Source organism: Oncorhynchus masou, chromosome 22 (genome assembly GCF_036934945.1).
Source record: "Oncorhynchus masou masou isolate Uvic2021 chromosome 22, UVic_Omas_1.1, whole genome shotgun sequence".
In the NCBI taxonomy this organism is placed as follows: domain Eukaryota; kingdom Metazoa; phylum Chordata; class Actinopteri; order Salmoniformes; family Salmonidae; genus Oncorhynchus; species Oncorhynchus masou.
In genome coordinates this window covers 3,644,412-3,715,992 of record NC_088233.1, presented here as the reverse complement: position 1 = coordinate 3,715,992, position 71,581 = coordinate 3,644,412, and the positions used below count along the sequence as shown (strand labels likewise).

General features: G+C 44.7%; 3 protein-coding genes across 5 annotated transcripts; 1 reads left to right on the top strand and 2 right to left on the bottom strand.

Moving 5' to 3' along the window:
- Positions 1–18,175: 18,175 nt before the first annotated feature.
- kif23 (kinesin family member 23) lies at positions 18,176–55,947 on the bottom strand. 2 transcript variants are annotated; one of them, XM_064929097.1, is made up of 23 exons: positions 55,863–55,947; positions 55,583–55,649; positions 54,851–54,979; positions 53,592–53,697; positions 52,602–52,738; positions 52,317–52,429; positions 50,157–50,327; positions 48,030–48,077; positions 47,573–47,685; positions 45,645–45,766; positions 41,463–41,565; positions 41,102–41,181; positions 40,724–40,843; positions 40,048–40,207; positions 38,560–38,724; positions 37,690–37,856; positions 35,897–36,070; positions 30,223–30,423; positions 26,802–27,038; positions 22,836–22,924; positions 20,412–20,493; positions 19,285–19,355; positions 18,176–18,500 (listed from the first exon to the last, which is right to left on the bottom strand). In XM_064929097.1, exons 1-23 carry the CDS (start codon positions 55,874–55,876, stop codon positions 18,485–18,487), a joined length of 2,685 nt encoding a protein of 894 aa, XP_064785169.1. In that variant the 5' UTR covers positions 55,877–55,947; the 3' UTR covers positions 18,176–18,484. The 2 variants fall into 2 exon arrangements, with proteins under 2 accessions (XP_064785169.1, XP_064785170.1); XM_064929098.1 differs by lacking the exon at positions 48,030–48,077.
- Positions 55,948–60,326: 4,379 nt separating this feature from the next.
- On the bottom strand, positions 60,327–63,125 carry LOC135509772 (protein FAM180A). Its single transcript, XM_064930673.1, has 3 exons — positions 62,969–63,125; positions 62,657–62,736; positions 60,327–60,659 (listed from the first exon to the last, which is right to left on the bottom strand). Exons 1-3 carry the CDS (start codon positions 63,075–63,077, stop codon positions 60,327–60,329), a joined length of 522 nt encoding a protein of 173 aa, XP_064786745.1. The 5' UTR covers positions 63,078–63,125.
- A 408-nt stretch (positions 63,126–63,533) lies between these two features.
- On the top strand, positions 63,534–66,775 carry kbtbd4 (kelch repeat and BTB (POZ) domain containing 4). Of its 2 annotated transcripts, none has more exons than XM_064929101.1 (7): positions 63,534–63,579; positions 63,987–64,161; positions 64,439–64,593; positions 64,725–64,896; positions 65,109–65,250; positions 65,369–65,475; positions 65,699–66,775. In XM_064929101.1, the coding sequence occupies exons 2-7, from the start codon at positions 64,009–64,011 to the stop codon at positions 66,557–66,559; spliced, it is 1,590 nt and encodes a 529-aa protein (XP_064785173.1). In that variant the 5' UTR covers positions 63,534–63,579; positions 63,987–64,008; the 3' UTR covers positions 66,560–66,775. The 2 variants fall into 2 exon arrangements, with proteins under 2 accessions (XP_064785173.1, XP_064785174.1); XM_064929102.1 differs by lacking the exon at positions 63,534–63,579 and adding an exon at positions 63,586–63,690.
- Positions 66,776–71,581: the final 4,806 nt, after the last annotated feature.

Sequence of the window (71,581 nt, the reverse complement as noted above, 5' to 3'; positions counted from 1 at the left end):
TAACTCTACATGACGCAGATCGGAGGACCAGTTTCTTTGTTGACCTCTAAGCACAGAACAGCTGAGGTTCCATTAATAACTCTACATGACGCAGATCGGAGGACCAGTTTCTTTGTTGACCTCTAAGCACAGAACAGCTGAGGTTCCATTAATAACTCTACATGACGCAGATCGGAGGACCAGTTTCTTTGTTGACCTCTAAGCACAGAACAGCTGAGGTTCCATTAATAACTCTACATGACGCAGATCGGAGGACCAGTTTCTTTGTTGACCTCTAAGCACAGAACAGCTGAGGTTCCATTAATAACTCTACATGACGCAGATCGGAGGACCAGTTTCTTTGTTGACCTCTAAGCACAGAACAGCTGAGGTTCCATTAATAACTCTACATGACGCAGATCGGAGGACCAGTTTCTTTGTTGACCTCTAAGCACAGAACAGCTGAGGTTCCATTAATAACTCTACATGACGCAGATCGGAGGACCAGTTTCTTTGTTGACCTCTAAGCACAGAACAGCTGAGGTTCCATTAATAACTCTACATGACGCAGATCGGAGGACCAGTTTCTTTGTTGACCTCTAAGCACAGAACAGCTGAGGTTCCATTAATAACTCTACATGACGCAGATCGGAGGACCAGTTTCTTTGTTGACCTCTAAGCACAGAACAGCTGAGGTTCCATTAATAACTCTACACGAACGCAGATCGGAGGACCAGTTTCTTTGTTGACCTCTAAGCACAGAACAGCTGAGGTTCCATTAATAACTCTACATGAAGCAGATCGGAGGACCAGTTTCTTTGTTGACCTCTAAGCACAGAACAGCTGAGGTTCCATTAATAACTCTACATGACGCAGATCGGAGGACCAGTTTCTTTGTTGACCTCTAAGCACAGAACAGCTGAGGTTCCATTAATAACTCTACATGACGCAGATCGGAGGACCAGTTTCTTTGTTGACCTCTAAGCACAGAACAGCTGAGGTTCCATTAATAACTCTACATGAAGCAGATCGGAGGACCAGTTTCTTTGTTGACCTCTAAGCACAGAACAGCTGAGGTTCCATTAATAACTCTACATGACGCAGATCGGAGGACCAGTTTCTTTGTTGACCTCTAAGCACAGAACAGCTGAGGTTCCATTAATAACTCTACATGAACGCAGATCGGAGGACCAGTTTCTTTGTTGACCTCTAAGCACAGAACAGCTGAGGTTCCATTAATAACTCTACATGACGCAGATCGGAGGACCAGTTTCTTTGTTGACCTCTAAGCACAGAACAGCTGAGGTTCCATTAATAACTCTACATGACGCAGATCGGAGGACCAGTTTCTTTGTTGACCTCTAAGCACAGAACAGCTGAGGTTCCATTAATAACTCTACATGAAGCAGATCGGAGGACCAGTTTCTTTGTTGACCTCTAAGCACAGAACAGCTGAGGTTCCATTAATAACTCTACATGAAGCAGATCGGAGGACCAGTTTCTTTGTTGACCTCTAAGCACAGAACAGCTGAGGTTCCATTAATAACTCTACATGACGCAGATCGGAGGACCAGTTTCTTTGTTGACCTCTAAGCACAGAACAGCCGGATGTGCCTCACTCCCTCGGAAATCGATGGGGAAAAATATTATTTCTGTTTTAATTCAGCTATGTTCAATTCTATTCTTCTTACTACAAAATCATATAAAATAATGCCACAGAAATTATAAGCAAATCCTGTCTGCTAAACGAACTAGTGTAGCCCACAGCCATATGGAATAGGCAGATTGGGGCCGAACGAAGGGAAAACTCAGAATATGCAATTCTGTTCTTCTGAAATAAACTACATTTTCTTCATAACATATTTCTTTAGACCTGTCTAAAATAAATAATGGATTTATTGTGAAGGTGTAGGCCATATGGTTAGGCATGGGTTTATTTGTGAAGGCTATGTTACATGGGTTTATTGTGAAGGTGTAGGCTATATTACATGGATTTATTGTGAAGGTGTAGGCTATATTACATGGATTTATTGTGAAGGTGTAGGCTATGTTACATGGATTTATTGTGAAGGTGTAGGCTATGTTACATGGATTTGTTGTGAATGTGTAGGCTATGTAACATGGATTTATTGTGAAGGTGTAGGCTATGTTACATGGGTTTATTGTGAAGGTGTAGGCTATGTTACATGGATTTATTGTGAAGGTGTAGGCTATGTTACATGGATTTATTGTGAAGGTGTAGGCTATGTTACATGGGTTTATTGTGAAGGTGTAGGCTATGTTACATGGATTTGTTGTGAAGGTGTAGGCTATGTAACATGGATTTATTGTGAAGGTGTGAATGGATTTATTGTGAAGGTGTAGGCTATGTAACATGGATTTATTGTGAAGGTGTAGGCTATGTTACATGGATTTATTGTGAAGGTGTAGGCTATGTTACATGGATTTATTGTGAAGGTGTAGGCTATGTTACATGGGTTTATTGTGAAGGTGTAGGCTATGTTACATGGGTTTATGTTACATTATTGTGAAGGTGTAGGCTATGTTACATGGGTTTATTGTGAAGGTGTAGGCTATGTTACATGGATTTATTGTGAAGGTGTAGGCTATGTTACATGGATTTATTGTGAAGGTGTAGGCTATGTTACATGGGTTTATTGTGAAGGTGTAGGCTATGTTACATGGGTTTATTGTGAAGGTGTAGGCTATGTTACATGGGTTTATTGTGAAGGTGTAGGCTATGTTACATGGGTTTATTGTGAAGGTGTAGGCTATGTTACATGGATTTATTGTGAAGATGTAGACTATGTTACATGGGTTTGTTGTGAAGGTGTAGGCTATGTTACATGGATGTATTGTGAAGGTGTAGGCTATGTTACATGGATTTGTTGTGATGGTGTAGGCTATGTTACATGGGTTTATTGTGAAGGTGTAGGCTATGTTACATGGGTTTATTGTGAAGGTGTAGGCTATGTTACATGGGTTTGTTGTGAAGGTGTAGGCTATGTTACATGGATTTGTTGTGAAGGTGTAGGCTATGTTACATGGATGTATTGTGAAGGTGTAGGCTATGTTACATGGATTTGTTGTGATGGTGTAGGCTATGTTACATGGGTTTATTGTGAAGGTGTAGGCTATGTTACATGGGTTTGTTGTGAAGGTGTAGGCTATGTTACATGGGTTTATTGTGAAGGTGTAGGCTATGTTACATGGGTTAATTGTGAAGGTGTAGGCTATGTTACATGGATTTGTTGTGAAGGTGTAGGCTATGTAACATGGATTTCTTAGTGTTTTTAGGTCCGTGTCTGTGGCTAGGCGTGGAAGCCGGGAGATGTTCACTACCGGGAGACAGGCAGTTATTTGCATGACAATCACCGTCTGGCAAAATGTCATGGCCGCAACAGCTGTAGTTGTGTTAGTTTCCTAGGCTGGATGTGGCTGGCTGACAGCATGGTATCACTCTGTCATGTCTGAGCTCTTTCTGACAAAGGACCAACTCACACTCATTCTTATCAGGGTGGAATGGACTGTTTGGGGTTGACTCCTATTCAGGGTGGGATAGACTACATGGGATTGATCACCCAACCAGGGCTCAGGCCCAAGACTCAAATCAACTAACCAGGGCTCAGGCTCAAGACTAAAACCAACCAACCAGGGCTCAGGCCCAAGACTAAAACCAACTAACCAGGGCTCAGGCCCAAGACTAAAACCAACCAACCAGGGCTCAGGCCCAAGACTAAAACCAACCAACCAGGGCTCAGGCCCAAGACTAAAACCAACCAACCAGGGCTCAGGCCCAAGACTAAAACCAACCAACCAGGGCTCAGGCCCAAGACTAAAACCAGGCCCAAGACTAAAACCGACCAACCAGGGCTCAGGCCCAAGACTAAAACCGACCAACCAGGGCTCAGGCCCAAGACTAAAACCAACCAACCAGGGCTCAGGCTCAAGACTAAAACCAACCAACCAGGGCTCAAGCTCAAGACTAATGCTCTGTCTTTATTTGTGTTTGGTATCTTGACGTCCCCATTTATTCGTTAACCATTATTTTACCAGGTATATTAGCAGAAAACATGACTATCTCTCGTACTCTAAGGACCTGGGGCAGAGGAGAAGAATGTGCCTGTCTGAAAGCAACAAAAAATAAATGTAGCTCGCTATGTTAATTTCTTTATTAAGTATCTCATGCTAGAAAAGGTTGGAGACCCTTGCCTTAGGGAGTGTCTAGTATAGCATAATTCAGTGAGCTGGGTTGCTAGGGAGTGTCTGTTTTATGGCAATTTAAAGGAATGCAGTGAGTTCAGCATAGAGAATGGCTACTCAGGGATATTCAAGGTAACTATCAGACCTGTGTGTACAACAGTCTACTATTAGGCTACATTGTAGCACAGTGTGTATAACAGTCTACTATTAGGCTAGGCTACATTGTACATTGTCTACTATTAGGCTACAGTAGCACAGTGTGTAACAGTCTACTATTAGGCTACATTGTAGCACAGTGTATAACAGTCTACTATTAGGCTACATTGTAGCACAGTGTGTATCAGTCTACTATTAGGCTACATTGTAGCACAGTGTGTATAGGCTACTATTAGGCTTGTAGCACAGTGTGTAACAGTCTACTATTAGGCTACATTGTAGCACAGTGTGTATCAGTCTACTATTAGGCTACATTGTAGTCAGTCTACTATTAGGCTACATTGTAGCACAGTGTATCAGTCTACTATTAGGCTACATTGTAGCACAGTGTGTAACAGTCTACTATTAGGCTACATTGTAGCACAGTGTGTATCAGTCTACTATTAGGCTACATTGTAGCACAGTGTGTATCAGTCTACTATTAGGCTACATTGTAGCACAGTGTGTAACAGTCTACTATTAGGCTACATTGTAGCACAGTGTGTATCAGTCTACTATTAGGCTACATTGTAGCACAGTGTGTAACAGTCTACTATTAGGCTACATTGTAGCACAGTGTGTAACAGTCTACTATTAGGCTACATTGTAGCACAGTGTGTAACAGTCTACTATTAGGCTACATTGTGTGTAACAGTCTACTATTAGGCTACATTGTAGCACAGTGTGTATCAGTCTACTATTAGGCTACATTGTAGCACAGTGTGTAACAGTCTACTATTAGGCTACATTGTAGCACAGTGTGTAACAGTCCACTATTAGGCTACATTGTAGCACAGTGTGTAACAGTCCACTATTATTGACTATGACCTGTAAAACAGTGTCAGTGATAACACCAGGGTGTGTCCCTAACACATTCCTGGGCTACAGATAACATGAAACTGTCCAGTGCTCTAGACATCAGATAACCTGAAACTCTCTCAGAGCTCAAGACATCAGATAACATCAAGCAGCACAGAAAAGTCCAACTCTGTGAGGCTGAAACATTAGTTGGCTGCTCTCTCATTCCCTCTGTGGTGCATTCTTTAGTTAGACCCATAAATGGCTGTAGTCGTGGCAACAGAGCAAAGTAAACAACCAAACAGTCATGTGAGAGCAGTGAGTCACCACCGGGGTATTCCACTGAAGGAGGAGGAGGAGGAGGGAAATGATTAAAAACATTTAGCTAAAACATTCAGTGTTTTCCATTCATCCATTCCGTGCCACTGGCAGTTCTTGCTTAGTTTTGCGATTTGACTGGAGTAGACTGTTCACTGAAGTCTTACCTATATAGGAGACAGTGCTGAAGTGTAGTAGTGTAGCAGTATAGTGGTGTGGTAGTATAGTAGTGTATTGTAGTAGTATAGTGGTGTAGTAGTATAGTAGTGCCGTAGTATAGCAGTATAGCAGTATAGTGGTGTGGTAGTATATTAGTGCATTGTAGTATAGTAGTGTCGTAGTATAGTAGTATAGTAGTGTAGCAGTATAGTGGTGTGGTAGTATAGTAGTGTATTGTAGTAGCATAGTAGTGTCGTAGTATAGTAGTATAGTAGTGTAGCAGTATAGTGGTGTGATAGTATAGTAGTGTATTGTAGTAGTATAGCAGCTTAGTAATATAGTATTGTGGTAGTATAGTATTGCAGTATATGTGTGTGGTAGTATATAATTTTAGTAATATAGAGGCATAGTAGTGCACTATTGTAGTAGTATAGTAGTATATTATTGTAGTAGTATAGTCGTGTAGTGGTATAGTAGTGTAGTAATATAGTAGTGCAGTAGTATAGTGTTGTAGTGGTGTAGTAATATAGTAGTGTGCTATTGTAGTAATATATTAGCGTAGTATGGCAGTGTACTAGTATAGTAGTGTAGTGGTGTAGTAGTAAGGTAGTGTAGTGGTATAGTAGTATAGTGGTATAGTAGTATAGCGGTGTAGTAGTTTAGTAGTGTAGTGGTGTAGTAGTATATTATTGTAGTAGTATAGTAGTGTAGTGGTATAGTAGTATAGCGGTGTAGTAGTATAGCAGTGTACGATTGTAGTAACATAGTAGTATAGCAGTGTACGATTGTAGTAACATAGTAGTATAGCAGTGTACGATTGTAGTAACATAGTAGTATAGTAGTGTACGATTGTAGTAACATAGTAGTGTGGCTGTATAGTAGTGTAGTAGTATAGTAGTGTACAATTGTAGTAATATAGTAGTGTAGTAATATAGTAGTGTACTAGTATGGTAGTGTAGTGGTGTAGCAGTATATTAATGTAGTAATATAGTAGTGTAGTGGTATAGTGGTGTGGTGGTATAGTAGTGTAGTATAGCAGTATATTAGGGTAGTAGTGTCGTGGTATAGTGGTGTGGTGGTATAGTAGTGTAGTATAGCAGTATATTAGGGTAGTAGTATAGTAGTGTAGTAATATAGTAGTGTAGTGGTATAGTGGTGTGGTGGTATAGTAGTGTAGTATAGCAGTATATTAGGGTAGTAGTGTCGTGCTATAGTGGTGTGGTGGTATAGTAGTGTAGTATAGCAGTATATTAGGGTAGTAGTATAGTAGTGTAGTAATATAGTAGTGTAGTGGTATAGTAGTGTAGTGGTATAGTGGTGTGGTGGTATAGTAGTGTAGTATAGCAGTATATTAGGGTAGTAGTGTAGTGGTATAGTGGTGTGGTGGTATAGTAGTGTAGTATAGCAGTATATTAGGGTAGTAGTGTAGTCATATAGTATTATGGCAATATTGTAGTATGGTGGAGCGGTGGTTTAGTAGTATAGTAGTGTATTATTGTAGTAGTATAGTAGTGTAGTAATATAGTAGCGTAGTAGTATAGTAGTGAAGTAATATAGTAGTTTGGTAGTATATTCTTGTAGTGGTGTAGTAGTATATCAATGTAGTAATATAGTAGAGTAGTGGTATAGTAGTGTAGTGGTATAGTAGTTTAGTAGTATAGTAGTGTAGTAATATAGTAGTATAGTCTTGTGGTAGTATAGTGGTGTAGTAATATAGTAGTTTGGTAGTATATTATTGTGGTGTAGTAGTATATCAATGTAGTAGTATAGTAGTGTAGCAGTATATTATTGTAGTAGTGTAGTAATATAGTAGCGTAGTAGTATAGTAGTGTAGTAATATAGTAGTTTGGTAGTATATTCTTGTAGTGGTGTAGTAGTATATCAATGTAGTAGTACAGTAGAGTAGTGGTATAGTAGTGCAGTGGTATAGTAGTGTAGTAGTATAGTAGTATAGTAGTGTGGTAGTATAGTAGTGTGGTGGTATAGTAGGGTAGTAATATAGTAGTGTGCTATTGTAGGAGTATATTGTAGTAATATAGTAGTGTAGTAGTATATTACTGTATATTACTGTAGTAAGATAGTGGTATAGTAGTGTGGTAATATAGTAGTACAATACAATAGTGTAGTGGTATAGTAGTGTAGTAATATAGTAGTGTACTAGTATATTAGTGTAGTAATATAGTGGTGTGCTATTGTAGTGGTATAGTAGTGTAGTAATATAGTAGTGTTGTAATATAGTAATATAGTAGTTTGGTAGTATAGTATTGTAGTAATATAGTAGTGTAGTGGTATAGTAGTGTAGTAGTATAGTAGTGTGTTATTGTTGTAATATCGTAGTGTTGTGTCGTGTTGTATAGTAGTGTAGTGTAGTAATACTGTCGTGTACTAGTATAGTAGTGTAGTGGTGTGGTAGTATAGTAGTGTAGCGGTATAGTAGTGTAGTATAGCTGCGTAGTAGTACTGTGGTAATATATTGGGGTCGTGGTTAGTAGTATAGTAGTGTACTATTGCACTAGTATAGTAGTGTGGTAGTATATTATTGTAGCCATATAGTAGTATAGTAGTGTCGTGGTATAATAGTGTAGTAATATAGTAGTGTACTATTGTAGTAGTATGGTAGTGTAGTAATATAGTAGTGTGCTATTGTAGTAGTATGGTAGTGTAGTAATATAGTAGTGTACTATTGTAGTAGTATGGTAGTGTAGTAATATAGTAGTGTGCTATTGTAGTAGTATGGTAGTGTAGTAATATAGTAGTGTAATATTGTAGTAGTATGGTAGTGTAGTAATATAGTAGTGTACTATTGTAGTAGTATGGTAGTGTAGTAATATAGTAGTGTACTATTGTAGTAGTATGGTAGTGTAGTAATATAGTAGTGTGCTATTGTAGTAGTATGGTAGTGTAGTAATATAGTAGTGTGCTATTGTAGTAGTATGGTAGTGTAGTAATATAGTAGTGTACTATTGTAGTAGTATGGTAGTGTAGTAATATAGTAGTGTACTATTGTAGTAGTATGGTAGTGTAGTAATATAGTAGTGTGCTATTGTAGTAGTATGGTAGTGTAGTAATATAGTAGTGTACTATTGTAGTAGTATGGTAGTGTAGTAATATAGTAGTGTGCTATTGTAGTAGTATGGTAGTGTAGTAATATAGTAGTGTGCTATTGTAGTAGTATGGTAGTGTAGTAATATAGTAGTGTACTATTGTAGTAGTATGGTAGTGTAGTAATATAGTAGTGTACTATTGTAGTAGTATGGTAGTGTAGTAATATAGTAGTGTGCTATTGTAGTAGTATGGTAGTGTAGTAATATAGTAGAGTAGTAGTATATTATTGTAGTAATATAGCAGTACAGTAGCGTAGTAATATAGTAGTGTTCTTTTGTAGTACTATAGCAGTGTATTAGTATGGTAGTATAGCAGTGTAGTGGTGTGGTAGTATATTATTGTGGCAGTATAGTAGTACAGTAGTGTAGTAATATAGTATATTAGTATTGTAGTATGGTAGTGTAGTGGTATAGTATATTAGTATAGTAGTATGGTATTGTGGTGCTATAATAGTATAGTAGTATTGTAGTATGGTAGTGTAGTGGTATAGTATATTAGTATTGTAGTATGGCACTGAAGTGGTATAGTATATTAGTATTGTAGTATGGTAGTGTAGTGGTATAGTATATTAGTATAGTAGTACAGTAGTGTAGTGGTATAGTATATTAGTATTGTAGTATGGTAGTGTGGTGCTATAATAGTATAGTAGTATTGTATAGCTTTATAGTGGTGTAGTAGTATAGTACTGTGGTATAGTAGTGTAGTAATATCAGCATGGTAGTATTGTAGTATTGTATATCAGTATTGTTGTATAGTAGTGTAGTGGTATAGTATATTAGTATTGTAGTATGGTATTGTGGTGCTATAATAGTATAGTAGTATTGTATAGCTTTATAGTGGTGTAGTAGTATAGTACTGTGGTATAGTAGTGTAGTAATATCAGCATGGTAGTATTGTAGTATTGTATATCAGTATTGTTGTATAGTAGTGTAGTGATAGTAGTGTCGTTGTGTGGTGGTATAGTAGTGTAGTAGTATAGTGGTGTTGTAATAGTAGTATGGTAGTGTAGTGGTATATCGGTGTAGTGATAGTAGTGTCGTTGTGTGGTGGTATAGTAGTGTAGTAGTATAGTGGTGCTGTAATAGTAGTATGGTAGTGTAGTGGTATATCGGTGTAGTGATAGTAGTGTCGTTGTGTGGTGGTATAGTAGTGTAGTAGTATAGTGGTGCTGTAATAGTAGTATGGTAGTGTAGTGGTATATCGGTGTAGTAATTGTAGTATAGTAGTGTGGTGGTATAGTTGTGTGGTAACAGTAGTATTAGTGGTGTATTGGTATGATAGTGTGGAAATAGTAGCATGGTAGTGTGGTAATAGTAGTTTAGTAGTATAGTGGTGTGGTGATAGTAGTATAGTGTAGTAATAGTTGTATAGTAGTGTAGTGGTTTAGTAGTACACTATAGTAGTGTAGCGGTATAGTAGTGTAGTGGTATAGTATAGTAGTGTAGTTGTTTAGTAGTATAATGTAGTAGTGTAGTAGTCGAGGTATAGTAGTGTAGTGGTATAGTATAGTAGTGTAGTGGTTTAGTAGTATAATGTAGTAGTGTAGTAGTCGAGGTATAGTAGTGTAGTGGTATAGTATAGTAGTGTAGTGGTTTAGTAGTATAATGTAGTAGTCGAGGTATAGTAGTGTAGTAGTGTGGAGACAGTGCTGGAGTGTACTAGTGTCTCGGCCCACATCAGACAGTCTTGGTAAAACTCCACATAACTCAGCTGGTACTCCATCTTGGACAGGACATGAACAGGAACCACCTGCCGGACAAACACAGGAAGCTTTAGTTACTTCACTGTTATATTGTCTCTTGGTTTACTAAAGGATTATTAAATGTTTACTCAACATTTACAAATGGTTTCCTAAAGGCAGTTGCATGTATTCATGGTTGCCAAGAGAAGCATCGGAGAAAGCATCCGAGCAGGTGAAACGGTGCCTCTCTGTGAAACGGTCCCCCTCTGTGAAACGGTGCCCCTCTGTGAAACGGTGCCCCTCTGTGAAACGGTGCCCCTCTGTGAAACGGTAACCCTCTGTGAAACGGTGCCCCTCTGTGAAACGGTGCCCCTCTGTGAAACGGTGCCCCTCTGTGAAACGGTGCCCCTCTGTGAAACGGTGCCCCTCTGTGAAACGGTGCCCCTCTGTGAAACGGTAACCCTCTGTGAAACGGTGCCTCTCTGTGAAACGGTGCCCCTCTGTGAAACGGTGCCCCTCTGTGAAACGGTAACCCTCTGTGAAACGGTGCCTCTCTGTGAAACGGTCCCCCTCTGTGAAACGGTGCCCCTCTGTGAAACGGTGCCCCTCTGTGAAACGGTGCCCCTCTGTGAAACGGTAACCCTCTGTGAAACGGTAACCCTCTGTGAAACGGTAACCCTCTGTGAAACGGTCCCCCTCTGTGAAACGGTGCCCCTCTGTGAAACGGTGCCCCTCTGTGAAACGGTGCCCCTCTGTGAAACGGTCCCCCTCTGTGAAACGGTCCCCCTCTGTGAAACGGTCCCCCTCTGTGAAACGGTCCCCCTCTGTAAAACGGTCCCCCTCTGTGAAACGGTCCCCCTCTGTGAAACGGTCCCCCTCTGTAAAACGGTCCCCCCCTCTGTAAAACGGTCCCCCTCTGTGAAACGGTAACCCTCTGTGAAACGGTAACCCTCTGTGAAACGGTCCCCTCTGTGAAACGGTGCCCCTCTGTGAAACGGTGCCCCCCCGGTGCCCCTCTGTGAAACGGTGAAACGGTCCCCCTCTGGTGCCCCTCGGTGCCCCTCTGTGAAACGGTGCCCCTCTGTGAAACGGTGCCCCTCTGTCCCCTCTGAAACGGTAACCCCCTCTGAAACGGTGAAACGGTGCCCCTCTGTGAAACGGTGCCCCTCTGTGAAACGGTGCCCCTCTGTGAAACGGTGCCCCTCTGTGAAACGGTGCCCCTCTGTCGGTGTGAAACGGTGCCCCTCTGTGAAACGCGGGTGAAAGCGGTGCCCCTCTGTGAAACGGTGCCCCTCTGTGAAACGGTGCCCCTCTGTGAAACGGTGCCCCTCTGTGAAACGGTGCCCCTCTGTGAAACGGTGCCCCTCTGTGAAACGGTCCCCCTCTGTGAAACGCTGCCCTGGCTGAGCAAGGTGTTGCAGCCTGGCTGAGCAAGGTGTTGCAGCCTAGCTGAGCAAGGTGTTGCAGCCTAGCTGAGCAAGGTGTTGCAGCCTGGCTGAGCAAGGTGTTGCAGCCTGGCTGAGCAAGGTGTTGCAGCCGAGCTGAGCAAGGTGTTTCAGCCGAGCTGAGCAAGGTGTTGCAGCCTGGCTGAGCAAGGTGTTTCAGCCTAGCTGAGCAAGGTGTTGCAGCCTAGCTGAGCAAGGTGTTGCAGCCTGGCTGAGCAAGGTGTTGCAGCCGAGCTGAGCAAGGTGTTTCAGACTAGCTGAGCAAGGTGTTGCAGCCTGGCTGAGCAAGGTGTTTCAGCTGAGCTGAGTGCTTTCTGTGGTGTTGGGGCAGCCAGTGGAAAATACATAGCGTAGGGGTTGGTAATGTTCTCTAGTTGCGCCGTGATCGGCTCAGTGTTCTGTCACTGGAACATCTACAGGTAGAGCTCGAAAATTCAAGGCCCTTGGGTGCTGCCAGAGTTACATTAATGCCCACCCAAGAAGGCTCAAGGTCATGGGTCACACGTAAAATGATGTCGAATCACATCTACAGTAGCTTTGATTGGACTGATTATGTCAACATCATACTTTCAAAATCTCAGCTAGCAAACTAGGCAAGCAGTCATCATCATGAATCAAGTCAACAATCTACTGACAAATCCTATTCAATCCTTGTCAGATGAAGAGAAATTATAGATAAAATGTATCGGTGCTCATTGGCCATCAACATTACACAACAAGTTGTAAATCGCAAATTCAACAATGAGGGGTCTGGAAGGAATCAGTGGTTAACTGCAAATGTTGCAAATCAATCACTGGCCTGCAAATTCAGTGGAGAGGGTGTGAAGTCCAAGTCTGGGTTTAAGGGTCTCTTTTCCAAGTATAAAAGGATAAACATTCAACATTGGCCATGCTGTCAATCCAGCATGACTCAGGTGGGGGGGCAACTTGCTCTGACCGTGAAAATACGCTTTGAACTGTCATCCAACCTGGAAATCCAAGTCGGGAGCTCTGGCCTGATGATCACTGATGTCATGATTCAACCTTGTTTCTTTCAGGGTTCCAGTTGTCTTGAAAGCACCATCAATCCAGAGAATGACAGACTGATGAATAAATTTGCCCTCACGAAGGACCGCCGCTCCACTTTCCTGTTCAAATGAGCACAACAAAGCGAGTCCAAAAATCTATTGTATGCCGCTGCATGAATTGATGTAATATGCCAGGGAGATATGTATACTGTAGCTAAGAAAGTAACACTAAGTGTATGTTGTGTAGTAAGATGTTTGTAGCCCATGTGCCTCACCCTAATCATTTGGTGTATTTTCAACTCTTAATTTCACCGAATGTTCTGACTTGGTGGTGCACATGAAGCCTATAACCTGTTCTAGAGAAATGTAATCATTGAATATTTCAAGAGCTTTCATTGTCTGCTCCCTTTATTTATCCTACGGTTCTGACTTGGTGTACAGGGAGACCACTGTAACGGTCCATTTTCGGAATTCTGTTGTACATTTCAAAAGTGCTGAAAAATATAGTTATATTGACTACGTCTGTTATCACTCGCTCATGTCTAAATCGAAATGACAGATTGCCACTTATCCGCTCATCGTGTTTTTTTTAAAGGCAGTAAATTAAGCTGAATTAACCGTTTCGCTGCCAGACAAGGCTCCGCTGATAGCCAGGTGTAGCAGTGGTAAGGTGTTGGGACTCTGCTGTTGGGACAACTTTATGTCGGCCCTAACAGTTTGTGGGCACCATTTGTCACCTTTATAGTGCAATTAATGTATTGTTTAGTGTTGTGTAGTGGCTTTGCTGGCATGCATCTAAAATCATTTGGGGGAGTCTTCCCAACCAAGATTTACATGCTAAAATAGCCACTGCATTCAGGTAATCTTTTCAGAGGTATTATTTCAGTGGCAGAAGGCCACTAGAGGACTCGCCACCAGAGGACTCGCCACCAGAGGACTCGCCACCAGAGGACGCGCCACCAGAGGACGCGCCACCAGAGGACGCGCCACCAGAGGACGCGCCACCAGAGGACGCGCCACCCGAGGACGCGCCACCCGAGGACGCGCCACCCGAGGACGCGCCACCCGAGGAAGCGCCACCCGAGGACGCGCCACCCGAGGACGCGCCACCCGAGGACTCGCCACCCGAGGACGCGCCACCAGAGGACTCGCCACTCGAGGACTCGGGCTGATGGTAGGTCTTCGGTGGTGTCATGTCTTTCTAATGGGTATAAAGTTCAACTCTTTACTGGCATACCTTGGTATGGCCCATCAACATTAGGTTCAAAGATGCCATGTCTATCAACTCAAATTGTCACGTGCCGAATACAACAGGTGTTGTATTACAGTGAAATGCTAACTGACGAGCCCTTAACCAACAATGCAATTAAGAAAAGAGCAACAATAAAATAACAGTAACGAGGCCATATACAGGCTGTCACGGTACAGATTAAATGTGGAGGCTATTTTTATTTTATTTAACTAGACAAGTCAGTTAAGAACAAATTCTTATTTTCAATGACGGGAACAGTGGGTTAACTGGTCTAGGAACAGTGGGTTAACTGCCTTGTTCAGGGGCAGAAAGACAGATTTTTATCATGTCAGCTCAGGGATTTGATCTTGCAACTTTCCGGTCACTAGTCCAAGGCTCTAACCACTAGGCTACCCTGCCGCCCCCCTATATACAGGGTTAGTCGAGGTAATATGTGCATGTATGTAGGAGTAAAGTGACTGTGCATGGTTAAAACGGAGTAGCAGCAGCGTAAAAAAAGGTGGGGCTTAATGCAAACAGTCTGGGCAGGCATTTGATTACCTGTTCAGGAGTCTTATGGCTTGGGGGTAGAAGCTGTTAAGAAGCCTTTTTGTCCTCGACTTGGAAATCTGGTACTGCTTGAAGTGTGGTAGCGGAGAAAACAGTCTATGACTTGGGTGGCTGGAATCTTTGACAATTTTTAGGGCCTTCCTCTGACACCACCTGGTGTAGAGGTCCTGAATAGCAGGAAGCTTGGCCCCAGTGATGTTCTGGGCTGTACACACTACCCTCTGTAGATGTGAGCCACGACCAGCCTTTCAGAGCACTTCACAACTACAGACGTGAGTGCTACGCGTCGGTCGTCATTTAGGCAGATTACTTTGGTGTTCTTGGGCACAGGAACCAAGGTGGTCGTCTTGAAACATGTTGGTATTACAGACTCAGTCAGGGAGAGGCTGAAAATGTCAGTGAAGACACCTGCCAGTTGGTCAGCGCATGCTCGGAGTACATGTCCTGGTAATATGTCTGGCCCTGCGTCCTTGTGAATGTTGACCTGTTTAAAAGGTCTTATATCACCTACGGAGAGCACGATTAGTCATCAGGAACAGCTGATGCTCTCATGCATGCTTCAGCGTTGCTTGTCTCGAAGCGCACATAGAAGTAATTTAGATCGCCTGGTAGGCTTGTCACTGGGCAGCTCACGGCTGGGATTCCCTTTATAGTCCGTAATAGTTTGCAAGTCCTGCCACATGTGATGAGCATCAGTGTAGTAGGATTCAGTCTTAGTCCTGTATTGATGCTCAGTGTCTCCTGACCCCTCCTGTCTCAGCCTCCAGTATTTATGCTGCAGTAGTTTGTGTCGGGGGGCTGGGGTCAGTTTGTTATATCTGGAGTACTTCTGTCCAATTCAGTGTCCAGTGTGAATCTAAGTATGCGTTCTCTAATTCTCTCCTTCGCGCTCTTTCGTAGGACCTGAGCCCTAGGACCATGCCCCAGGACTACCTGACATGATGACTCCTTGCTGTCTCCAGTCCACCTGGCCATGCTGCTGCTTCAGTTTCAACTGTTCTGCCTTATTATTATTCGACCATGCTGGTCATTTATGAACATTTGAACATCTTGGCCATGTTCTGTTATAATCTCCACCTGGCACAGCCAGAAGAGGACTGGCCACCCCACATAACCTGGTGCCTCCCTGGGTTTTGGCCTTTCTAGGGAGTTTTTCCTAACCACCGTGCTTCTACACCTGCATTGCTTGCTGTTTGGGGTTTTAGGCTGAGTTTCTGTACAGCACTTTGAGATATCAGCTGATGTACGAAGGGCTATATAAATACATTTGATATCAATCTTAGTCCTGTTTGATGGTTCATCTGAGGTCATAGCAGGATTTCTTATAAGGGTCCGGGTTAGAGTCCCGCTCCTTGAAAGCGGCAGCTCTACCCTTTAACTCAGAGCGGATGTTGCCTGTAATCCATTGGTTCTGGTATGTACGTACAGTCACTGTGGGGACGACGTCCTTGATACACTTATTGATGAAGCCAGTGACTGATGTGGTGTACTCCTCAATGCCATCGGAGGAATCTCAGAACATTCCAGTCTGTGCTAGCAAAACAGTCCTGTAGCATAGCAGTCATCTGACCACTTCCGTATTGAGTGAGTCACTGGTACTTCCTGCTTTAGTTTTTGCTTGTAAGCAGGAATCAGGATAGCATTATGGTCAGACTTGCCAAATGGAGGTCATCTACACGTATGTGATTGGAGTAAAGGTGGTCTAGAGTTTTTCCCCCCTCTGGTTGCACATTTAACATGCTGGTAGAAATGAGGTCAAACAGATGTCAGTTTCCCTGCTTAAAGTCCCCTGCCACTAGGAGACCCGCCTCTGAATGTGCATTTTCATGTTTGCTTACGGCCTCTTAGTGCATCGGTTTGTGGTGGTAAATAGACAACTAAAAATAGATACATTCTCGTGGTAAATCTGGGATATAGATAGACACACACACTATTCTCCTGTATAATAGTCAATGACACGCCAACATTGTTCGCCCTAATATTTATATATTTCTTAACTTTTCCCTCCAGTGCATTCTTAGTTCAGGAAGAGAACAGCTGATCTACAGTAAATTACAGTCATTCTTATAATATCCAGTCCAGCCATTTATACTTTTTACATTTGTCACTTAACAGATGCTCTTATACAGAAGGGCTTTAGAATTGTGTACCATAAAACAGCTGATGATCTAAGTTAACACTTCATGTGCAAAACTCATTCCATATAAAAAATAATTACACAAAAAGGTGTTTTGAAAGGAATTTAATTCCTAAACTACTTTTACAATGAAAGCTGTGGAGATCAGTTTAGTTCAAACCAGAATAAAATAGCTTTACAAAACAACCAGAGAAATATGAAAAATATAATATACCAGCTGATTCAAAACTAAAGTGAACATGACTGAAGACTTGAACTTAGTTTCAAACAGACAGAAAATCAGCAGAGAAAATATTTCACTGAACAAAATGTATTCCGACATTAGCCTGGTCTCAGATCTGTGTCGTCTTGTCAACTCCTGTGCTCATTGTCACGCCACAATAACTATAGTATTTAGCAACACAGTACAAACGGATCTGAAACCAGGCTACTCTTCACTGACTTGCCTATGTGCCACCTAACAAAATACAACTACCCTGAAAAAAAAACCTAAAGTCAATCTGAAAACATTGAACTATTCTTATATTGTCAACAGGCCCAGTTCGTTATGAACCACAGCGGTCTATCTTTGGCTGAATCATGATGCATTCAGTTAATACTGGCTTTATATGTGACCACACCACACACCAAAATATTAAATATTTTACAAAATAAGTTGATGTATATATACACACACACACTACTGTACAAAAGTTGGGGGTCACTTGAAAATGTCCTTAAAAAAAAAAAAAGCACTTTTTGTCCATTAAAATATAAAGTTGATCAGAAATAAGGTGTAGACATTGTTAATGTTGTAAATGACTTTTGTAGCTGAAAACGGCTGATTTTGAAAAGGAATATCTACGTAGGGGTACAGAGGCCCAGTTGTGCACCGGGGCCTCCCACTTTCTATTCTGGTTATTGACAGTTTGCGCTGTTCTGTGAAAGGAGTAATACACAGAGTTGTATGAAATCTTTCTCGCATGGAATAGCCTTCATTTCTCAGAACAAGAATAGACTGACGAGTTTCAGAAGAAACTGCTTCGTTTCTGGCCATTTTGATCCTGTAATCAAACCCAAATGCTGATGCTCCAGACACTCAACTAGTCTAAAGAAGACCAGTTTTATTCCTTCTTTTAAACAGCACAACAGTTTTCAACTATGACAATATAATTGCAAAATGGTGATCAATAGCCTTTTAAAATGATAAGCTTGGATTAGCTAACACAACGTGCCATTTGAACACAGGAGTGATGGTTGCTGGTAATGGGCCTCTGTGCTCCTATGTAGATATTCAATTCAAAATCAGCCGTTTCCAGCCACAACAGTCATTTACAACATTAACAATATCTACACTGTAAGTCTGATCAATGATGTTATTTTAACAGACTTTTTAAAAACAAGGACATTTCTAAGTGACCCCGAACTTTTTAACGGTAGTGTATATACACACTGTTTTTCATATATAAAAAAGCAATAGGAAATGTTTAAATAGTTGTTACTAAGGCTAAAGATTAAAAATAAAAAGTTTCCAGAGTGTTAGCTATTATTGCACACCAGCCGCGTGGAGGTGAGGAGGGAGGGACAGAGGAGGGAGGGGTGAGGACAGAGGAGGAGGGAGGGGTGAGGACAGAGGACAGGGGGGGGGGGGTGTATGTAGCAGCCCAGACAGGATCTTCAGGGCTTTCTGCGTCTAAAAAAAACAAACACAAAAACTTAAGTTACTCACTTTAGAAACACATCTTCCTAATACGCTGAACATACCAAACATGGGAGCATCTCCTAATATTGAGTTGCACCTCCCCTCCACACTTTTCCCTTAGAACAACCTCAACTTGTCAGAGCATGGACTCTACAAGGTTCCACTGGTCAATGTTGAGTCCAATGCTTCCAGAGTGTACAACACAGTTCCAACCCTTTCCCCCCTCAGAACAGACTCAATTCTTTGGGGGCATGGACTCTACAAGGCGTTGAAAACGTTCCACAGGGATCCTGGCCCATGTTGACTCCAATGCTTCCCACAGTTGTTTCAAGATGGCTGGAGGTCCTTTGTGTGGTGGACCATTCTTGATACACACAGGAAACTGTTGAGTGTGAAAAACCCAGCAGCGCTGCCGTCCTTGACACAAACCGGTGCACCTGGCACCCACTACCATACCCCGTTCAAAGGCACTGAAATGTCTCGTCTTGCCCATTCACCCTCTGAATTGCACAAATACACAATCCATGTCTCAATTGCCTCAAGGCTGAAGAATCCTTCTTTAACCCGTCTCTTCCCCTTCATCTACACTGATTGAAGTGGATTTAACAGGTGACATCAATAAGGGATCATAGCCTTCACCTGGTCAGTCTCATGGAAAGAGCAGGTGTTCCTGATGTTTTGTACACTCATGTATTCATTTAGAAACCTTGAAAAGTGTCCCAAAAGTTCACACAGACGCATGTTGAATAAAACCTATGGAATAAATGATACTTACTTCTGATGTCCATGGTGCTGGTAGCCTGGACCCAGGTTAGATCCAGCCCTCATCTCCACAGCCATAGAACACTGGAACATAGAACACACACAATGTGGACGCTTCTAGAATGGTTAACTGATCAGAAATGTTTTAACATCAAGTGTCTTAAATGGGGGGCGTTGAGCCACCACGAGCAAGAACAGCTTCAATGAACCTTGGCATAGATTCTACAAGTGTCTGAAACTCTGTTGGAGGGATGCGACACCATTCTTCCACATCATTTGGCGTTTTGATGGTGGTGGTGGAAAACTGGTCTTGGGAGCCACTCCAGAATGTCCAATAATGTGTTCTATTGGGTTGAGATCTGGTGACAGACTGCCCTGTGGACGGGGGCTTTGTCATGCTATAGCCATGGTAGTCAAAATAATGGCCTCCCAGCATTTTATACATGACCCTAAGCATGATGGGATGTTAATTGCTTAACTCAGGATACAGTTCCACACTCCATCCCCCAGGGGCAGCAGAAACCTTGTCCAGTTGATGAGCCTGGTTGATGACCACAGCTCAGGGTCCCAGCTGGTAAGCAGCGAGGCTTTTCCTTTGGTTCAGTTTGGGGATGCCTTTGCCATTTTTCCTTTTTGTACATGTGGGGCGGGGCATACCATCTTTACAAATACTCATTTGCTTGGAAGACCAAGAGGTCAGAGACAAAGATGGACCTGGACCAAGGTAATGTTGCCGTCTCCCTGAGTAAATATATATTCGACATCGAGGCACATACACTGATTTCTTACATAAATGCACACATTCATTCAGGTTCCAGACCAGTCAACAAGGCCTAGGACCCCTAGACATAATGATTCAGGTTCCAGACCAGTCAACAAGGCCTAGGACCCCTAGACATAATGATTCAGGTTCCAGACCAGTCAACAAGGCCTAGGACCCCTAGACATAATGATTCAGGTTCCAGACCAGTCAACAAGGCCTAGGACCCCTAGACATAATGATTCAGGTTCCAGACCAGTGAGTGCAGCAAAATCAGTAGGCTTGTTATGGGTTTCGTAACACTCGGGCTTGTACTGCAAAAAACGGCCCTGGGACCAGACAAACTGTACAGTAGCCAGTGTAGGGAGTGAGTCTCTTACCCTGGTCTCCACATCTGTCCAGTCTCCCTCCAGTCGGTCGCCCCCCTGGGCAGTGTTGCCCTCTGACGACCTCCTCTTGCGGCTGAACGGAGGAACACAGCGAGTGTTTGACATCAGACGATACAAAAGCAATGATCTTCACCTTATCGTTCTGATCGAAGATTCACAAAACTATTCTTATGGGATTCAAGATTAGACATTTTTAGAAGTGTTTGCACATTTGTAAAAACTGAAATAACATAAGTATCAGACAGTACGTTGTTGAAGCGCCTTGGGCAGCGATTACAGCCTCAGGTCTCAGGTATGACGCTACAAGCTTGGCAACACCTGTATTTGGGGAGTTTCTTCTCTGCAGAGCCTCAAGCTCTGTCAGGTTGGATGGGCAGCGTCTGAATACTTATGTAAACGTGATTTCAGTTTCTAATAAACCTGTTTTTGCTTTACATTTTGTCATGTGGTATTGTGTATAAATTGATGAGGGGGAAAAAACTATTTAATCCATTTTAGAATACCGCTGCACCCTATCGAAGGGGTCTGAATACTTTCCGAATGCACTCCACGAATGAACAAAAATAAACGCAACATGGAACAATTTAAAATATTTGGCTGAGATAGTTCATATAAGGAAATCCGTTAATTAAATTAATTAGGCCCTAATCTATGGATTTAACATGACTGGGAATACAGATATGAATCTGTTGGTCACAGATCCCCCCCCCCCCCCAAAAAAAAAAAAGTTGAGCAAACCAGTCAGCATTTGGTGTGACCACCATTTGTCTCATGCAGTCAACACATCTTTCGCATAGAGCTGATCAGGCTGTTGTTCATCTTCAATGGCTGTGCGAAGTAGCTGGATGTTGGCGGGAACTGGAACACGCTGTCGTACACGTCGATCCAGAGCATCCCAAACATGCTCAACGGATGGCATGCCTGGTGTGTATATGCAGGCCATGGAAGAACTTTAATGCATGGCCCCTGCGACATGGGGCCGTGCATTATCATGCTGAGACATGAGGTGATGAGGCGGATGGCACGACAATGGGCCTCAGGATCTCATCACGGGATCTATGCATTCAAATCAATACAATGTAATTGTGTTCATTGTCCGTAGCTTATGCCTGCCCATACCATAACCCTATGTCAACATTGTGACCATAACCCCACCATGGTCACAATGTTGACATCAGCAAACCGCTTGCCCACATAACTCCATACACGCCGTCTGCCATCTGCCCGGTGCAGTTAAAAGTGGGATTGATCCGTGAGGAGCAGGTCAAGACCCTGGTGAGGACGATGCACATACAGATGAACTTCACTGAAAAGGTTTGACAGTTTGTGCAGAAATTCTTTGGTTGTGCAAACCCAGTTTCATCAGCTGTCCGGGTGGCTGGTCTCAGACCATCCCGCAGGTGAAGAAGACGGATGTGGAGGTCATGGGCTGCCGTGGTTACACATGGTCTGCGGTTGTAAGGCCGGTAGGACGTACTGCCAAATTCTCTAAAATGACGTTGAGGCAGCTTATGTTAGAGAAATTAAACATTAAATTCTCTGGCAACAACTCTGGTGGATATTCCTGCAGTCAGCATGCCAATTACACACTCCCTCAAGACATGTGGCATGGTGTTGTGTGACAACTGCACATTTTAGAGTGGCCTTCTATTGTCCCCAGCAGAAGGTGCACCTGTGTAGTGATCATGCTGTTTAATCAGCTTCTTGCTATGACACACCTGTCAGGTGGATGGATTATCTTGGTGAAGGAGAAATGCTCACTAACTGGGATGTGAAACACATTTTGGCACAAAATCTGAGAGAAATAAGCTTTTGTGCGTATGGAACATTTCTGGAGTATTTTAATTCAACTCGCGAAACATGTGATGTATGAATGTATTGAGTAAGTTAGCAGTAACAGTGGTACTAGTAGCAGTACTACGTTAGCAGTAACAGTGGTACTAGTAGCAGTACTACGTTAGTAGTAACAGTAGTACTAGTAGCAGTACTACGTTAGCAGTAACAGTGGTACTAGTAGCAGCAAGTTAGCAGTAACAGTGGTACTAGTAGCAGTACTACGTTAGCAGTAACAGTGGTACTAGTAGCAGCACTAAGTTAGCAATAACAGTGGTACTAGTAGCAGCAAGTTAGCAGTAACAGTGGTACTAGTAGCAGTACTACGTTAGCAATAACAGTGGTACTAGTAGCAGCAAGTTAGCAGTAACAGTGGTACTAATAGCAGTACTAAGTTAGCAGTAGACAGGACACCTACCTTGGCCCAGTGGGGAGCTCCTGTCTCAGTCTATGTAGTACTAAGTTAGCAGCCATAAAATGGCAGTAGACAGGACACCTACCTTGGCCCAGTGGGGAGCTCCTGTCTCAGTCTATGTAGTACTAAGTTAGCAGCCATAAAATGGCAGTAGACAGGACACCTACCTTGGCCCAGTGGGGAGCTCCTGTCTCAGAGTTTCTATATCAGTGAACTGGACCGCCTGTCCTCCACCTCGTGTCTTGAACACTTCACCCTAAAAGTTCACAACACAGGCATCACAACACATTCACATTTTAGTCATTGAGCAGACTCTTATCCACAGCCACCACAGTAGTGAGTGCATACAAATTCAATACTGGTCCCCCGTGGAAATCGAACCCACAACCAGATGTTTCGGGCGCCTGATCCCCACAGGAATACAGGCATGAGAACAAGCATTAAAGATGGCGCTGTAGAGATGGACAGCTGGCACCTTTATGAGCTCCTGACCAATTCTGCATGGTGGTGGTAGTACTAGTAAGTTAGTAGAAGTAGCAGTAGTAGTAATAGTAAGTTAGTAGAAGCCATGGATTACAGGCAACATCAACACTGAGCTGAAGGATAGAGCTGCTGCTTTCAAGGAGCGGGACACGAATAAGAAATCCTGTTACGACATCCGACAAGCCATCAAACAGTCAAAACATCACTGCAGGACAAAGATCGAATCCTACTACGCCGTTTCTGATGCAAATCAGGTGTGTCCGGTTTTGCAAACCATCATGGATTACAAAGGGAAACAGCCACGAGCTGCCCAGTGACGCGAGCCTTCCAGACGATCAAAATTCCTATTATGCTCGCTTCGAGGCAAGCAACACTGTACCATGCATGAGAGCAGCAGCTGTTCCGGATGACTGATCTCGCTCACCGTAGAGGATCTTTAAAACAGGGTAACATTCACAAGGCCGCATGGCCAGACGGATTAACAGGACTCATACCCAGAGCATGCGCTGACCAGCTGACAAGGGTCTAAAGTGACATTATCAAACCTCTTTCTGACCCCGTCTGTAATACCTACATGTTTCTAGCAGACCACCATCGTCCCTGTGCCCATGAACACCAAAGTAACCTATAAATGATTACCACCCCGTAACACTTACACATGTAGCGCTGAAATTATTTGAAAGGCTGACATGGCTCACATCAAATCCATCATCCCGGACACCCTCGGCCCACTCCAATTCGTATACCGCCCCAACAGATCAACAGATGACGCAATATCTATTGCACTCCACACTGCCCTTTCCCACCTGGACAAGAGGGACACTGACGTGAGAATGCTGTTCATTGACTACAGCTCAGCGTTCAACACTATAGTTCCTTCCAAGCTCATTACTAAGCTAAGGTTCCTGGGACTAAACACCTGCCTCTGCAACTGGATCCTCGACTTCCTGACGAGCCACCCCCAGGCCCTGAGTGTAAGCAACACATCCGCCATGATGACCCTCAACACGTGGGCCACTCGGGTGCTCAGTCCCCTCCTGTACTCCCTCTTCACCCACAACTGCGTGGCCGTGGACAACACCAACAACATTATTAAGTTTGCTGGTCCGATCGACGACGAGAGCCTATAGGGAGGTCGTCAGACACCTGGCAGTGTGATGTCAGGACAACAACCTTTTTCTCTACGTCAGCAAGACCAAGGGGCTGATCGTGGACTACAGGAAAAGGAGGGCCGAGCACGCCCCCATCCACACCGAACGGGGCTGTAGTGGAGCAGGACGAGAGCTTCAAGTTCGGTGCCCATATCACTTAGGAATTATCATCGTACACACATCAAGAAAATATTTTGTATGGGCCCTCAGATCCTCAAAAAGTTCTACAGCTGCACCATTGAGAGCATCTTGACCGGCTGCATCACCGCTTGGTATGGTAACTGCTTGGCATCCAACTGCAAGGCCCTATATACACTTTACACAGGGCGTTGTCAGAGGAAGGCCCTAAAAATGGTCATAAACTCCAGCCACCCAAGTCATAGACGGTTCTCTTCGCTACCGCACGGCAAGCAGTACCGATGCACCAAGTCTGGAACCAACAGGACCCTGAACAGCTTCTACCACCAAGCCATAATACTGCTAACTAGTTAGTCCGGGTATCTATTGTTTAACTATTTGCATTGATCATGAAGGCCAACATTTTGACTCATCACATACGCTGCTGTTACTGTTTAATCTGGTTGCCTAGTCACTGTATCCCTACCTATATGTACATATTTACCTCATACCCCTGCACATTGACTTAGTACTGGTACTCCTTGTATATAGCCATGTATGTGACTGTGGAATGTGACTGTGGAACACAGAGACACTTGGCCATCTAAAGGTTTAATAATTGAACAGTATTTCTGTATTCCAAGCAGTTGGAATGGTCAGTGGACACTTAAGTCACGTCGAGTTTGTTTCATCTGGTGACCTCATGAAGGACAGGAGAGACAACTTTTTTTGTTTGTATACACTTCTCAAATATGGGGTTAGCATCTGAATGTTGTATAAAATAAATGATTAAGCATAAAAATACTTTTGGAAAGACAACGTGATGTTAGTCTTCTAAATGAGAATCGTTTTTCATAGTAACTTAGGATCAGTCAGTGGCCACGCCCCCGTGAGCACAGACATGACACGGAACGCCCCCGTGAGCACAGACATGACACGGAACGCCCCCGTGAGCACAGACATGACACGGAACGCCCCCGTGAGCACAGACATGACACGGAACGCCCCCGTGAGCACAGACATGACACGGAACGCCCCGTGAGCACAGACATGACACGGAACGCCCCCGTGAGCACAGACATGACACGGAACGCCCCAGTGAGCACAGACATTACACGGAACGCCCCAGTGAGCAGACATTACACGGAACGCCCCGTGAGCACAGACATTACACGGAACGCCCCAGTGAGCACAGACATTACACGGAACGCCCCCGTGAGCACAGACATTACACGGAACGCCCCCGTGAGCACAGACATTACACGGAACCGCCCCGTGAGCACAGACATTACACGGAACGCCCCCGTGAGCACAGACATTACACGGTGTCATTGAACGCCTCCTGTTCTGCTAAAAGTATAAAACTTCTGACAAAATGTACAATAGACCAGAAAACATGGAAGCTGTCGCTACATGTTGAAATGGTTGACAACTCTACCAAAAGGACAAGACCAGAGAACGTGGAGAACATTCCCACGTTGAAAATGGCTAAGAAATCTACAAACTAAAAGAACAATTATTCAGACTGCAGCTGTTTTAATTCTATAGTCTGGTAAACACAACCGGTTGAACGACCGAATGGTGCTCTGACGTATCCATTATAACAATCTACAACTGATCTAATCAATTCTGTGATTGATTAGTTATTCATTTACTAACTCAGCCAGTTTGTATATTGCTGATTCATGATGTTAAGGTTGGTGCAGATCGCCAAGGGTTTGCAACATTCAGGAATGAGACTGATGAAGTCATAACACATTAATAGAAGACTGTAATCGATAAGAGTTAATTCGGGAAATAAACTATAAACATTTTCCCGTGGTGCCCCAACTTTCTAGTTAATTAAAGTTACATGATTAGTTTAATCACGTAAGGAATAATTACACAGAATTGATTTGACAACAGTCTTTACATGTAATGACAGCAAACGCTACGACACCAGGCATCGGCACACATTTCAGCAAATAAACAGCGTGTCTAAATGAACTGATTTCAAGGTTACAATGGACAACTGATATTCCCACGGCCATTAAAAAAATATTCTGTCATCGTTGTCAGCCACCTAAAATAAAATTACATAAAATTCAAGCTAGCAGTGATCAAATTGGCAGAACAAAATTTGGGTGAAGCAACAGCCAGGCAATCTGGGATCGATCCAAAACGAGTGAGAACGGCAGTCAAAAAGTGGAGAGAAAAAAAAAATCAGAAGAGGACGAGACTGCAAGGTGGGGGTGGGGGGGGGTTTAGTAAGGAAATAGAAGCCCGGCTCTAATAAGCGCTGGTTGTGTTCAGTGATTAAAGCAAATAAACGGCTGGGCTATTAATTGAAATTTGACGGTAGATAAATTCAGAGAGCTTTCTGCAAGTCTGGCTGGTACATACCTTAATGAGTTTGGTCTGTATCTCTCCATCAGAGGCCACGTCTTGGTGAGTGAGCATGTACTTGTCACACTTGGCTAGGGCCTTCTCGCTGGGGGCCGAGACCTTAATGGCGTTGGAACCCAGGATGGGCTGCATCACCGTGTCCAGCTCCACGTTAGACGACGGCTTGTGGTCCACCCACCTCTCCCCGCCCGCAGAGTGGGAGCGCCTGTGGACCGCACGCACCGGGGGACCCGTCTGGTCGTCGACGGAAACGAAGCAGAGTGAAAGTCAGAGAATCACGTGTTGCTAACAATAAAACCATTCCTGGAGTTAGTGACAATAATAGATCTAGCCAACCAAACAAAACAACTCAATCTGATCAATCAGGGACCAGTCATCAAGGTGGTAGAAAACAACAAACATGGCTTGGTAGTGGACATGTTGTTTTAGAAGAACCAATCCTGTTACGTTAGAAAATCATTTTATTTCAGTCTGAAGTATAAACAACAACATAGTACCAGTTATATAGAGGGAGTGTTCATAAAAACATTACCCCACAAACCTAAAGGTCAGCTGATCTACTTTAACTGCAGCTCTGCTACCACCTTAGTCTGATGAGACTCACTGACCCTGTATGCTCCTTCCTGTTCCTCTAGGTCGAGATCACAGGTCTGGTCAGGAACCTCTCTCTCTTCCTCTCTTTCTCTGGCCCTCTCCCAACACCTGCCTCTCCTCCTGCTAAGGTTGCTGGGTAGACCCTGGGTCTGAGCTAGGGTTCTAGTCTTAGGGGTCCCGTACTGGGCCGGGTCAGCATGTCTGTCCTGAGGGACTCTCTGCTCCCACTCTGAGATGCAGGAGGTGACAGAGAGGGAACTGGTGCCAGTGCTAGCGCTCTGAGGAGGGGAGGTGGGGTGGGAGCCTGGCCACGGTCTGACCTGCTGGGGATGGGGAGGGGCGTACACTGGGTCTAGGGCCTGGCTGGACCTGGAGTGGACGGGCTGCAGGGCAGAGTACAGAGTATGGTGGTGGTGCAGATAGACAAGTCAACCAGCTAGTTGGGATACATAGCATCCATCCATTACAAACCATTCATCCCATACATGGCTGGCTGCACACACTAACACAGGCTGCATGAACACCAGATAAACACACAATTACATAAATGTTACAATCAAAGTCTGACAAAGTCTGGGATAGAACAGTGGATTTCAGTTAAACCTACAAAAAGGTCAGGGTCAGTAAATTCAAATCATTAAGTCCACATTGAAACATGTAAAATAACAAGCAGATGTGTTTTGACATCATGATTAACAGACCTGCCAGTCAGTCAGATGTGTTTTGACATCATGATTAACAGACCTGCCAGTCAGTCAGTCAGATGCGTTTTGACATCATGATTAACAGACCTGTCAGTCAGTCAGATGCGTTTTGACATCATGATTAACAGACCTGCCAGTCAGTCAGTCAGATGTGTTTTGACATCATGATTAACAGACCTGCCAGTCAGTCAGTCAGATGTGTTTTGACATCATGATTAACAGACCTGCCAGTCAGTCAGATGTGTTTTGACATCATGATTAACAGACCTGCCAGTCAGTCAGATGTGTTTTGACATCATGATTAACAGACCTGCCAGTCAGTCAGATGTGTTTTGACATCATGATTAACAGACCAGTCAGTCAGTCAGTCAGATTAACAGATGCCAGTCAGTCAGTCAGATGTGTTTTGACATCATGATTAACAGACCTGCCAGTCAGTCAGTCAGATGCGTTTTGACATCATGATTAACAGACCTGCCAGTCAGTCAGTCAGATGTGTTTTGACATCATGATTAACAGACCTGCAGTCAGTCAGTCAGATGTGTTTTGACATCATGATTAACAGACCTGCCAGTCAGTCAGTCAGATGCGTTTTGACATCATGATTAACAGACCTGCCAGTCAGTCAGTCAGATGCGTTTTGACATCATGATTAACAGACCTGACATCCAGTCAGTCAGTCAGATGTGTTTTGACATCAGTCAGATGTGTTTTGACATCAGACAGACCTGCCAGTCAGTCAGTCAGATGTGTTTTGACATCATGATTAACAGACCTGCCAGTCAGTCAGATGCGTTTTGACATCATGATTAACAGACCTGCCAGTCCAGATGTGTTTTGACATCATGATTCACCAGATGTGTTTTGACATCAGTCAGACCTGTCAGATGCGTTTTGTCATGTCAGACCTGCCAGTCAGTCAGATGCGTTTTGACATCATGATTAACAGACCTGCCAGTCAGTCAGATGCGTTTTGACATCATGATTAACAGACCTGCCAGTCAGTCAGATGTGTTTTGACATCATGATTAACAGACCTGCCAGTCAGCCAGTCAGATGTGTTTTGACATCATGATTAACAGACCTGTCAGTCAGTCAGTTGCGTTTTGACATCATGATTAACAGACCTGCCAGTCAGTCAGATGTGTTTTGACATCATGATTAACAGACCTGCCAGTCAGTCAGATGTGTTTTGACATCATGATTAACAGACCTGCCAGTCAGTCAGATGCGTTTTGACATCATGATTAACAGACCTGCCAGTCAGTCAGATGTGTTTTGACATCATGATTAACAGACCTGCCAGTCAGTCAGTCAGATGTGTTTTGACATCATGATTAACAGACCTGCCAGTCAGTCAGATGCGTTTTGACATCATGATTAACAGACCTGCCAGTCAGTCAGATGCGTTTTGACATCATGATTAACAGACCTGCCAGTCAGTCAGTCAGATGTGTTTTGACATCATGATTAACAGACCTGCCAGTCAGTCAGTCAGATGTGTTTTGACATCATGATTAACAGACCTGCCAGTCAGTCAGTCAGATGCGTTTTGACATCATGATTAACAGACCTGCCAGTCAGTCAGTCAGATGCGTTTTGACATCATGATTAACAGACCTGCCAGTCAGTCAGATGTGTTTTGACATCATGATTAACAGACCTGCCAGTCAGTCAGATGTGTTTTGACATCATGATTAACAGACCTGCCAGTCAGTCAGTCAGATGCGTTTTGACATCATGATTAACAGACCTGTCAGTCAGTCAGTCAGATGTGTTTTGACATCATGATTAACAGACCTGCCAGTCAGTCAGTCAGATGTGTTTTGACATCATGATTAACAGACCTGCCAGTCAGTCAGTCAGATGTGTTTTGACATCATGATTAACAGACCTGCCAGTCAGTCAGATGTGTTTTGACATCATGATTAACAGACCTGCTAGTCAGTCAGTCAGATGTGTTTTGACATCATGATTAACAGACCTGCCAGTCAACAGAGGCTGGTCAACCTGTTAGCAGTAAAGGGGGAAACGGTAGTTTGATTAGGAAAGGAAACCACTTCAGTATTATATTAGCTGGATGAGTCAGTGCCCTAGCAGCGCATGTCGTGGTAACGTACGGGAACGGGTGACGGCGAGGCCGATCTCTTGGCGGGAACGCGGTCCCTCTCCCGGGAGGGGCGCTGGGGCTTGTCGGGGGCAGGGCGCTGGTCTGAGGGGGTCTTGCTCTCCGTCACGATGGCCTTCAACTGCTTCAGCTTCTCGTCTTTCACCCACAGCTTGTTCTGCATCTCCAGCTGCTTGGCGCACACACGACGCTCCTGGAAACACACCAGAACCAGCCAGGGTTAACGACACGTGCCCAGCCAGGGTTAACGACACGTGCCCAGCCAGGGTTAACAAATAAGATTGTCACATACACATGGTTAGCAGATGTTAATGCAAGTGTAGCGAAATGCTTGTGCTTCTAGTTCCGACAATGCAGTAATAACCAACAAGTAATCTAACTAACAATTCCAAAACTAATTTCTTATACACAGTGTAAGGGGATAAAGAATATGTACATAAGGATATATGAATGAGTGATGGTACAGAGCAGCATAGGCAAGATACAGTAGATGGTATCGAGTACAGTATATACATATGAGATGAGTATGTAAACAAAGTGGCATAGTTAAAGTGGCTAGTGATACATGTATTACATAAGGATGCAGTAGATGATAGAGTACAGTATATACGTATACATATGAGATGAATAATGTAGGGTACGTAAACATTATATTAGGTAGCATTGTTTAAAGTGGCTAGTGATATATTTTACATCCTTTCCCATCAATTCCCATTATTGAAGTGGCTGGAGTTGAGTCAGTGTGTTGGCAGCAGCCACTCAATGTTAATGGTTGCTGTTTAACAGTCTGATGGCCTTGAGATAGAAGCTGTTTTTCAGTCTCTCGGTCCCAGCTTTGATGCACCTGTACTGACCTCGCCTTCTTGATGGTAGCGGGGTGAACAGGCACTGGCTCGGTTGGGGGTTGTCATTGATGATCTTTGTGGCCTTCCTGTAACATCGGGTGGTGTAGGTGTCCTGGAGGGCAGGTAGTTTGCCCCCGGTGATACGTTGTGCAGACCTCACTACCCTCTGGAGAGCCTTACGGTTGTGGGCGGAGCAGTTGCCGTACCAGGCGGTGATACAGCCCGCCAGGATGCTCTCGATTGTGCATCTGTAGAAGTTTGTGAGTGCTTTTGGTGACAAGCCGAATTTCTTCAGCCTCCTGAGGTTGAAGAGGCGCTGCTGCGCCTTCTTCACGATGCGGTCTGTGTGAGTGGACCAATTCAGTTTGTCTGTGATGTGTATGCCGAGGAACTTAAAACTTGTTACTCTCTCCACTACTGTTCCATCGATGTGGATAGGGGGTTGTTCCCTCTGCTGTTTCCTGAAGTCCACAATCATCTCCTTAGTTTTGTTGACGTTGAGTGTGAGGTTATTTTCCTGACGCCACACTCCGAGGGCGCTCAACCTACCACTGTTGTGTCGTCCGCAAACTTGATGATTGAGTTGGAGGCGTGCGTGGCCACGCAGTCGTGGGTGAATAGGGAGTACAGGAGAGGGCTCAGAACGCACCCTTGTGGGGCCCCAGTGTTGAGGATCAGCGGGGTGGAGATGTTGTTGCCTACCCTCACCACCTGGGGGCGGCCCGTCAGGAAGTCCAGTACCCAGTTGCGCAGGCGGGGTCGAGACCCAGGGTCTCGAGCTTGATGACGAGCTTGGAGGGTACTATGGTGTTAAATGCCGAGCTGTAGTCGATGAACAGCATTCTCACATAGGTATTCCTCTTGTCCAGATGGGTTAGGGCAGTGTGCAGTGTGGTTGAGATTGCGTCGTTTGTGGACCTATTTGGGCGGTAAGCAAATTGGAGTGGGTCTAGGGTGTCAGGTAGGGTGGAGGTGATATGGTCCTTGACTAGTCTCTCAAAGCACTTCATGATGACGGAAGTGAGTGCTACGGGGCGGTAGTCGTTTAGCTCAACACGTGCCCAGCCAGGGTTAACAACACGTGCCCAGATGGTCAGTTAAAAACCAAGAACTCAGGACACGTGTTAATGCGAGAGCTTAATGGAGTAAGTTAACGAGTAGGAAAACAGATGTATAGATCAAGCACCCTGATGAAGTCTCATCTACGTTTCTTGTGTTCTTCAAAGTGCTTGCCACCAGCTGTTAGCCAGCTGCTCTGACCAACTAGAGTGAAGTTTAACACAGAATCCAAGTTTGTTTATTGGAGCCACCCTGCTTCATTTAAAAAAAAAAATAAACCTCACGCCGCTGTTGGCCTTAGTGCTGGGACTGTATTTCCAGACCCGAGTGCACACCATCTGTGCATATACAAGCTAGTTATGACTGAAGATGGGAGCCAGTTAAACTCCACAAAAGCCAAGAAATGTGAGAACTCTAAATGTTTGTTTTAGTGTAACTCGCCACCTTCAATTGTGAAAAATGTAAAGACATTTGTGACTTAACAGGTGGGATGATTTGGCCTCACTTGAAAGAACAAGGAGCTCCAGGAACGACCGGCCTTACTGAAGGATGCTACCCAATAGGAGACATTGGAGAGCACCGCCCTAAACAACCAGGCCAAGCACCAATCAGACGGGGTTCCTCAGCTATAGTGGCAGGGAGTGCTTAGGATGGGGCCTTCACACGCCTCACAGGCTTGCCTGCGCTACCCCTCATCCAGCGGAGCATCGTTGGAGGAAGGTGCCCATGGTAACACAGTGGTTACTTAGGATTCCATCAGACACGGATCTGAGGCTGTTTAACCGCTTCCAGCCGCCCCACCCCCCCTCCCATCTGCGGCTGTTTAACCGCATTTGAGGCCGTTTAAGCCAGCGCCCCACCCCCTCCCATCTGCGGCTGTTTAACCGCTTCCAGCCGCCCCCACCCCCCCCTCCCATCTGCGGCTGTTTAACCGCTTCCAGCCGCCCCCACCCCCTCCCATCTGCCCCACCCCCTCCCGGCCGTTTAACCGCTTCCAGCCGCCCCACCCCCCCCACCCCCCTCCCATCTGCGGCTGTTTAACCGCGTTTCCAGCCGCCCCCACCCCCTCCCATCTGCGGCTGTTTAACCGCTTCCAGCCGCCCCACCCCCTCCCATCTGCGGCCCCCTCCCATTTGAGGCTGTTTAACCGCTTCCAGCCGCCCCACCCCCTCCCATCTGCGGCTGTTTAACCGCTTCCATCTGCGGCTGCCCCAGCCGCCCCCCCCTCCCATCTGCGGCTGTTTAACCGCTTCCAGCCGCCCCACCCCCTCCCATTTGAGGCTGTTTAACCGCATCTCCAGCCGCCCCCACCCCCTCCCATTTGAGGCTGTTTAACCGCTTCCAGCCGCCCCCACCCCCTCCCATTTGAGGCTGTTTAACCGCTTCGGCAGCCGCCCCCACCCCCCTCCCATTTGAGGCTGTTTAACCGCTTCCAGCCGCCCCCACCCCCCTCCCATTTGAGGCTGTTTAACCGCTTCCAGCCGCTTCCCCCCACCCCCTCCCCCCCTTCCCATTTGAGGTTTCCTCCAGATGTGATGCTTGGCATTCAGGCCAAGGTATTCAGTATTGGTTTCATCAGACCAGAGAATCTTGTTTCTCATGGTCTGAGAGTCCTTTAGGTGGTTTTTGGAAAACTCCAAGCGGGATGTCATTTACCTTTTATTGAGGAGTGGCTTTTGTCTGACCACTACCATAAAGGCCTGATTGGTGAAGTGCTGCAGAGATGGTTGTCCTTCTGGAAGGTTCTCCCATCTCCACAGAGGAACTCTGGAGCTCTGTCAGAGTGACCATCGAGTTGTTGGTCACCTCCCTGACCAAGGCCCTTCTCCCCCGATTGCTCAGTTTGGCCGGGCGGACAGTCTTGGTGGTTCCAAACTTCTTCCATTTAAGAATGATGGAGGCCATTGTGTTCTTGGGGACCTTCAATGCTGCAGAAATGTTTTGGTACCCTTCCCTAGATCTGTGCCTCGACACAATACTGTCGTCTCGGAGCTCTACAGACACTTCCTTCCACCTCATGGTTTTGTTTTTTGCTCTGACATGCACTGCCAACTGTGGGACCTTATATAGACAGGTGTTTGCCTTTCCAAATCATGTCAAATCAATTGAATTTACCACAGGTGGACCCCCAATCAAGTTGAAGTTGTAGAAACAGGACGCACCGGAACTCAATTTCAAATCTTATAGCAAAGTGTCTGAATACTTGTGTAAATTAGGCTGTTTATTTTAAATTCAGTTCTGCCCCCACATTTTCTATAGGTTTGAGGTCAGGGCTTTGTGATGGCCACTCAAATACCTTGACTTTGTTGTCCTTAAGCCATTTTGCCACAACTTTGGAAGTGTGCTTGGGGTCATTGTCCATTTGGAAGACCCATTTGCGACCAAGTTTTAACTTCCTGACTGATGTCTTGAGATGTTGCTTCAATATATCCACATAATTTTCCTGCCTCATGATGCCATATATTTTGTGAAGTGCACCAGTCCCTCCTGCAACAAAGCACCCCCACAACATGATGCTGCCACCCCCGTGCTTCACGGTTGGGATGGTGTTCTTCGGCTTGCAAGCCTCCCCCTTTCTCCTCCAAACATAAATGGTCATTATGGCCAAACAGTTCTATTTTGTTTCATCAGACCAGAGGACATTTCTCCAAAAAAGTACAATCTTTGTCCCCATGTGCAGTGGCAAACCGTAGTCTGGCTTTTTTATGGCTGTTTTGGAGCAGTGGCTTCTTCCTTTCTGAGGGGCGTTTCAGGTTATGTCGATATAGAACTCGTTTTACTGTGGATATAGATACTTTTGTACCTGTTTCCTCCAGCATCTTCACAAGGTCCTTTGCTGTTGTTCTGGGATTGATTTGCACTTTTCGCACCAAAGTACATTCATCTCTAGGAGACAGAACATGTGTGTGTGTGTGTGTGTATGTATGTATGTATGTATGTATATAAATATAAATTAGCAAACATGTCATTATGGGGTATTGTGTGTAGATTGATGAGGAAAATGTTTATTTAATCCATTTTAGAATAAGGCTGTAACGTGACAGAATGTGGAAAAAGTCGAGGGGCCTGAATACTTCCCGAATGCACTGTATGCAGGAATCTCTTTGCCGATTTAAAACTTGAGCTTAATATGGGCAAAACTAAATGCATTGTTGTTAAAGTTGGGTAAGAATGTTCCAGAAGAACTGCATGTTCAGTCATCAGATGGTTCTCCAATGGAACGTGTTCCTGCAGATAAATACTGAGGCATTTGGATTTATATGGGTTGACGTTTATAAAACAGAGATGATCTGGTTAAGATAAGATTCAAAGTTGTCTTTTTCTACAGAAACAGATGGTGTCTTTCTCTGAGCAGTAGGAAGCAGACTATTCAGTCAACCTTTTGATCTGTTGTTGATTATGGTGATGTTATTTGTCAAAGTGCAGCTGCTGCTACTCTTAAACCTTTGGCTGCCATCTACCATGGTGCCCTTCATTTTGTTACAGGCCACAGTTGATACTGATCACTGTATCCTGTGAAAGTTTTGGCTGGACTTGAATAAAGCCTGTAGATCTCTCAAGTTTTGTTTACAAGGCCCGTCTTTGATGGGACAGTAGGAGGCACTCTCTCCTTTAGTCTAAAAATAATATCCCAAAGACCCAGGGCAGAGACCCCCCCCCATTGCTGCAGCACAGAGAGATCCTCCTCCTCCTGCAGAGAGAGAGATTTCCTCCCCACCCCCCGCTGCAGCACAGAGATAGACCCTCCTCTAGGCTACTCACACACTCCTTCTCCCACTTGTGCTTGGTGTCCTGGACCATGCCCTGCATGCGTTGCTCCATGCGTCTCTTCTCCGTCTGCTCTCTCTGCAGACGCTGCTCTCTGCTCTCCAGCTCCTGCTGCAGCGTACGCTTGTCATCCTCATAGATGTTGGTGGTCTTCTGCAGGATCTCAATCTGACAGAGAGAGAGAGAGAGATGTTAAGTGACAGTACATGGCACTACAGACCAGGAAATACCTGACTGGTACACTAGGGCTGACCCCATTTAGTTGCCTGGGTCGATTGTTTGGTCGACAGATTTTAACTGCATCGTGTGAATTGTTTGAGTGTCTATCAATTCTCCATTACATATCACCACCAGCAGTACATTATCTTATAATTCCTATCATTTACAATCTTTATTTGGTTATGGTAATTTATGTTAATGCATTCAATATATTATTATTTCAGCCATCATGCATAAATGTATTTTGTCCCCCCACACCAAACGCAATCACAACACGCAGGTTAAAATATCAAACTCTAAACCAATTGCATTAGTTTGGGGACAGGTCGAAAAGCATTCAACATGTATGGCAATTTTGCTAGCTAGCTTGCTATTGCAAGCTAATTTGTCCTGGGATATAAACATTGAGTTGTTATTTACCTGAAATGCACAAGGTCCTCTACTCTGACAATTAATCCACACATAAAACGGTCAACCGAATCATTTCTAGTCATCACCCCCTTTTCATCTTTGAACTTATATGGTGATTGGCATCTAAACTTTCATTGTATTACCACGACGACCAGCAACAGTTCGTCTTTCAATCACCCACGTGAGTACCTGCTTCTATAAACCAAATGAGATGGGAGACGCAGGACTTGCAGCTCGATCTGCGTCAGAAATAGGAATGACTTCTATTTTAGCCCTTGGCGTAGCAGACGCTCGTTGGCGCACGCGAGCATTGTGGGTGCTATAACTGAATAACATGGACACGCGACGTGTCTGGTCAGCATGTTACTGTTCTCATTGTCAGAGTGGACACGTTGTTTGCAGAGCGCAAAACCTAAGCTACACTTGTGATAAACAAGTTTTGGTTTATTTCATTACATCTACAAGTTGTCAATTTCGTCCTGGTCTTGAGAGCGCTTGTCAATGTTGAGTAAGGATGTTAACCCGATTACACATAGAAGTAGGCCTATAGGCTACCTGAACTGCGGGCAAATCAATGTGCCCATTTGGGGATCTGATAGCATTTCTGATTGGCTTAATGCTGCCACCATCACCATCTCAAAGTAATGTTTTCAGCTCAAAACAGCAAGTAAACAAAGTCTGTTTTTACATCAATTGAAAATGACAATAGTTCTTCAATGTATTAGAAAAATCTTTCAAGCTCTCTTCCTTTCAAGAACCACTCAACGTGAAAGCATGTCATGCTCTGATCCAGGGGAAACTTCATGAAATAGGCCCGCCTACCTCATTACATCTTATTCCTTGAGCAAATAGCCTACAGCTGTGTGTCCCGAGCTGCAGTGGTGGGGTAAACTCATTTTGTCATGGTAAAAAGTGCCCTAGGCTCTGCATCAAAATGGCTGTCTGCCTGTCACCTGCCTGGTACACTCAATATGGCCGTCTGTCACCTACCTACCTGCCTGGTACACTCAATATGTCCGTCTGTCACCTACCCATCTGCCTGGTACACTCAATATGTCCGTCTGTAACCTACCTGACTTTGGAACTTGTTCTCTGTCATACCTTGTAGTGAATGGTGAAGGCCAGCAGTATATTGGGTACTATTTCATTGTGTTTACCTTGTACTCCAGCATCTTGGACTTCTTCTCCAGACGGTCTATCTCAGTCTTCTGGCTATGAAGGGTCTTGTCCTTCTCCCCCAGTTGACCTCTCTGGTCCTGGATCAAGTTCTCCTTGGAGACCAGGCTACTGTCCAGCTCCTGGAGCATGGACTTCAACATGTCGGCTGGAGGAGGAAAACAAATTAAGACGTGATCAAAAAGCCCCATCGCAGCTTAATGAGTTTGTGGTCACCATCCTACCAGCCCCGTTGTACCCCTGGGTCACCATCCTACCAGCCCCGTTGTACCCCTGGGTCACCATCCTACCAGCCCCGTTGTACCCCTGGGTCACCATCCTACCAGCCCCGTTGTACCCCTGGGTCACCATCCTACCAGCCCCGTTGTACCCCTGGGTCACCATCCTACCAGCCCCGTTGTACCCCTGGGTCACCATCCTACCAGCCCCGTAGTACCCCTGGGTCACCATCCTACCAACCCCGTAGTACCCCTGGGTCACCATCCTACCAACCCCGTAGTACCCCTGGGTCACCATCCTACCAACCCCGTAGTACCCCTGGGTCACCATCCTACCAGCCCCGTTGTACCCCTGGGTCACCATCCTACCAGCCCTGTTGTACTCCTGGGTCACCATCCTACCAGCCCTGTTGTACTCCTGGGTCACCATCCTACCAGCCCCGTAGTACCCCTGGGTCACCATCCTACCAACCCCATTGTACCCCTGGGTCACCATCCTACCAGCCCCGTTGTACCCCTGGGTCACCATCCTACCAGCCCTGTTGTACTCCTGGGTCACCATCCTACCAGCCCCGTTGTACCCCTGGGTCACCATCCTACCAGCCCCGTTGTACCCCTGGGTCACCATACTACCAGCCCTGTTGTACTCCTGGGTCATCATCTGCCTGATCTTGTGTCTCTTCTCCAGCACCTCTATGAGGCGGGGCAGAGTGACATCATCATGGGGGTCCGTGATCTCGCTGGCAGGCAGAGGGGGAAGGTTCTGGAGCAGTTGGTGCATCACTGACTGGGTGGATTCTAGACCCAGAGGGGAACACAGACCATAGTTCATAAGTCTCTCATCTATGTACCCCACACATACAGATAATTGTAATGTCCCTCAGTCGAGCAGTGAATTTAAAACAGACTCAACCACAAAGACAAGGGAGGTTTTCCACTGCCTTGTAAAGAAGGGCACCTATTGGTAGATGGGTAAACAAAAAAAGAAGACATTGAATATTCCTTTGAGCAGGGTGAAGTTATTAATTACACTTTGGATGGTGCATCAATACACCCAGTCACTACAAAGATACAGGCATCCTTCCTAACTCAGTTGCCGGAGAGGAAGGAAACCCCTGGGGATTTCCCCATGAAACCAATGGAGACTTTAAAACAGTCAGAGTTGAATGGCTGTGACAGGAGAAAACTGAGAATGGATCAACATTGTAGTTACTCCGTAACCTAATTGACAGAGTGAAAAGAAGAAAGGAGTATACAGAACAAAAATATTCCAAAACATGCATCCTGTTTGCAACAAGGCACTAAAGTAATACTGCAAAAAATGTGACAAAGAAATTAACTTTTTGTCCTGAATACAAAGCGTTATGTTTGGGGCAAATTCAATACATTACTGAGAACCACTCTCCATATTTTCAAACAGTTGTGGCTGCATCATGTTATGGGTATGCTTGTAATAATTAAGGACTAGTGTTTCTTTTTAATCCTGAAAAACCCCCAATGGAGCTAATCACAGGCAAAATCCTAGAAGAAAACCTGGTTCAGTCTGCTTTACACCAGACACTGGGAGATGAAATCTCCATTCAGCAGGACAATAACCCAAAACACAAGGCCAAACCTACCCTGGAGTTGCTTACCAAGTAAACAGTTACTGTCCTTGAGTGGCCAAGTTGAAAATCTATGGTAAGACTTGAAAATGACTGTCTAGCAATGATCAAGAACCAATTTGACAGTTTAAATAATTTTAAAATTAATAAAAATGGGCAAATATTGTACAATCCAGGTGTGCAAAGCTCTGAGACTCACCCAGAAAGACTCACATCGCTGCCAAAGGTGATTCTAACATGTATTGACTCAGAGGTGTGAATACTTGTGAAAATTAGATATGCATTTTATTTTCAATACATTTCTAAAAACATGTTATCACTTTGTCATTATGGGGTAGTGTGTGTAGACGGGTGAGAAAAACAATCCATGTTGAATTCAGGCTGTAACACATCGTGGAATTAGTCAAGGGGTCTGAATACTTTCTGAAGGCCCCGTATACCCTCACTGTACCGTGAGTGACTTTGAATAAAAGCTTCTGGCAAGTGGCACTCAAAGGGCAACAGTCATCCTCTCTACCTGCATTGACAGGACCTCCTCGTTCCTCCAGGCGTCGCGACAACTCGTCTTTGAAGGCTTGGTTTTTCTGCCGGCGCCCAGCAGCTAAGCCACAGATGGGCCTGTCCACGGGCCTGGCTACCTCCACCTCCTGGGTCATCTCAGCAAAACGCATCACCAGCTACAGAAACACACACAGATTAGACAGGCCCCCAGCTGTAGAAACACACACAGACCACACGCTGTAGAAACACACACAGACCACACGCTGTAGAAACACACACAGATCCCCAGCTGTAGAAACACACACAGACCCCCAGCTGTAGAAACACACACAGACCCCCAGCTGTAGAAACACGCACAGACCCCCAGCTGTAGAAACACGCACAGACCCCCAGCTGTAGAAACACACACAGATCAGACAGACCCCCAGCTGTAGAAACACACACAGATCAGACAGACCCCCAGCTGTAGAAACACACACAGATCAGACAGACCACCACCTGCAGAAACAAACAGACCACCCATGGACCGGTGTGGCTCAGTAAGTAAAAGCATGGAGCTCACAAAGCCAAGTTGTGGGTTCAATCAAGCAGTCATTTTGTCACCATAGAAGAATGTCAGGCCAAAGACACATTCATTCCTAGAAACAATAAACGGTGGGAGAATTATTCCACGTAGGGGATAACGGACTCACCATGGTTTCTTCGTAGTCGTCGGCTTTAGGATTGACACATACAACCATCCGTACTTTACCCTCCCCGTCAAAGTAGTTCTTGAACAAGTGAGTCACCTTGGAGTCACGGTATGGAACCATCTGTGTGTGGAAGAGAGAAAGACTTCCATTAGGCCTGTTCACGGTGCCTTGTTCTTAGCCCCAGGCTAGACTGGCGCTGGGCTGGATTAGCATGCATGTTAACCCGGGGGTAAACTTTAAACTTCAGGCCGAACGATTCACACAGACCAACAACACGAGACCAACATTCTCTCTGACACGCGACCAATGCCTATATCATCATATACACAACGATAGTATGGAGTACATAAATGGTCCAAAATGTATTACAGTCCCAACCTTGTTTGTACCACACATTTGATTCTCCCGAAGCACTTCGATACACGTCCTCAAAGTCATGAGCGACTGGTTGATGTTACCTGAAATCAGAAATATACATTTCAACTTACAAGCAGAAGACATATTTCCTGAAGAAAATGTGAGCCTTCTTCAGCAGTCCAAGTAAAGACTGTTTTCTGGTAGTGGGTAACATTTATACTCAGGGTTCTCCCCAAAGAACTCCCTTTGGTTTAATACCATTGAAGGCTCTCGATGGCAGATGCAGGTGTTCAAAAGGCCCTCCCCCATTGTACTCAGAAGCCCCACCCCACCTCCTGGGGAGAACCCTGACATTGTTGAATGGAAAGTGACTAGAACCCACCTGCTTCTCTGAGGCGGTTGCCCTCAGCCCGGGTCCTGCTTGTGCGCTCACTCCCCGCCAAGTCAACCAGGCACAGCTGACTGACGCTCACCTGGTTCTTATCCTGAGCACAAAAAGTCAAAACATTTATATACATATTTACTCTTCAACTAGACAGTTATTTTTACCCCCCCCTATAGTTGATGTCCATACCCCCACAGAAAACAAATTATCATAAAAAAATCCCCATAGAAATGATTCTATTAAGGCTAGAGATATGTGGACGTCAGCCTTTCACATCTACGTGGAAGGAGGCAAAGCTCCCAGTGTTTGGCAGACCAGGGGACTTTAAAAAAAAATAATTTAAACCTTTATTTTACTAGGCAAGTCAGTTAAGAACAAATTCTTATTTTCAATGACGGCCTAGGAACAGTGGGTTAACTGCCTGTTCAGGGGCAGAACGACAGATTTGTACCTTGTCAGCTCGGGGATTCGAACTTGCATCCTTTCGGTTACTAGTCCAACGCTCTAACCACTAGGCTACCCTGCCGACCCACATCCCTACACACCAAAATATCAGTCTTCTCACGGAAACGTGACGGGACTCGTCTGAAGTCGATAGCACCGATCTGCCAACTTCCAGATCGGATCATTTAGCTATGTATATAAATATCCATAGCTTAGAAAGCATGCACAGGAAATACAAAAACGTTCTGCAGTGATCCAATCAGTGGATTCAGAGGAAATCATTCTTACCCCCTTCCCTAGGCTGTGTATGTTTCTAACAGAAAACAGCATCAGTGTCCCACACGAGTTAAAAATGCTCACCTCGAAACGCTCCAAAGAGCTCTTTGGGGCCTACTTCCCAAGCCGTTTGGCTCAGTTGACATGCTAGTGAGTGAAATCGAACAGCTGATCGAGCTGTCATGTGACCGAATGCTGCAGACAACACATTCCCAGGTCACTAAGGAGGAGTTTTGGGTCCTGAATCAAAAGGGAACACCTTGCAGTCTCCCTCTGAGCATTAATGCGGTGTTCAAAACCACTGGGAACCCAGACCTGGGAAATCTTAGACTTCCAACTCCATTAAACTGATAGTACCCGTCGCCAGCTGATATTGATGTGAAGCTGGATTCAGTGCTCTCGTCTGCGTTAAAACCAAATATCCATCCAGGTTGGATGTGACAGCAGAGATGAGGTGCTCGCTGTTGACCACACCCCCTGACTTAGAGAAGCTCTGACGGACGTGCATCAAGCCACACACATCTCATTAGTGGTGGTGATATAAGATACATAATGTAAGACTAGTTTGAAATTGACTATCGTCATAGCCCCACATTAACTTCTTGGATATGGGGGGCACTATTTTAATTTTTGGATGAAAAACGTTCCCGTTTTAAAACAAGATATTTTGTCACGAAAAGATGCTCGACTATGCATATAATTGACAGCTTTGGAAAGAAAATACTGACGTTTCCAAAACTGCAAAGATAGTCTGTGAGTGCCACATAACTGATGTTACAGGTGAAACCCAGATAAAAATCCAATCAGGAAGTGCCGCATTTTTAAAAACCGCCTCATGCCAATGACTCCTTATATGGCTGTGAATGGGCCACGAATGAGCTTAGGCTTTCTGTCGCTTCCCCAAGGTGTCGACAGCATTGTGACGTATTTGTAGGCATATCATTGGAAGACTGACCACAAGAGACTACATCTACCAGGTGGTCGCTGGGTGTCCTCCGTTGCAATTATTGTGTAATCGCCAGCTGCAGTATTTTTCCGTTCGCTTCTGATGAGAAACCAACTGTCACGACTGATATATTAATCGAATAGATATGTGAAAAACACCTTGAGGATTGATTCTAAACAACGTTTGCCATGTTTCTGTCGATATTATGAGGCTAATTTGGAAAAAAGTTTGGCGTTGTAGTGACTGCATTTTCTGGTCTTTTTCTTAGCCAAACGTGATGAACAAAACGGAGTGATTTCTCCCACACAAATAATATTTTTGGGGAAAAAAAAATGAACATTTGCTATCTAACTGAGAGTCGTCATTGAAATCATCCGAAGTTCTTCAAAGGTAAATTATTTTATTTGAATGCTTTTCTTGTTTTTGTGAAAATGTTGCCTGCTGAATGCTAGGCTTAATGCTATGCTAGGCTATCAAAACTCTTACACAATTGCTTGTGTAGCTTTGGTTGAAAAGCATATTTTGAAAATCTGAGATGACAGTGTTGTTAACAAAAGGCTAAGCTTGTGTTTGAATATTCATTTCATTTGCGATTTTCATGAATAGGAAACGTTGCGTTATGGTAATGCACTTGAGGCTATGATTACGCTCCCGGATACGGGATTGCTTGTCGCTAGAGGTTAACAGGATGTGATGGTGAGTTGAGAAGTCAATCAAAAATACTGTTTATGTTTTACAATTGACTGCTATAGCCAAAAAATTAAAAAGGTAGACATTGGTTGGGGTCACATTTTGATATCTGAAAATTCTGAGGTCATGGGACAAAAAAAGTTTGATAATGCCGGATGTAATCATTAAAGTGACCTGTGTCCAATGACTATGTACATAGCACGGTTTCCATTAGCTGGTAAAAGCTGGCTTTTGGACGATATGTATTTTTGCCGATAAATAAAATTGGCGACTGCCAATTGTTCGGGTCGAAGGGAAAAAAATTAAAATAAATCACACTGTAAAATAATGAATTTCAGCCTCTTCATTGATTGAAATGCCAGTGGATGTAGAGCAACAGCAGCCGCTATGGCTCAAAACAGCAGCCGCTCAAAACATCTTGTCCAGATGGGATAGGGCAGTGTGCAGCGCGATGGCGATTGTGTCGTCCATGGATCTTTTGGGGCGGTATGCAAATTATAGTGGGTCTAAGGTGTCACTGTCAGGTGAGGTGATAGGATCTATGACAAGCCTTTCAAAGCACTTCATGATAACAGAAGTGAGTGCAACGGGGCGATAGTCATATAGTTCAGTTAACTTTGCTCACAGGAACAATGGTGGACATCTTGAAGTAAGTGGGGACAGCAGACTGGGATAGGGAGAGATTGAAACTGCCCGTAAAGACTCCAGTCCGCTGGTCTGCACATGTCGTCTGACCCGGGAGCCTTGCGAGTTAAGATGCTTAAAATCTCTCACCAGTTACCTTTCCGTGGTTAAATGCCGCCATCTATCCAGGGTTTCTGGTTTGGATAGGTTCTAATCATCACAGTAGGAACAACATCCTCTATCCACTTCCTGATGAACCCAGTCACAGTGGGAACAACATCCTCTATCCACTTCCTGATGAACCCAGTCACAGTGGGAACAACATCCTCTATCCACTTCCTGATGAACCCAGTCACAATGGGAACAACATCCTCTATCCACTTCCTGATGAACCCCGTCACAGTGGGAACAACATCCTCTATCCACTTCCTGATGAACCCAGTCACCGTGGGAACAACATCCTCTATCCACTTCCTGATGAACCCAGTCACCGTGGGAACAACATCCTCTATCCACTTCCTGATGAACCCAGTCACAGTGGGAACAACATCCTCTATCCACTTCCTGATGAACCCCGTCACAGTGGGAACAACATCCTCTATCCACTTCCTGATGAACCCAGTCACTGTAGGAACAACATCCTCTATCCACTTCCTGATGAACCCAGTCACTGTAGGAACAACATCCTCTATCCACTTCCTGATGAACCCAGTCACAGTAGGAACAACATCCTCTATCCACTTCCTGATGAACCCCGTCACCGTGGGAACAACATCCTCTATCCACTTCCTGATGAACCCAGTCACAGTAGGAACAACATCCTCTATCCACTTCCTGATGAACCCCGTCACCGTGGGAACAACATCCTCTATCCACTTCCTGATGAACCCAGTCACAGTGGGAACAACATCCTCTATCCACTTCCTATGAACCCAGTCACAGTGGGAACAACATCCTCTATCCACTTCCTGATGAACCCAGTCACAGTGGGAACAACATCCTCTATCCACTTCCTGATGAACCCCGTCACTGAGTCATGGTATATGTCAATGTTAGTCAACACAGAACATTTCCCATCTTGAAACATTGATTCCATGGATTCCGATTGGTCAGACCAGAGCGGTTAAGGAGCGAGATCCTTGTCTGATTCCATTGCAGAGAATGAGATAAAAAGGGACATTTACTATATATGATATTACCTGTAAGATGTTGTCCCCATCTGCATCTAGAGGGGCCTGGGCCAGTTTGATGATGAAGACACTGTGGGAGCGGCTGGACTCTCTGTTGAGCTGAGTGTTGGCTATACGCCTCTTCTTCTGTCCTGTAAGACACAGTAACCTACCATCAATACACCTTTACAACATCACACTGTGGGAGAGACTGGACTGTTGAGCTGAGTGTTGGCTATACAACATCACACTGTGGGAGAGACTGGACTGTTGAGCTGAGTGTTGGCTATACAACATCACACTGTGGGAGAGACTGGACTGTTGAGCAGAGTGTTGGCTATACAACATCACACTGTGGGAGAGAGACTGGACTGTTGAGCTGAGTGTTGGCTATACAACATCACACTGTGGGAGAGAGACTGGACTGTTGAGCTGAGTGTTGGCTATACAATATCACACAGTGGGAGAGACCGGACTGTTGAGCGTGGTGTTGGCTATACAACATCACACTGTGGGAGAGAGACTGGACTGTTGAGCGTGGTGTTGGCTATACAACATCACACTGTGGGAGAGACCGGACTGTTGAGCTGAGTGTTGGCTATACAACATCACACTGTGGGAGAGAGACTGGACTGTTGAGCTGAGTGTTGGCTATACAACATCACACTGTGGGAGAGACCGGACTGTTGAGCGTGGTGTTGGCTATACAACATCACACAGTGGGAGAGACCGAACTGTTGAGCGTGGTGTTGGCTATACAACATCACACAGTGGGAGAGACCGGACTGTTGAGCGTGGTGTTGGCTATACAACATCACACAGTGGGAGAGACCGGACTGTTGAGCGTGGTGTTGGCTATACAACATCACACTGTGGGAGAGACCAGACTGTTGAGCGTGGTGTTGGCTATACAACCTCACACTGTGGGAGAGAGACTGGACTGTTGAGCGTGGTGTTGGCTATACAACATCACACTGTGGGAGAGAGACTGGACTGTTGAGCAGAGTGTTGGCTATACAACATCACACTGTGGGAGAGAGACTGGACTGTTGAGCAGAGTGTTGGCTATACAACATCACACTGTGGGAGAGACTGGACTGTTGAGCGTGGTGTTGGCTATACAACATCACACTGTGGGAGAGACTGGACTGTTGAGCTGAGTGTTGGCTATACAACATCACACTGTGGGAGAGACTGGACTGTTGAGCGTGGTGTTGGCTATACAACATCACACTGTGGGAGAGAGACTGGACTGTTGAGCGTGGTGTTGGCTATACAACATCACACTGTGGGAGAGACTGGACTGTTGAGCGTGGTGTTGGCTATACAACATCACACTGTGGGAGAGAGACTGGACTGTTGAGCTGAGTGTTGGCTATACAACATCACACTGTGGGAGAGAGACTGGACTGTTGAGCTGAGTGTTGGCTATACAACATCACACTGTGGGAGAGACTGGACTGTTGAGCTGAGTGTTGGCTATACAACCTCACACTGTGGGAGAGACTGGACTGTTGAGCGTGGTGTTGGCTATACAACCTCACACTGTGGGAGAGACTGGACTGTTGAGCGTGGTGTTGGCTATACAACCTCACACTGTGGGAGAGACTGGACTGTTGAGCGTGGTGTTGGCTATAAGCCTCTTCTTCCAACTTATGAAACAAGGAACAGGAGATGAAGCTCGACCAAATCACCCAACCAACCTCAATTACCTACTCAAGATGATAGGGCCCAGGTCAAACACAGAATGGACGGGCTGTGATAGTATGAAAATGTTGCTTGGTCTCTGGGTGGCTAGGACGAGTAAAGCACTTTAAGAAAACAGTATTGCTGTAAAAAAAATAACTTTTAAAAAAGGGCTGTAATGGCTGCATTTACAGACAGACCAATCGCCACCCAATAATTGTGCAAACGGTCTAAAAATCGGGCTGTGTTTAGTGAAGGTTTGAGACTCTTACCTCTCCAGAACACTTCAAAGGCCTCTTCTGTTGACTTGACTTCTACCTCGGTGCAGCCAGCCACATACATGTTGTGGTTCTGGTCCTCTCTTAGGAGCTTAGACTGGGGCGGTCTACAGAGAGAGACAGTGTCAACTGACTGATAATGCTGAGCTAGCCTGGTCCAAGCTCTGTTTGTGTCGTCTGGCCAACAACAATGGTCATTCGTAACAGAACAAACATATCTGGAACCAGGCTAATGCTGTGTATTATGATGGGAGCCACAGAAAGCATTACAGTCCAGACTAAAGCAACACAAACAAAGCAATGGAGCATTCAACATGATTAAATTAAGCATTCTGCCACTACAAAGCACAACAGACAATTCCATGAACACTTCCTGGTTGCAACATTCAAGCTTCTGTATTAGGGTATATTATACATGTAGCTAAATGAGTATGCTCTATATGTGACATACATGAACTCTTGGTTGGGCTGCCTCTGTGGAGTACCTCCTCCATTCCACCTAACAAAGTAAGGAACACACATTTATCTGACTGCAATAACTACTCTGATATGAAACTATACCTTCCAGTAGGACCGGGAGATAGCTACTACTCTGATATGAAACTATACCTTCCAGTAGCCCCAGGAGATAGCTACTACTCTGATATGAAACTATACCTTCCAGTAGCACCAGGAGATAGCTACTACTCTGATATGAAACTATACCTTCCAGTAGCCAGTAGGACCAGGAGATAGCTACTACTCTGATATGAAACTATACCTTCCAGTAGCCAGTAGGACCAGGAGATAGCTACTACTCTGATATGAAACTATACCTGCCAGTAGCCAGTAGGACCAGGAGATAGCTACTACTCTGATTTGAAGCAAGACAGTGCCTTCAGAAAGTATTCATACGACTTGACTTATTGCACAACAACAGTGGCCTGAATTCCAAGTGGATGAAATAATTGTTCTCACCCATCTACACACAATACCCCATAATGACAAAGTGAAAACAAGTTTAGAAATGTTTGCATTAAAAAAATAAATACAGAAATCTAATTTGCATGTGTCAATTCTTTGTAAAACACCTTTGGTGGAGATTACAGCTCCGAGTCGTCTCGGGGGGGGGGGTCTGTATGAACTCCGAGTCATCTGGATTTGGGGATTACCTCCCATTATTCCTTGCAGATTTCTCAAGCTCTATTAAGTCAGATGGGAAGCTGTGGTGGCTGGGCCACTCAAGGACTTTCCAAATTCAATTGATTGGACATGATTTGGAAAGGCACTCACCCGTCTATAAGGTCCAACAGTTGACAGTGCATGTCGGAGGAAAAACCAAGCCATGCGATCGAAGGAATTGTCCTTAGAGTTCAGAGACAGGATCGTGTTGAGGCACAGATCTGGGGAATGATACCAAAACAAGAAGCCGATGATCACTCGACAAAGCTCCGGAGTTCCTCTGTGGAGATAGGAGAACCTTCCAGAAGGACAACCATCTCTGCAACACACCACCAATCAGGCCTTTATGGTAGTGGCCGGACAGAAGCCACTCCTCAGTAAAAGGTAAATGACGCTTGGAGTTTTCTTTAGGTGCCTTTTGGCACTCAAGCCATGAGAAACAAGATTCTCTGGTCTGATTATTGAACTCTTCGACATGAATGTCAAATGTCTGGAGGAAACCAGGCACCACTCATCACATGGCCAATACCATCCATACGGTGGAGCACGGTGGCGGCACCATACGGTGGAGCACGGTGGCGGCACCATACGGTGGAGCACGGTGGCGGCAACATCATGCTGTGGGAATGTTTTTCAGCGGCAGGGACTGGGAGACTTGTCAGGATTTGAGGGAAAGATGAACGGAGCAAAGTACAGAGAGATTCTTGATGAAAACCTGCTCCAGAACTCAGGTCCTCAGAATGGGGCGAAGGTTCATCTTCCAACAGGATAACGACCCTAAGCACACAGCCAAGACAACGCAGGTGTGGCTTCGGGACAAGTCTCTAAAAGTCCTTGAATGGCCCAGCCAGAGCTCGGACTTGAACCCGATCTAACGTTGCTGGAGAGACCCGAAAATAGCTGTGCAGCGACATTCCCCACACAACCTGACAGAACTTGAAAGGATCTGCAGAGAAGAATGGGAGAAACTCCCCAAATACAGCTGTGCTGAGCTTGTAGCGTCATACCCAAGAAGTCTTGAGGCTGTAATCGCTGCCAAAGGTCCTTCAACAAAGTTCTGAGTAAAGAGTCTGAATACTTATGTAAATGCGATAGAAATGTTTGCTTATTTATTAAATAAAAAACAGCTAAAAACTTGTTTTTGCTTTGTCATTATGGGGTATTGTGTGTAGATTGAGGATTTAACATCCATTCCAACATAAGAAAACGTGGAAAGGGGGAAGGGGTCTGAATACCTTCTGAATGCACTGTATTTTAGGAATTAGCCTCATCTAGGGTTATGCTGAGAAATTAAAACATGCTGGGTTAGGATTTTAATCCATAACTTCACTAGTTATATACTTGCCATTTCTACAGACTGACCGAAACATGAAAAATAAACAACGATATCCATTCCCATCCATCTGCTGTAACTTACTTGGGTTTGATGGGGTCGTAGGGGGCTTCTTCCAGCAGATCATAGATATAGTTGTTGTATATCTCGATGTAGGACACAAACACACTGTAGCTGCTGTCCTCGTCCACCCCGTCCGCCCTGCAGGCCTCCTCTGGGTTGATCATGTCTGCAAACTCTGGGTCCAGCCTCTGCCTGGAAACCAGGGGTTGGAACAAATTAATTTTGAATCGTTCCGTTCTGAACAAAACCATATTTATTTTTGTTCAACCGTTCCGACCCACAAAATAAAGTTCTGAACTGGGAACACACACAAAATACCAGGTTATATTGTGCCTTTGTTCCATTTTAAACCTCTGAAAGAATCAATTATTCACCTTCAGCTCAACATTAAATTACTTCACCAATCAGTGCGGATATGGCGCATGCCAAGCTATATTTGTTTACATGGGCGACAGACACGTGTAGGGCGTGAGATGCGACTGACATTTTGCGTGTCAGGAGAGAGCAAGCGAGGGTAGCGGAGGAGGCTTGAAGCTCTGGGCATCTTGTTGATATCATTATCTGAATTAGGTCCACAGAATTATACCTAAGAGGAGCGGCTTCCGTGGAGGAACCTTGAATGTCTGAACTTCCTGGAGTTGACTTAATGATGGACCAGAGATAGCTAGCTAACAAGCGTGTGTGTGGAGAGCAGCACCAGGATTAAAACACACATCTTAACCTTTTTGTAGTTAATAAATCCAAAGTGAAACATGATAAATATAATATCCTTAAATAGCATTGAAAAAGTTATTCCATTCTTCTCTAATAAATAGTTTCCCCCTAATTTCTGAACCGCGCTTGTAACGTCAGCACAGTGGGCCGTGCTCCCGAGGGGGAGGGGCCGTGCTCCCGAGGGGGAGGGGCCGTGCTCCCGAGGGGGAGGGGCCGTGCTCCCGAGGGGGAGGGGCCGTGCTCCCGAGGGGGAGGGGCCGTGCTCCCGAGGGGGAGTGGCCGGTAGACTACACACCCCTTGGTAGAGATTTCTTGCTGACAAGCTGACACTGGAACAAGTTCCTGAGTGACAGGGGGAGGGGCTACAGTGGGCTGTGCTGCGGAGGGGGAGGCAGACACTGGAACAAGTTCCTGAGTGACAGGGGGGGGGGGGGGATTAAAGTTCTGAATACCTTCCCTGGTGCCCTTATTTCCTAGTTAATTACAGGTACACGATTAATTACTTTGATCGCGTTATACTAATTACAGGGAATCTTTGATAAAACTGTTTTCAATTTAATGATAGTAAAGACATGACAATGGCTTGAACTACCCAGTTTATAATATGCAAATGTAATGCTTAATATTGGGTTCCCGAGTGGCGCAGCGGTCTAAGGCAATGCATCTCAGTGCACTACAGTCCCTGGTTCGAATCTAGGCTGTATCACATCCAACCATGATAGCGAATCACATAGGGCGGCGCAGAATTGGCCCAGCGTCTCCCGGGTTTGGCCGTCATTGTGAATAAGATCTGTTAACTGACATGCCTAGTTGTATAAACATTTTACAAAATGCTCACACTGTAGAGCCATGCAAATTGACCACCCGCCAACGTGGCTGGTGAAATAGACCGCCTCACCTGCCAATACCTTAACCTACCCACATTTAAAGCCCTTAGTATTACATAGGGCTGAGAACTGCCAGGGACCTCACAATACTATCACCATACTGAGGTGCCGACACCATATGTATGGCGATTCCACAGTATATGATTGAATTGCGATTCCTATAAAATACATTTGTGGCTGTTTTCATTTCTCACTGTTTTCTTTAGGTTTTAGTCAACAAAAATCACATGTGTTTTTAGGAAAGGCTTTTCCATCTACCAGAAGACTTTATTAGCATGATCGCTAACGGCTACATAGTTACAGGAAATATGAATCACTGATACATTCTATTCATGTCTTATGATAAACTTGGACAAATTAATTAACTTTCAATACATTTAGTTGATTCCCTGCTAAGTTAATTAAACAATATTCAAATGTATTTATGTTTTAATGTCTTGATTCTGTTGTCCACATTCTCCGCATGGCAACTTTTATAGGGCCGAAATAAAACATTCCATTGACAAACAGTATTACAATCACACAAGGAAAATATATTTGAGAGATTGAGTTTCAGGCTTCCTCGTTATAAAACCCTCACCTGGAGGGTGTTTTAGGGACAACAGTTGGCTGGTTTTCCCTCTTCTGGCGCTCCAACAGAGCATCCACCTGATTCTGGACCTCCATCCCATTCTTATCATCTGTCTTCAACACCTGCACATCACAGTGGAATTAAATAGTACCAGACTGTCCCATTCAATATGGATCGAAGCTGGGAGATTTCTCTAACCAAGTCTCAACATCATTATAACACACGGTATTGTATTATGGACATTAGACCAGCTTTGAAGACGAAAACATAAAAACAAAAAGTTATTTGTCTTACGAATCGTTTGGCCTGGTAAGGGCCGACGCTGTTGAAGATCATGTCTAGGGAGCGGGGCAGGAGCCCCCCCTGTCCTGGAGACCCAGTCATAGTGAAGGTCTTCCCACTGCCCGTCACCCCATAGGTAAACAGCAGACCTGGAGAAGGAAAAGAACAAAACACCCTGATTCATAGACATACAACACGAGATGGTAAGACATTCCAGGGTCGTACATGCATTAGTGCACACCGTAGCAAAACATTTTGCAATGGAAAACAAGTTACTCATGGGGAAGTTCAGGTCGTCCTTCCCCGTTTCCTGCAGTTTAGTTCCAAGTGGATAGACAGCTAGCTACAATGACAACAAGCTGCCATGTGTTGTTATGGTTCTGGATGGCCAGACAGCTAGCTACAATGACAACAAGCTGCCATGTGTTATGGTTCTGGATGGCCAGACAGCTAGCTACAGTGACAACAAGCTGCCATGTGTTATTATGATTCTGGATAGCCAGACAGCTAGCTACAATGACAAGCTGCCATGTGGAGAATCCTAGGTGGCTCATTTTATCTTGTTGTTGATACCATGTCTTGTTGAGGTGTTGACTGATGTCATGTCTATGCTAATATGGTTAAAATGAGCTATCTAGGTAACCAACAACTATAACGATGCATTGAGACAAGTGCGCATTGCGCAAATGTATCTTGTTTTCAATAAACATTGGAAACAAATGATAGTTTACATGTTGTCAATCTCAGCCAACCCCATCTGTTTTTTTTACCATAGTTGTTGTTGCTAAGCAACCCATCTAGAACTCATGTATGCAGTTCACCCCCATTAACATACCAATGAGGGTTTTATTGTAATAACATCCCACTGTATAAAACTGCAGGGGCCTGTTCATCTTCCTGTCAAACAGCAGCTGAAGAGTGCCGAGCCTCTGATGACAGATGACCAGCTGGTGGGCAACAGAACAGAAGATGAAAGGGTTATGAACCTGTTTTCCCCCTTACCATTTCTACTGTGAATGAGGTCATCCACGAGGGGCTTGGCAACATCCTGAAACAATTCCATCTGGGACGTCTTAATGCAGAACACCTTCTTGAAGGAGTACTGCGTCTGTCAAAGCAAAGAGTCTGTTAGCCCAAACCTCTGGCCGTCTGATCCCAGGACACATACAGCACCTCGTGTAGCTTTAATGACAGACATGAAACACAGGGTAACACTGGTTGCAGAAAGTATTCATACCCCTTGACTTAAATCCACCATCACATTATTAGTATTATTTTAACACGATTATGGGTCCAGTGGGCATCATTTGAAAGCACGTTATATATACCAATATGACTAGCTAAATGATGAAATATGATCTTAGTGTTGTCTTTCACAATGCAATTCAAGGAAAAGGATAATTGTGGTGTGCATAGAATGGAGTCCTTCAGCGTGTTGGCCGCGGCGGCTGTTTGACAAAGTATTACATTCCTCAACATCTGATCTTTCAAAATACATCAAGTCGCATCCAGCATTTTCCTCAGACAACTATTTTTTTTTGCAAAAGTTGCCAAATTAGTGGGAGGGATGGGAAAGCTGTCAGACAACACACATACACATCAAATTATTTAGGCAACATACACATGTTTAGCAGATGTTATTGCGGGTGTAGCGAAATGCTTGTTACTGGCTCCAACATTGCAGAATTATTTAACAAGTCACAACAATGCACACAAATCTAGAAGTAAAATGGAATTAAGAAATAAAAAAATATTAGGATGAGCTATGTCAGAGTATCATTGACTGAAATACAGTAGAATAGAACACATTATATACATATGAGATGAGTAAAGCCGTATGTAAACATTATTAAAATGACAGCGACCTGAAGCACAGAGCCAGAGCTCTGTCGTTGTGTATAGCATTTTACTATACAGCCACTGCATTCCAATTTAAGCATTAATCAGTGCCCAAATATGCCATTTACAACCCATATATGGGTCGTACATAATAATAATAATAATATATCCCATTTAGCAGACGCTTTTGTCCAAAGCGACTTACAAGTCGGCTGGGGCCACTACTTTTACATATGGGTGGCCCTAGCGGGAAACGAACCCACGACGCTTGGCGTTGCAAGCGCCATGCTCTACCGACTGAGCCACACATGCACTCCTACATTCTTAGGGTCTGTCATCACATGCTTTTCAGTTTCTTCAACAGCAGCGGAAATAGTTAAGATTTCACAAATACATGTCACAGAGGTTTCAGACAAACATACCTCCTTGAACTCTCCATTCCTGTTGGCCTTGAGCCCATCAGGAGCGTGTAGCTGGATGGTGGTGTTGCTGATCACCTCAATACAACACTCATCATCCTCCACTCCAAGAGGTCTCACACGACAGTAAACCTGAGAGACAGCACCAAAACAATACAATAACTACAGCTAAAACAATTACAACGTGATGCACCTCAGAGTAGTCCTGTAGGAGCGGCCTGACGTCCCCCAACTCTTTCTCTAGTATCGTGAGAGCGAGCTCCAAATAACACATTCCCTATTTAGTGCACCAATTTTTAACTATATTAGTACACTAGTTTTGATCGGGGGGGGGCATAGGGTTCTGGTCAAAAGGAGTGTACTACATAGGAAATTTGGGGGGCACTTTATCAAACACTTACAGACATGGTTTTCATTGGCTTAAAGTGTCTGGATCATATATAGTTAGCCAAAGATTAATTCCATGGGCACAATTTCAATGTGATGAAGCTCGATCAGGTCCCCAACCCACCTGTCGCCAGACATACAATACATGTGGCTCTGCTGTAGCTTTATTATAGAACTTGAGTAACTACTATATATAACTATGTTTGCAAACAGATTTAGTTAAGTTATTCTTGCCATGCAAGAGAATTGAGGAAATCATTAAACCGATCACAGTAACCAACTCAGTGGCAGATACTTTTTTTTCAAATGTGCTGACTAGTTAGTACGGAATGTTTGTCGTTTACTTACACCAACTGGATCTTTCTGGTTGCTGGATGGCTTCTTCGGAGCAGGTCTACGGGGGGTTTTATGCTTCCTAAAATCAAATCAAAAATCCAACAACAGGTAACCAAGTTAGCGACTCGACCAATTTAGCCTTAGTTGACCTGGTCGGCTAGCGTTAGCCAGCCAACGACAACTTGACGCGGTTTACATTACGAAAATAACGGTCTAAAGATATTGGTTATTTGCAAATAACTTTAATAATAAATCATGTTTTCATTATTGAAATTGTAATTTTTCTACTCACGTTGGTCGTATCATGGTGAATTGTTATGGTTTGATTTCTTACTTCCAGCTCCAACGTTCCCTCTACCTCGCGGACTAAATATTTTTCAAATTTAACCAATCAGCGGAGACTGAAACAACGGAAGTTCCTCCCAACTATTTCTGGTAAACGAAAAAAGTCCGGAACTTCCAAATAAAAGCCATTTATACAACACTGCCGCTTACTGGGTAGAAGCTGTAACTTACAGAGTAGGTTACACAACACGTGTGGTGTATGCATGGAAATTGCAATAAAACGAAGAACAAGGAGCTCAACACATATGTTGAACTCGTGCATCAAGTAATTTGAACATGCATTACATGCAGTCTGGCTGTCTGCCCTTGCCCCCTACCGTTTTCGTTTGTTCTTTGTGCAACCATCTAGCTACAGTAAATGTGAGTTTAAATAAACTATGTCGATCAGTGGTTGATTCCAATTTTGTTCCTAAATGAAAGTGATAGTTACCAAAAAGTGTGTATGTTTGTATTCGTGTTGAGAAGAGTCCATTTCATCAGTCATAAATTAATTGGAAAGGTCTAATTTCCAGTGGTGTAAAGTGCTTAAGTACAAATACTTTAAAGTACTACTTAAGTAGTTTTTCTGGATATCTGTACTTTATTTTACTATTTACATATTTGACAACTTTTACTTTTACTTCACTACATTCCTAAAGAAAATATTGTACTTTTTACTCCGTACATTTTCCCTGACACCCAAAAGTACTCGTTACATTTGGAATGCTTAACAGGACAGGAAAATGGTTCAATTCATCCCTACTGAGTCTGATGTGGCAGACTCCCTAAACACACATGCTTCATTTGTAAATTAGGTCTGAGTGTTGGAGTGTGACCTTGACTATCCATAAATAAAAAAAACAAGAAAATTGTGCTGTTTGGATTGCCTACTTAAGTATATTTTTGCAAATAATTGTACTTTTAATACTGAAGTATACTTAAAAGCAAATACTTTTAGACTTTTTCTCAAGTACTATTTTACAGGGTGACTTTCACTTGAGTCATTTTCTATTGAGGTATCTTTACTTTTACTCATGTATGACAACTGGGTACTTTTTCCATACCTGCTAATTTCCATAAATAATGTCAAATAAATGTTTATTCGTCACATGCTTCGTAAACAACAGGTGTAAGAGTGAAATGCTTACGAGCCCTTCACAACAATGCAGAGAGAAATAAAATAGAGAGAAGTAAAAACACGTAATAATAAATACACAATGAGTAACGAATGATAACTTGGCTATATATACTGGGTACCAGTACCGAGTTGATGTGCAGGGGTACGAGTTAATGAGGTAGATATGTACATATAACAAGGAATTATTCTGTGCCTGTATTTTCCATTAATTTAGAGTTGAGGCATCGGATATCATATCTGTATGTTGACAAACTGTTTTGTGTTGAATAAGAGTGATTTGTTTTTCATCGCTGGGGCGGCAGGGTAGCCTAGTGGTTAGAGTGTTGGACTATTAACTGAAAGGTTGAAAGTTCAAATCCCCGAGCTGACAAGGTACAAATCTGTCGTTCTGCCCCTAAGAATTTGTTCTTAACTGACTTGCCTAGTTAAATAAAGGTAAAAAAAAAATGCTGATTGTTTCATTTCTGCACACAGTCAGAAAGGAAACCGGCTAAGAAGGCTCCTTCTGAGGCATCACAATCAAAGCAGAAGTCAAGGTAGAGGAATGCAGAAGCCTCCCATTGCCTGCCGCACTGCTGCTTGGGTTCCACCTTGGGATCTGTTCACCGTCTGCCCTGGTCTGTCTCCCATTGCCTGCCGCACCGCTGCTTGGGTTCCACCTTGGGATCTGTTCACCGTCTGCCCTGGTCTGTCTCCCCCTGTGTGGTACAGGTACCCTCGCCACACTCCCCCCTCTCTCCGGAGCCTTCGCTCTCGCCTCCAGCACTCACGCACTGTTGGGGCGAGTGACTCTGAATTTACAATGGCTAGCCCCAAGTCGTTATATATTTTTCTTGTGCTTGATGCTATTTGCCTCATGTCTCCTGCATGCTTTGTTGACTATGAACTTGCTTTTTTAGCCAGCCGTGGGAGAGACTGTTTGTTCCAACACCCGGGACTCTCTCTATTGGTTACATCCTATTCTAACCACCTCTCGCCAGCTTTGTATTCATATTACCTGATGAAATTACTGTACAATATGATCTTGTTGCCATCTAATGCACATTCAAATGTCATAAATCAGCACTGCAGAGCTCTCCCTGTCCTCTGCCGTGCCTTGATTGTTTTACTGTTGATGATATCTGGAAATGTGCATGTACACCCTGGCCCATCTACTGTTGCTAGTCCCAATTCTAACTAGTGCTCTGATATCTGCTTCACTGATTTCTGCTTTCGTAAAACCCTGGGTTCTCTGCACGTTAATACCAGAAACTTATTACCTAAAATTGATCAATTGAAAGTGTGGGTTCACAGCTCCAATCCAGATGTGTTGGTCATTACTGAGACATGGTTAAGGAAGAGTGGGACCACGCAGCCTTCATACCGCTCAGGAAGGAGACGCGTTCTGTCTTCTAGAGATGAACTTACTTACTTTGGTGTGAAAAGTGCAAATCAATCCCAGAACAACAGCAAAGGACCGTGTAAAGATACTGGAGGAAACAGGTTGTATTCGGCACATGCGACAAATAAAGTTTGATTTGATTTATTATATTTTAGTTGTTCGAACCATGTTCTTTTATTCAAAACTTCCATTGACAAACAAAGCAAATGCTGGAATGGATATAAACATGGACAATCATGATTGACACCACATGATAGAAATCCACAAATGTTTGAAATATGTCTTACAATGTTCCACTGTGTTTCAAAGTATTAATTGTGTTTCAGGTGTTCTGTATACCTCTGTTGCTGATGATAATTTGTTTAAACAAATATATACAGCACCAGCCAAAAGTTTGGACACACCTACTCAAAGGTTTTTCTTTATTTTTCCTGTTTTATACAATGTAAAATAATAGTGAAGACATCACAACTATGAAATAACACATATAGAATCATGTAGTAACGAAAAAAGTGTTAAACAAATCAAAATCAATTTTATATTCTTCAAAGTAGCCACCCTTTGCCTTGATGACAGCTTTGCACACTCTTGGCATTCAACCAGCTTCATGAGGTAATCACCTTGAATGCAGGTGATTGTGGAGGCCAAGTCATCTGAGGCAGCACTCCATCATTCTCCTTCTTGGTCAAATATCCTTTACACAGCCTGGAGGTGTGCTGGGTCATTGTCCTGTTAAAAAACAAATGATAGTCCCACTAAGCTCAACCCAGATGGGATGCCTTGAATTCTAACTAAATCACGGACAGTGTCACCAGCAAAGCACCCCCACACCATCACACCATCTCCTCCATGCTTCAGGGTGTGAACCACACATGTGGAGATCATCCTTTCACTTACTCTGTGTCTCACAAAGACATGGCAGTTGGAACCAAAGATCTCAAATTATGACTCATCAAACCAAAGGACAGATTTCCACCGGTCTATTGTCCATTGCTCGTGTTTCTTGGCCCAAGCAAGTCTCTTCTTCTTATAGGTGTCCTTTAGTAGTGGTTTCTTTGCAGCAATTTGACCGTGATTCACACAGGCTCCTCTGAACAGTTGATGTTGAGATGTGTCTGTTACTTGAACTCTGTGGAGCATTTATTTGGGCTGCAATCTGAGGTGCAGTTAATTGCCGATTACAATTTCTGAGGCTGGTAGCTCTAATGAACTTATCCTCTGCAGCAGAGGTAACTCTGAGTCTTCCTTTCCTGTGGCAGTCTTCATGAGAGCCAGTTTCATCATATCGCTTGATAATTTTTGCGACTGCACTTGAAAAAACTTTCACATTTCTTGAAATGTTCCGTATTGACTTTCATGTCTTAAAGTATTGATGGACTGTCGTTTCTCTTTGCTTATTTGAGCTGTTCTTGCCATAATATGGACTTGGTCTTTTACCAGATAGGGATATCTTCTGTATACCACCCCTACCATGTCACAACACAACTGACTGGCTCAAACACATTAAGAAGGAAATACATTCCACAAATTAATTAACACCTGTTAATTGAAATGCATTCCAGGTGACTACCTCATGAAGCTGGTTGAGAGAATGCCAAGAGTGTGCAAAGCTGCCATCAAGGCGAACGGTGGCTACTTTGAAGAATCTAAAATATATTTTGATTTGTTTAACACTTTTTTTGGTTACTACATGATTCCATGTGTTATTTCATAGTGTTGATGTCTTCACTATTATTCTATAATGTAGAAAATAGTAAAAAATAAAGAAAAATCCATGAATGAGTAGGTGTGTCTAAACTTTTGACTGGTTCTGTATATATCCTTTTGTTTACTGTATTAAAAAAGACAATTACAAGCTTGGGACCAGGCTAATGAACAGTCTGTATCTTAATCTAAGTGAATATTGTGATGGTCTACAGTTTACGCAGCTCGTTGACTGTAGTATTAGCCAGACGTATCAGCACCTCTCCCCATTTCTCCCGGTCCTTCTCTCTCTCCTGGAGCTTGGCCTGGTGAGCAGAGTAGACCATGCCCAGGATGAGGCTCTCAAAGTGGGATTGGGCGAGAGGGAGAGGCCCTCTCTTGTCCTCCAGGTCCTTCATCATCTGCTCCATAGAAGAGAGCGTCTTGGGGATGTTGTCGTTGATGTGAGCCAGGAAAGCTCGTCCCTGCCTCATAGATGCCATCTCCAGGTCCAGCAGAGCGATGTTGTTGTCTTTGTCGATCTCTACTCCACCCAACAAGAACTGTATGGAGAGGTAATAACCAAATGTGGGAAGATACACATGACTTGCTGCACCCTCAACAACTACTGTGATTATTATTATTTGACCATGCTGGTAATTTATGAACATTTGAACATCTTGGCCATGTTCTGTTATAATCTCCACCTGGCACAGCCAGAAGAGGACTGGCCACCCCTCATAGCCTGGTTCCTCTCTAGGTTTCTTCCTAGGTTTTGGCCTTTCTTGGGAGTTTTTCCTAGCCACCGTGCTTCTACACCTGCATTGCTTGCTGTTTGGGGTTTTAGTCTGGGTTTCTGTACAGCACTTTGAGATATCAGCTGACGTAAGAAGGGCTATATAAATACATTTGATTTGATACACGATATATACAAAAGTATGTGGACACTACTTCAAATTAGTGGATTCGGCTTTTTCAGCCACATCCGTTGCTGACAGGTGTATAAAATCGAGCACACAGCCATGCAATCTCCATAGACAAACATTGGTAGTAGAATGGCTTTACTGAAGAGTTCAGCGACTTTCAACGTGGCACCGTCATATAATGCCACCTTTACAACAAGTTAGTTTGTCAAATTCCTGCCCTGCTAGAGCTGCCCCGGTCATCTGTAACTAATGTCATTGTGAAGTGGAAACGTCTAGGAGCAACAACGGCTCAGCCGAAAGTGGTAGGCCACACAAGCTCACAGAACAGGAATGCTGAGTACTGAAGCGTGTAGTGCATAAAAATGTGTGCGTAAAATCGCCTTTCCTCGGTTGCAACACTCACAACCGAGTTCCAAACTGCCTCTGGAAGCAACGTCAGCACAATAACTGTTTGTCGGGAGCTTCATGAAATGGGTTTCCATGGTTGAGCAGCTGCACACAAGCCTAAGATCACCATGCGCAATGCCAATCGTCAGCTGGAGTGGTGTAAAGCTTGCCGCCATTGGACTCTGGGGCAGTGGAAATGCGTTCTCTGGAGTGATGAATAACGCTTCACCATCTGGCAGTATGACGGACAAATCTGGGTTTGGTGGATGACTGGAGAACCCTACCTGCCCCAGTGCATAGTGCAAACTGTAAAGTTTGGTGGATGAGGAATAATGGTCTGGGGCTGTTCTTCATGGTTCCGGCCTCTTAGTTCCAGTGAAGGGAAATCTTAACACTACAGCATACAATGACATTCTAGATGATTCTGTGCTTCCAACTTTGTGGCAACAGTTTGGGGAAGGCCCTTTCCTCTTTCCGCATGACAATGCCCCTCCCATGCACAAAGCGAAGTCCATACAATAATGGTTTGTCGAGATCGGTCTGAAAGAACTTGACTGGCCTGCGCAGAGCCCTGACCTCAACACCTTTGGGATAAATTGGAACGCCGACTGCGAGCCAGGCCTCATCGCCCAACATCAGTGCCCGACCTAACTAATGCTTTTGTTGCTGAATGGAAGCAAGTCCCTGCAGCAATGTTCCAACATCTAGTGGAAAGCCTTCCCAGAAGAGTGGAGGCTGTTATAGAAGCAAAGGGGGGACCAACTCCATATTAATGGAGGAGCAGGTGTCCACATACTTTTGGTCAGGTAGTGTAGATGAGCAGGTGTCCACATACTTTTGGTCAGGTAGTGTAGATGAGCAGGTGTCCACATACTTTTGGTCAGGTAGTGTAGATGAGCAGGTGTCCACATACTTTTGGTCAGGTAGTGTAGATGAGCAGGTGTCCACATACTTTTGGTCAGGCAGTGTAGACGAGCAGGTGTCCACATACTTTTGGTCAGGTAGTGTATATGAGCAGGTGTCCACATACTTTTGGTCAGATAGTGTAATAACATATGTACAAGAAAGAAGTTGAGGAAACAGATGGTGGGGCAAAACAGAAACTACAAAAGAGAAAATACAATATGCTCATATAAATTAAGCCTGTTCCCAGATCTGTTTGTTCCGTCTTGCTGACTTTGATGGTAATTGTCAACAAGACCAGACTAACTGATCTGGGACCAGGCTAATAGAAGTGTAACTCCAACCTCAAACATCAGGTTTGAATCGGTGATGGATTGGCCCAAGCCCTGGGAAGGAAGACCGCCATGTACGGCACCAGACACATCTGAGAGAGAGAAAGTTGGTATTTTCAGGATAAAAATGAATAATGTTACTCTCAGAAATATAGGACTTAATTTAACTCAACTTCCACTTAGAACCTGTTGCGGTATTCAATTACATGCGAATGTAAATCCTGATATTCAATCCACCTATTTTATATCCATTTATGAATGCATTGCATTCAAAACACAACATATCTTTCATTTAAAGTTAGTTTAAAAACAATTATAACTTACCTTCTAAAAGATCTTGACACCACACCATCGCTACGGTGACCCATATGAGATCTCTTGGTCGAGGTTTTGTCACCATCTCTCTTTTATGACTGTATACCTCTGATTGCATGATGATTTCACTGTCTCCTTCTATCCTTTGCTATTCTTCAATAAAACTCAGTCCGATAGCCACGAGTCTAGGCTAGAATGCCATACATTCTTCCACCTAGGAAAAAGGCATGAGGGCCAGTTGGCTCATAAGTTTACAGCATAGTTGTTCCAACCTGGTCCTAAGGGACCTACTGGGTGTGCAGGCTTATGTTCCATCACGTTAGTAGGCCTACACACCAATTCAACGATTCAACTACGGTCATCACTAAGCCTATGACTGAATGTATAGTAGTTAAACAAAGTTCGGTACACCCTGTGTGCCCCAGGACCAGGATTGGAGACCTGCGATTTACACACACAAAAAATGAAGTAGACTGTTGTAACATATCTCCACCACACAGTGGCAGCACCTATCTCTGGCACCAGCATCAGCTGAGCTGGCCAGGAAAAAGGTTTGTTTACTTCCGGTGAATATTACGCCGTCTTCCGTATGATGAAATAGATCAGATAGTGGAGCAAAGGTAGGCTGAAAAGATTTACTAGCCAATAAATTATATCTTAAACCAGAATCTGATATTGATTAAACTGTTAGTTAAACAACTCGGCGTGTTTGGTGTCAGAATAGTGGCGCGGTAAGGATTTGTACCGTTTGGTTGCTTCGCTTGCTACAGTAACTAACTTTTACTGACAGGCAATGAATGAGCAGTATCTATTTTTCTGGTTTCGTAATCCAAAATAATACATAACGTTAGTCCAGTTAAAACCAGTGTGATTTCAGTTCGCATAGAAACACGAACCAGCATGTTTTAAATCTCTGCACATTCGTAAAGTCTATAGCCTGCTTTTTAGTTATTTTTTAGTTGTCTTAACCGGCAGTGTTTTTAACTATACACACTAACGGTTGTGTTTCTCGATGGTTCTCATGTAGCCTAACCCTGCTAGCTGGTGACATGGAGTCCAGTGGGGACAGGGACAGGTTCGGGGGACAGAGTGTAGGAGCAGGCTCCTTGGTGGCAGAGGAGAACTACTTTCTAGGTTACACCTTTACAGACCGCTCCCACTCCAGCCGCGTGGTGCAGAGCATCATGGACCTATGTCTGCAGGTAAGGAATCTCAATTCAACTTTCTCTGATTCATCTCATCCTATCTCCTCAAAACTAATAAGAGGTGAAGGTTCCCTCCCCTCAGGCCTTCATCTCCAATGGGGTTTGAAGAGGAGGCAAGGAGAGAGGATGTGAGTAATCAAGGAAAGATGAATTGAGAAAGGGCCAAGGAATCATATATGCTCCATTCATTTGAAGTCTGTCTCCCAGTGCAGCATTAGTTTCGGAGGTATGATGCCATTAACGGTTCCTCCATCTTATATCCCTGTGTCTTCAGGACGGCCTGTTTGCTGACGTGACGGTGAAGGTGGAGGGGAGGGATTTTAACCTGCACCGCCTGGTACTGTCAGCCCAGAGCAGCTTCTTTAGATCCATGTTCACATCCAACCTGAGAGAGGCTCACACACGTAGCATCCAACTGAAGGACGTCAGGTAGGGCTGCTGGTCTCTAAACCCTGGTGCCATCGCCTGCCGTTGTGCCCTTTGCACATGGCACTTGACCCATAAACTGCTCAATGAGTTGTTTCTCACCAATTGGACAATAAAGTCTATTTTCTATACAGCGCATCAGTCTTCCAGCTGCTGGTTGACTACATCTACCACGGGACAGTGAAGCTGACAGTGGAGGAGCTGCAGGACACCTATGAGATGGCTGACATGTACCAGCTGACTGCTCTGTTTGAAGAATGCTCCCGCTTCCTGTCACGCACCGTAGATGTCAAGAATTGCCTACAGGTGAGCTGATTGGCTGTGATACAGCCAATCATTGGTGTCTGAATTAATGAGCACATGTGTGTTCCCTTTGTTGATAGGAAGATAGAAATGTGAATTGTATTCGTCAAGGTACTGGATCTGTGTAGCTGCTGTCAATCTGACCATCTTGTCATCTTGTTCCACACAATAGCTTTTTGAAGTACTGTCAGTTGATTGACTTCTTCCTGCTGTAGGTGATGTGGCTGGCAGACAGGCACAGTGACCAGGAGTTGTATACTGCAGCCAAACATTGTGCTAAGATCCACCTGGTCCAACTTCACCAGACTGATGAGTTCCTCAACCTGCCACTCTGTCTCCTCATGGACATTATCAAAGGTACTTATTGATTCCTTGCTTGATTTGATTTACATAGTAATGGGGGGAAACGTACCCCACCTGGGTAATGCCGCGGCGGCCATTTTGTCAGGCCCTTACCCGTGTTTCTGTTGTCCAGACGGTGTTCCAGCCTCTCAGAACCCCACGGTCGCCATCCAATCCTGGATCAACCACAACAAGGTGGAGAGAGAAGAGTTCTCCACTGTTCTCCAGGAGAACCTCAAGGTACAGTGTTCTCATTCTAGAACCCTCAACTCCACTGCACGTCTCTAATATTTCTATCAGATTGGGGGGAGTTTTTTTTTTATAGATGCACCCAGTTTTACGGAGGTCGTAGCTAAAACATGTTCACCGACACAAATGTTAGTTTTTTTCCCCTACAATTTTAGTATATATCATTCTAGTTATACATGTAGTGACTATTGGTTCCCTCACTGTGTCTTTGCAGGAGATCGGTGAGATGGTGCACATCTACCTGATAGGTAAGGAGGAGACGAGGACCCACTCCCTGGCCATTTCCCTGCACTGTGACGAGGACGATGCCATCAGCGTCAGCGGCCAGAACAGCCTGTGTCACCAGATCACAGCAGCCTGTAAACATGGGCCGGACCTCTACGTGGTCGGGGGGTCCATCCCTCGCCGCATGTGGAAGTGTAACATGCAGACCATGGACTGGGAGCGCTGTGCCCCGCTGCCCCGAGATCGTCTCAGCCACACCATGGTCTCAGTCTCACTCCAGGATGCCGTCTATAGTCTGGGAGGTAAGACGCTCCAGGACACACTGTCCAACGCCGTGATTTACTACACGGTGAAGGACAACGTGTGGACAGAGACTAGCCAGCTGGATACGGCGGTGTCCGGGGCAGCGGGGGTTAACCTGGGAGGAACCATCTACATACTGGGGGGGGAAGAGAACGACATGGACTTCTTCACCAAGCCGTCACGACTCATCCAGTGCTTCGACACGAAGACTCAGAAGTGCCAATTGAAGCCTTACGTTCTGCCGTTGGCGGGAGTGATGCACGCCGCCGCCCACATGGATCTACTGTTCATCGTAGCAGAGGGGGACTCCCTGGTGTGTTACAACCCGCTGTTGGAGAGCTTCACCAGGCTACGCTTCCCCGAGGTGTGGAGCTGTGTGCCGTCCTTCTGGAAGGTGGCCAGCTGTAACGGCTCCGTCTACGTGTTCAGAGAGAGGTGTACAAAAGGAGACGCTCACACGTTGAAGTTTAACCCCGCTACGTCAGCCGTGACTGTTATCAAGGGGATTAAGATACTGCTGACCAACTGGCAGTTTGTACTGGCCTAAAGTTTAAAGTCACTACGGTGAGGGCATGAGGTATTTGAGAATAGAATGGAAAATAGAATGGAAAATATTCAGATCCTTTTCACTTTGACCGTTAAAGTCTTATTCTCTCAATCTACACACCAAACCCCATAATGACAAAGCAAAAGCAGGTTTTTAATTTGAGCAAATTTATAGACCCCCCCCCCCAGAAATGTCTTATTTATATAAGAACCTTTGCTATGATATATAATAATAATAATATATCCCATTTAGCAGACGCTTTTGTCCAAAGCGACTTACAAGTCGGCTGTTGCCACTACTTTTACATATGGGTGGTCCCAGCGGGAATCGAACCCACGACGCTTGGCGTTGCAAGCGCCATGCTCTACCGACTGAGCCACACAGGACCCATGAGACTCTAAATGTAGCTCAGGGGCATCCTGTTTCCATTGATCATCTTTGAAATGTTTCTGGAACTTGATTGGAGTCCACCTGTGGTAAATTCAAATTGATTGGACATGATTTGGAAAGGCACACACTAATAAGGTCCCACAGTTGACAGGTGCATGTCAGAGCAAACACCAAACCATCTGAATAATTGTCCATTGAGCTCAGAGACAGGATTGTGTCGAGGCAGAGATCTGGGGAAGGGCACCAAAACATTTCTGCAGCATTGAAGGTCCCCAAGAACACAGTGGCCTCCATCATTCTTAGATGGAAGAAGTTTGGAACCATCAATACTCTTCCTCGAGCTGGCCGCCCAGCCAACCTGAGAAATCGGGGGAGAAGGGTCTTGGTCAGCCAGAACCTGATCAAACATCGCTGGAGAGACCTGGAAATAGCTGTGCAGTGACACTCCTCACCCAACCTGACAGAGCTTGAGAGGATCTGCAGAGATGAATGGGAGAAACTCCCCAAATACAGGTGTGCCAAGCTTGTAGCGTCATACCCAAGAAGACTCAAGGCTGTAATCGCTGCCAAAGTACTGAGTGAAGGGTCTGAATACTTATGTAAATGTGATATTTCCGTTTGTATTATTTGTAATAAATTTGCAATTTTTTGTATTTTTTTTTTTTTAGCTTTGTCATTATTGGGTATTGTGATGTCATTATTGGGTATTGTGATGTCATTATTGGGTATTGTGATGTCATTATTGGGTATTGTGGGTAGATTTATGTGGATTTTTTTTCCCGTTTTGAAGAAAAAAAATCAATTTTAGAATAAGGTTGTAACGTAAGAAAATGTGTAAAAAGTCAAGGGGTCTGAATACTTTCTGAATGCTCTGTGAGGTGTTACATTACATAAGCTGATCTTTGTCTCTTATGGTCTCTGATGCAGTCATCCTCACAGCTGTAAATCATGTTCATTGAACAGCAATAAGTGATGGGATGAAACCACACGATCGGAGAATTCAGAGATCATCTTTTCTTGCATATGTCACAAATACATCCCATTATCTGTAAATATATTCAACAAAGCTCACAAATAAAACTATAATGTGAACAAACAGGCTGTTCAGACATCCCTAACATTTACAACTGTGGAATGTGGATTTACGTATTCAGAAAAAAGTGCTTGTGGATCTGTATTCTGTGCTTAAAATAATTTTTAACAAGTTATGCCTGTCGAATATTAATATTATCTAATAAAAATGTTAGAAATCCAGCTGTTTTTCTGTTCCATGTTGGATGACCTGCAAGCAATGCCTGGGTTTCAAACCAACAGCTTGTTAGCCACTCCCATGTTTTGGGCCTGTGCCACTCCCATGTTTTGGGCCTGTTCCACTCCCAATGTTTTGGGCCTGTTCCACTCCCATCTTTTGGGCCTGTGCCACTCCCAATGTTTTGGGCCTGTTCCACTCCCAATGTTTTGGGCCTGTTCCACTCCCAATGTTTTGGGCCTGTGCCACTCCCAATGTTTTGGGCCTGTGCCACTCCCAATGTTTTGGGCCTGTTCCACTCCCAATGTTTTGGGCCTGTGCCACTCCCAATGTTTTGGGCCTGTGCCACTCCCAATGTTTTGGCCTGTTCCAGACTCCCAATGTTTTGGGCCTTCCACTCCCAATGTTTTGGGCCTGTTCCACTCCCAATGTTTTGGGCCTGTTCCACTCCCAATGTTTTGGGCCTGTTCCACTCCCAATGTTTTGGGCCTGTCCACTCCCAATGTTTGTTCCACTCCCAATGTTTTGGGCCTGTTCCACTCCCATATTTTGGGCCTGTTCCACTCCCAATTTTGGGCCTGTGCCACTCCCACTCCCAATGTTTTGGGCCTGTTCCACTCCCAATGTTTTGGGCCTGTGCCACTCCCATGTTTTGGGCCTGTTCCCAATGTTTTGGGCCTGTTCCCTCAATGTTTTGGGCCTGTTCCACTCCCAATATTTTGGGCCTGTTCCACTCCCAATGTTTTGGGCCTGTGCCACTCCCATCTTTTGGGCCTGTTCCACTCCCAATGTTTTGGGCCTGTTCCACTCCCAATGTTTTGGGCCTGTGCCACTCCCATCTTTTGGGCCTGTGCCACTCCCAATGTTTTGGGCCTGTTCCACTCCCAATGTTTTGGGCCTGTTCCACTCCCAATGTTTTGGGCCTGTTCCACTCCCAATGTTTTGGGCCTGTTCCCAATGTTTTGGGCCTGTTCTCCCAATGTTTTGGGCCTGTGGTTCCACTCCCAATGTTTTGGGCCTGTTCCCAATGTTTTGGGCCTGTGCCACTCCCAATGTTTTGGGCCTGTGCCACTCCCAATGTTTTGGGCCTGTTCCACTCCCAATGTTTTGGGCCTGTTCCATGTTTTGGGCCTCCCAATGTTCCACTCCTAATGTTTTGGGCCTGTTCCACTCCCAATGTTTTGGGCCTGTGCCACTCCAATGTTTTGGGCCTGTTCCACTCCCAATGTTTTGGGCCTGTTCCACTCCCAATGTTTTGGGCCTGTGCCACTCCCAATGTTTTGGGCCTGTTCCACTCCCAATGTTTTGGGCCTGTTCCACTCCCAATGTTTTGGGCCTGTTCCACTCCCAATGTTTTGGGCCTGTGCCACTCCCAATGTTTTGGGCCTGTTCCACTCCCAATGTTTTGGGCCTGTGCCACTCCCATGTTTTGGGCCTGTTCCACTCCCAATGTTTTGGGCCTGTTCCACTCCCAATGTTTTGGGCCTGTTCCACTCCCAATGTTTTGGGCCTGTTCCACTCCCAATGTTTTGGGCCTGTTCCACTCCCAATGTTTTGGGCCTGTTCCACTCCCAATGTTTTGGGCCTGTGCCACTCCCATGTTTTGGGCCTGTTCCACTCCCAATGTTCCACTCCCAATGTTTTGGGGTTCCACTCCCAATGTTTTGGGCCTGTTCCACTCCCACTCCCAATGTTTTGGGCCTGTGCCACTCCCAATGTTTTGGGCCTGTTCCACTCCCATCTTTTGGGCCTGTTCCACTCCAATGTTCCACTCCTAATGTTTTGGGCCTGTTCCACTCCCAATGTTTTGGGCCTGTTCCACTCCCAATGTTTTGGGCCTGTTCCACTCCCAATGTTTTGGGCCTGGCCACTCCCAATGTTTTGGGCCTGCCCAATGTTTTGGACCCCATCCCAATGTTTTGGGCCTGTGTCCCAATGTTTTGGGCCTGTGCCACTCCCAATGTTTTGGGCCTGTTCCACTCCCAATGTTTTGGGCCTGTTCCACTCCCAATGTTTTGGGCCTGTTCCACTCCCAATGTTTTGCCTGTTCCACTCCCAATGTTTTTCCTAATGTTTTGGGCCTGTTCCACTCCCAATGTTTTGGGCCTGTGCCACTCCCATCTTTTGGGCCTGTGCCACTCCCAATGTTTTGGGCCTGTGCCACTCCCATGTTTTGGGCCTGTGCCACTCCCAATGTTTTGGGCCTGGCCACTCCCAATGTTTTGGGCCTGTGCCACTCCCAATGTTTTGGGCCTGTGCCACTCCCATGTTTTGGGCCACTCATAATATTTTGGGCCTTCCACTCCCAATGTTTTGGGCCTGTTCCACTCCCAATGTTTTGGTGCCACTCCCAATGTTTTGGGCCTGTTCCACTCCCAATGTTTTGGGCCTGTTCCACTCCCAATGTTTTGGGCCTGTTCCACTCCCATGTTTTGGGCCTGTTCCACTCCCAATGTTTTGGGGTTCCACTCCCAATGTTTTGGGCCTGTTCCACTCCCAATGTTTTGGACCTGTTCCACTCCCAATGTTTTGGGCCTGTGCCATCCACTCCCAATGTTTTGGGCCTGTTCCACTCCCAATGTTTTGGGCCTGTGCCACTCCCATCTTTTGGGCCTGTGCCACTCCCAATGTTTTGGGCCTGTGCCACTCCCAATGTTTTGGGCCTGTTCCACTCCCAATGTTTTGGGCCTGATGTTTTGGGCCTGTTTCCAATGTTTTGGGCCTGTTCCACCCCAATGTTTTGGGCCTGTTCCCATGTTTTGGGCCTGTTCCACTCCTAATGTTTTGGGCCTGTTCCACTCCTAATGTTTTGGGCCTGTTCCACTCCCAATGTTTTGGGCCTGTTCCACTCCCAATGTTTTGGGCCTGTTCCCAATGTTTTGGGCCTCCCTCCCAATGTTTTGGCCTGTTCCACTCCCAATGTTTTGGGCCTGTTCCACTCCCAATGTTTTGGCCTGTTCCACTCCTAATGTTTTGGGCCTGTGCCACTCCCAATGTTTTGGGCCTGTTCCACTCCTAATGTTTTGGGCCTGTGCCACTCCCAATGTTTTGGGCCTGTGAAATGCTCCCCTTTTGGGTTCCACTCCCAATGTTTTGGGCCTGTGCCACTCCCATGTTTTGGGTAGCCACTCCCAAATGCTACTCCCAATGTTTTGGGCCTGTGCCACTCCCATCTTTGGGCCTGTGCCACCATAATATTTTGGGCCTGTGCCACTCCCAATGTTTTGGGCCTGTTCCACTCCCAATGTTTTGGGCCTGTGCCACTCCCAATGTTTTGGGCCTGTTCCACTCCTAATGTTTTGGGCCTGTTCCACTCCCAATGTTTTGGGCCTGTCCCAATGTTTTGGGCCTGTGCCACTCCCAATGTTTTGGGCCTGTGCCAC

Bases quoted from the DNA above. Each gene is read 5' to 3' on its own strand.
- kif23 (XM_064929097.1), bottom strand. The intron at 53,698-54,850 runs GTATGTTTGTCT...TTGCTTTGACAG, and splicing joins GGAATGGAGAGTTCAAGGAG to ACGCAGTACTCCTTCAAGAA. The intron at 52,739-53,591 runs GTAAGGGGGAAA...TTCCTTCTCCAG, and splicing joins CCTCATTCACAGTAGAAATG to GTCTGCTGTTTACCTATGGG.
- LOC135509772 (XM_064930673.1), bottom strand. From the start codon at position 63,077: ATGCAATCAGAGGTATACAGTCATAAAAGAGAGATGGTGACAAAACCT. The intron at 62,737-62,968 runs GTAAGTTATAAT...TCTCTCTCTCAG, and splicing joins GTGTCAAGATCTTTTAGAAG to ATGTGTCTGGTGCCGTACAT. The intron at 60,660-62,656 runs GTTGGAGTTACA...CTCTCCATACAG, and splicing joins ATTCAAACCTGATGTTTGAG to TTCTTGTTGGGTGGAGTAGA.
- kbtbd4 (XM_064929101.1), top strand. From the start codon at position 64,009: ATGGAGTCCAGTGGGGACAGGGACAGGTTCGGGGGACAGAGTGTAGGA. The intron at 64,162-64,438 runs GTAAGGAATCTC...CTGTGTCTTCAG, and splicing joins TCATGGACCTATGTCTGCAG to GACGGCCTGTTTGCTGACGT. The intron at 64,897-65,108 runs GTGAGCTGATTG...TTCCTGCTGTAG, and splicing joins ATGTCAAGAATTGCCTACAG to GTGATGTGGCTGGCAGACAG.